The sequence below is a fragment of the Lissotriton helveticus genome, chromosome 10, assembly GCF_964261635.1.
Source record: "Lissotriton helveticus chromosome 10, aLisHel1.1, whole genome shotgun sequence".
Taxonomy (NCBI): domain Eukaryota; kingdom Metazoa; phylum Chordata; class Amphibia; order Caudata; family Salamandridae; genus Lissotriton; species Lissotriton helveticus.
The window spans coordinates 886,179,482-886,251,570 of record NC_136071.1 but is presented as its reverse complement, the minus strand read 5'-3'; positions in this window follow the sequence as shown (position 1 = coordinate 886,251,570).

The following is a 72,089-nucleotide window of genomic DNA, read 5'->3' as shown; positions in this document are numbered from 1 at the left end:
ATTGATGCATACTGGTCCACTAGGTAACTTATGTTCTGCACCTGGCAGTAAAACTATATAAATTACTCCATACCTACACTATGCATCAAGATGGTGTTGCTTGTGCATAACAGTGCAAAACTGTGGCACTGGTAAGTATATGTACATTTTCTTTGTGCAAATTGAAGTAACTTTCTGCAACTAACATGTGGGTAAGTTAGTTCTTGCAGCATATGTAGACTGTGGTTTTGGGAGTGTGTTCCCATGCACATCCTATGCAGAGCACTGCAAATTAATCATGCAAAGAGTGGCCTCTACTGTCAGCCACACGTATGAGGCCTAACATGTGGCTAGCATCAGGAAAGACACACACACACTGGTTCATCCCCATGTACGTTACTATAACATGGTCATTATGGCTGACAATGGAAGACTATCTGCTACAGGTAGTTAGCATGCACACTATTTCACTTGTACCAGATGATGTCCAAGGGTGTTTTGTACACATTGCTAGAAAAATGCTCTGTGTGACATATATCATTGGAACAAATGTGGAATTTCAGTAGTTTAGTGTGATTTTTTTAATATAAATGTTTACAGTGTTAGATCTCCTAAAGTGTATTTATTCATAATCAGATGTACGATGTGAAATTTCTCCTATAATGTTTCCTATGACTTTGGAGAATCATACTTCTGTAAATAAATTATTTATGATATTGTCCCTCTGCCGTATTTCTGCAACTAATGCTCCAGGTTGTCGAGGCTCCTCATCTACCTGTGGAAAAGTAAATTTTGCCATGTTCTGTGTCCCTACGTGTTCCCCATCTTATGTTATATGTGCATGATTAATATGCATATGTATTCCCCATGATCGATTAAAGACGCAATTACAGTTGTGTCCATCTCTAGTATGCCAGTTTCCAGTTCTCGTGAAAGCTACGAGTATTAGGCCTATGTAAAGTTACGTTGCCACGTTTCCCAGTGTGCACGTTATTTCATTGTAAAGTCCCCGTTTCTAGGCCTCAAAAGGGCCTGGACACCAGATTCAGCTCCTGTCTCCTGAGCCCTCGCTGAGGAGCGATACAGCCCCCACCTGTATCCTCGACCCTTCACTTACTTCCTGCCTCACAGTGCCCGGCTCGGCCTGGCTCTGCCTACGAGTCTGCCAAGAGTATGTTATGATTCTAGTTATCAGTCCAGCCCTCCTTCTCTGCATTCCTAAGCTACTGAATCGCATCAATAGTTTCCGTCATCGTCTAGCCCTTACGTCTCCATGTAAGAGAAATACTGTATTTCTGGTCATTTAATATTCTTCATCACGCACTACATGTAGAATAATGCATGCACCAGTCTTAGAGTCTGTTAGCCTTTACCCCGATAACTTTTGGATTCTATCAACATGTTCTCTAAACATCAGATACTAGATATTGTTTAGGTACATGTCGCCCTGACTCTACAGACTTCAGTCTCTACTCCTAGCACGGAGTTCATAGCCCCCAGCTTCTCCTAGTAACACGTCATTGTCAGTTTGCGCGCACCATTAGGTTAAAGGTCCCGGCTCCTTAGGTAGCCCCCTCCATGTTTCCGCCCCATTTATGACATATTCTGTTACGTTTACATCACATGTCTATGTATACGCCTCCTGTTACACCTACTTTCACTCTTATCTTTCGCGACTGCTATTGACCACACCCACTGATCCGCCTATTGTATTCATTGTAATGCAACTGTTTTAGTATATATGCTTGTGTACTGTTATTAAATGTTAGCGCGCTCATCCCATATCCAGCCCCGGCAGCTGCCGGGCCCTGTCATCCTATTCCTGTGCAGGTTGTCCTGTTCCTGTCCTTTATGCTGTATTAAACCTGCAAACTCCTACTACCTCGAATCTTGACTCTTATTTATTGAGCTATCTGTTATTGCTATGTCCAGTAAAACCTAGATCCGGTATTATTTATTTATATACCACATAATGGCGCCCGAACAGGGACTTGCCCTTTCCCCACGCGCCGGTGAAGCCACGCCGGCCCCCTGACCCTCTGCAGCCGTGACGGAACCATACCGTGCACGTGCAGATATTTCTGCTTCAAGTATCCCTCAGGCCCACGGAGGAGACGGAGGTGGCGGTCCAGCATCCAGACGAGGCGGTGGAGGAACGCGGCGAGTCCCGACCAGAGCCCAAGCCGAGAGTCCAAGGTCCGAGGTATCCGGAGGCCCACCCGTAACAGAAGTCCGAAGTTCGTCCGTCCGGCGTCGAAGCAGTCCAGTCCAGTCCGAGGCCTTCCGTTCTTGCTGCCCGGTGAGTACCGTTGCTGGGGTAGTATCTAGACAGGGTCAATCTAATTGTCTCTGGTCCGTGGGGTTTGGTGGTACACAGATCCCAAAACGAAGTGTCCACTCCGGTGGATGCGGGTCCTGACGTGTCTCTTTATGAGACCGGTAAGTTTCGTACTGTTTCAGCAGTGCATCTAGTCTCTGTTCTAGTCAGTTCAGTTCTCAAGAAGATTCATGTATTCTGTTTTCCGTATTCCAGGTAGTATTCTGTCCGAACTGTTATTTTAAATGTTCTTCATGTATTTTAATGTCGTGGTATGAGAGCGGTGTAATTATCGTGTTTATTGTGTATTGTATTGTGTCCAGATTACAGTTCAGTCATGCCGTTATTTTCCAGACTACGTCAGTTAAGAACTAGAAAAGGTCTGTTAGAAGAAGCAGTTCCCGTCCCGCCTAGGGACAGTCCAGGTCATTTTATGTATCAGAAGCATGGCATAAGTGCCATATTATATCTAGATTTATGGGTAGAGTATACCAAACAGTTAGAAGAAAAGTATAGATGGCCCGTATCGGGTACATGGGATGCCGAGTGCATCATGCGAGTAGAAGAAGCATTATGGAAAAAGAAAGCCAGACAGTCACAGAAAGATGCCATCGAGTTATGGCGCAAAGAATCTCATAAAAGAACCGAAAAAGAAATCAGAAAGTCAGAATTAAGTAGAGAATCCTTAGAACGAGCCCAAGAAAGGGAATTAATCGAGATAGGTGAACGAGTTAAAACCGAACAGTTAGACAGACAGAGGAATGCCCTCATTAAGGGTATGTATCCTCTTCTTGCCGAGGGCTTGCCAAAAGCAACCTCGGAGGCATCCAGTAATTTTCCGCCACCATTAGTTCCGACCAAGCTACGTCACAAACCGACCGCAGCTGATATTTTTATTTCGTCCTACTTGGACGACACGGTTCCAGAATATGCAAATCCTGTTCCGCCAGTCCCTGTAAATAATGTAAATCCTGCTCCTCCAGACACCGGAGTACCTGCCACGGTACCCCCGGTTCAGCCCACATTACAATTTCCCACTCTGCCAGCACGAAGAGTATCAGTCGACGATTCCAGCATAGGGGCCGCAGGAGGAGGTCCTCCTGGTACCCCGCCACCACACCAACGTAGAACGTTGGCCGAGTTACATGAATGTGCGTTACAACGTACGCCCAAATTTAAGTCCGTTGCAGATATCCGACGAGCTCTTACTGAATGCCGCTATGATCCGGTTGCAGGTGATGATAGTACAGTAATATATTCCATCCGTGTAAGACGGGTGACCGGGTATTTAGACACCCTACCAGATATGAAAGGAGATCTAGACAGAATATATCGTTTCATCCGTACAGGGGATGATCCAGAAAGTATTGGTGAAGCCATGTCTCAAAGGAAAGCTGAGATCCAGCTCATGATATTAAAGTTTCTGATTAATTGTCTAATAAGAGAGCAAGACTACCCGACTAAAGATCCGGCCGAAATGAGAATCCTGACAAGGTGGAGTGATAATATAGCCGAGGGTAAGCACAAGACTGTCAGTAGTATAGAGAGTATGTACAAGAGAATTCGTAAAGAAATAATAAAGTTACATGAACAACGTAAAGCAGCACAAGTAAGCGAGAAAGAGAATGACTCTTCTACTGAAGAGGTAGAGGACGAGAATCCCGTCAGAATAGCGTATGTAGGAAAATCTAGATTTCCAGACCGACATTCACGTCTAGACTACAAGAAAACTGTTCATCATCCAGCACCAGAACAAGGTTCTCTAGAACAAGTATTTCAAGCTACCGATCATATTCTGAAATCACGAATCGGTTATAGTGAGTTGAGTACTATGCATGAACAAGAACTAGCCCGATCAGCAGTCCGATGGATTACTGATTCTACCACTTTTCCAGACGAAATAGTGGCACAAATGTTTCTGAAATTGCCCCCAGCCGAGCAACGACTGGTGGGTATGTATATGATCCAACACCTCATTACTCTGTATGAGGGTCAACATTCTGATCCAGGTCCGTTACATGATGTCCTGAACGAGTTACTCCAGTATAGATGGAAAGGTTTAGGTACCGATTTAATTAGTGTCATTCTAGAACAGCGCCACAAACATAGAACGTTCCTGAACCCGCATTTTGTTCATGTCTCACCCCCAGAAAGTAAACCCTTTTACATAGATAGACAGAATCCGTTACGAGAAGTACACCCAGTCAGGACAACAGATGGTGAAATGCAACGAGTGTTTGTTTACACCCCGATTACAAAGATGGAACTCTTCGAGATGAAGAAATTAATTCCCTGTCATGACAAAGATCCAGCAGGGTTCCACCGAGAATTAAAAGACATGCTCCGTATGGGAGAATACACGTATCCAGATATAATTAAAATGCTAAAAGTCTTATTGCCAGCAGGGGTATACGAGAAACTCAAGGAAAAAGAATGGGAGGTGGGAGAGAAAAAGATCGATTGGGCTGTTCTAGAAGCTGAAGATAAGATACGAGTACCAGGTACCGGTCTTGGAGAGAAATGTAAAGAATTACCAGAACTGTTAATACAAGTTTTGCCCAGATTATTAGCAACTAAAAAGGAAGACTGGGATGCAATCTCAGCCTGTAAACAGAAACAAGATGAAGACACTAGTGATTTTTATTCTAGATTTGAGAAATGTTTTATCATAAACAGTGGCCTCAAGACAAGTAGCGAGTCATACCCTCATCTTTTTGTTACTAAATTAGTCGAGAATTCAAGTCCACAAGTTAAGAATCGAGTTTTGAAAGTTGAAAGTACATGGCAAGCTAGTACCCCGTCCCAAATGTTACAGATGCTCCAGTATCATCAGAATAGAATCAGAGAAGAGCAAGAACACGAGAGAAAACGTATGAAAGACACGAAAATGAAAGTACTAGTTGCACAATCTGTTCCTCAAGACAGTCAGAAGAGGGGTCCGAATCAAGCCAGTCATCCTGCAGCTCCCGTTAAAGGGACATGTAATTACTGTAAACAGCCAGGTCATTTCATAAACGAGTGTGCAGTTCTGAAACATAATATAGCCACTGGTAAAACTAAAGAAAGACCACGTCCGCCTAGACAAGAACAAGTTTCACAGATTTCTCAGCCACAGAATGCACAACAGACAGTTCCAGCACCGCAGCCTATTGCTGCAACACAGCATGTTACACAGCAGATGTACCAGTATGCACAGTCCGAGTATCCAGAGTATCAGCCATATTCATGAAACAGCCTAGAGAGGGAGGTTGGCTTGCCTCTCATCGAGATACCTTGTAGATCAAGAGGGTCCCTATGTTCATAGTCAAGTACTAGGGAAAGACAGAAAGTTTCTGATTGATACAGGGGCAAGTAGGACGACCATTAGTCACGCCGAAGTTCCAGGGGCTCCGCTCTCAGGCTCTAGAAATGTTTCCCTTGGATTTTCAGGAAAGCCTATTGTAAACGAGATATCTAAGCCAGTTACTCTAGAAGTAGGTCCGTTGTCCCGCACTACTGATCTGTTACTTACGAAGTCATGTCCAGAAAATCTGTTAGGTATTAAAACACTGAAAGAATTAGGTGCAGTTATTTGCTGTTCCCCAGAGGGAATACGACTGTTCTTACGTGACTTCAAGGGTCACTATGTATTACGAGATTTTGATCCGAGATTGTCCAATGTTCCGCAGCATCTATGGGCGCAAGGTCCAACTGATGTAGGTTATATGCAAATCACACCCCATCGTGTGACTCTCAAACCAGGTGTAGTCCTGCCACGAATCAGACAGTACAGATTGCCACCTGAGGCTGTAACAGCCTTATCCAAAATTATTGACGAGCTCATCGCTCAAGGAGTAGTTGTAGAAACTGACTCCAATGTATGTAATTCTCCGATCATTCCAGTCATGAAACGTACTGATCCAAATGCACCCCCAGTATATCGATTAGTGATTGATCTTCGAGAACTCAATAAATGTATTATTCCCCAGTACCCAGTTGTCCCAGATATCTCTTCCCTATTGACAGCCATTGATTCCGAAGCCTCATTTTTCACAGTCATAGACCTCAAGAACGCGTTTTTCAGTGTCCCCATTCATCCAGACAGCCAGTTTCTTTTCGGATTTTGTTTAAATAGAAGGAGCTATATGTTCACACGAGCTCCTCAAGGTTTCACAGAAAGTCCTAGTATTTACAGTCAAGCACTTAAGAGACAACTAGACAATATTCACATGCCAACTGACACTGCCCTGCTCCAGTATGTCGATGATATACTGATCACAGCCCGTTCTGAACGTGCTTGCGAGCGAGCATCCCTTACAGTCTTGTATTTCCTAGCAGAGATGGGGCACAAGGTGTCCCCTTCGAAGCTTCAATTCTGTGTCCAGCAAGTGATCTATTTAGGCCACTTACTGTCCAAGAGGGGTAGGCAGTTGACACCTGACCGTATCCAGTTAATAGCGAGTCTTCCTCAGCCCAAGACACAGAAGGAGGTACGTGCTTTTATCGGCCTTACTTCTTACTGTAGACAATGGATTCCTCAGTATGCATTTCTAGCTAAGCCACTGATACAGTTAACGACACAGGAGGCAGCCGTATCGACTGTCCTCCCTTGGACATCTGAACATACACTTAGTTTCAATGAGTTAAAGAAAGCTTTATGCCAAGCTCCTGTTCTAGCTACACCGAACTACAGTAAGCCTTTTACACTTTTCGTCACAGAACGCGAAGGTACAGCATTATCTGTTCTCACACAAGATCAAGCAGGACAATACAAGCCCTGTGCTTATTTTTCGAGCACATTAGATCCTGTAGCCCAGGCTCTGCCTGCGTGCCTCAAGTCAGTTGCAGCCACAGCACTAGCTATCAGACAAAGTGATTCCATAGTATTGGGACACTCCTTGACAGTACAAGTTCCACACTCCGTGGAAGTTCTTTTAAACCGAACACAGACTCAGCACTTGACAATTGCACGTTTAACAGGTTATGAATTGACACTGTTCCAGCCACACATAGAAATCAGACGCTGCAACGTTCTAAATCCTGCTACACTGTTACCATCAGTTAATTCGAATCCTGCCACACACGACTGTGTGGAAGTAGTTAACATTATGACTAAGCCAAGACAAGATCTGACAGATATTCCATTACCAGATCCCGACCTGACACTTTATGTGGATGGTTCATGTATGAGAACAAGTACAGGAGAACTAGTAGCCGCGTATGCAGTGACTACTGACACTGAAGTTATAGAAACACACCGTATTGACACCCTGTCTGCTCAAGCAGCAGAGCTAGTTGCTCTGACCCAAGCCTGCATACACGCCAAGAACCTGAAAGTTAATATTTATACAGATTCACGTTACGCATTCGGAGTTGTACACGACTTCGGAGTGCTCTGGCAGGAGAGAGGTTTCATGACCTCTCATGGAACCAAGATTCAGCATGGTCTCCTTATTCAAGCTCTGTTAGATGCCATACATTTACCGACATCTATTGCTATCATGAAGTGCAAAGCACATACGAAAGTTACTGACATTATTTCTCAAGGTAATGATCTAGCAGATCGCACAGCCAAGCTTACAGCACAGACTCCAGACATGTCAGTTAATCCGATACAGACACATACTCCAGATCCGACTACATGTATGACAGTTAAGGACCCCACTCAAGATGTCATAGATATCCAGTTACATGCTACTCCCGATGAAATTAAGAAATGGTCCGAACAAGGAGGGGTCCAGACAGATCAGGGATGGGTAACGAAGGGAAAAGCCACATGGTTCCTCCCCGACTCAATGGTTCAAGTCATTATCAATACCGCACATAGTCCAGCACATTTAGGAGAAAAAGCTATGTTAGACAGTATCCAGAACATTTGGTTCAACAAGCATTTACGAGCTGCAGCCAAACAGAAAGTCCGTACCTGTATGATATGTTGCCAGTTTAATCCAGGTAAAAGATTTCCAGACAATACCGAGGTGGCACCGCATGAAATCGTTCCCGGATGCATGGTTCTCGTGAGGAACTTTGATCGTTCAAGTCCGCTGGAGCCCCGCTGGAAGGAACCCCGACAGGTCCTCCTGGCCACCCGTACTGCCGTCAAGCTGGAAGGCAGGAAGGGCTGGGTCCACCTGTCACATGTGAAAAGATTTTTTGGACTAAAGCCTGTTTCTAAGAACATTTCCGAGGATCTTAAAGACTGCCAAAGTACTATTCTTAAGGACTGTCCCGCAAAAGACAATGATATTGAACCCTCCCTGTTAGAGAAAACTCCGCAACAGGAGTATAAGCTCAAATTAAGGTCTAGTAAAATAAGTCAGCCAGTTTGATTGTCTAAGTCCTCCCCTAGGTGAAACGGTTAGACCGGTTTCTGACATGTATATAATAGACCCCCATAGTGAGAGAGTTAGTCAAAACTCAATCCGATGTATCGTTTTTCTAAGTTTCATATTGTTTTTCAGCCTTATGATTACCTGCACAGGTTATGCATTTTATTTGTATTTTCCAGTTTCTCATGTAAATAAGTCTGCTAATGCTACAGTAGAGCACACGTTTAGTGATCTGCCTCCTCATGAACTCTCTTATCGTCTCGCTATGCGAAATAATTCTTTTATCCGCATGTTACATTATTCACACCAGACCAGCAATGCCACTAATTGTTGGGTGTGTGGTCGACTCCCCCCATTCCAGACACCGAAGGGAGTTCTGCCACTCTTTCCTTATCCATTTTCACATAATGGTTCGTGTGGAGCATGGTCCACGTTAACGTCATCCTCAACAGATATGTCTTTTCTTAACAGTACATGTTTTCCAGACAAGCAAGGTCTTCCCCACAGAACAGGGTTAGATCTAGAAAATGAAGTTTATAATTTAGGTAATTATTCTTCGAATTTCATGGTCCTGAATGTTCAGTCTGATACTACTCCAGACTTACCTGCTATGTCAGTACTACCAGTTAAAGGCAAATTATGTGTCCGAAAGAATGGTTCCGTACATGTAGGCCATAGTGATTGTACTACTATCGTCAAGTATAGTGACAGTGGGAAATCTATTTTCAAAGCTTCACGTCATTCTTATTTTGTTCGTGGTCAGACCGCATATGTTCGTCTGCCCCTCGATTGGGAGGGAACCTGTTACATTGCCTTCCTACTGCCACCAGTTTTTCTAGCCCCACCTGACTACCATAGGAATTCCCACCTAGTACATACTAGACACAAAAGAGACCTCCCGATTGTCGATTATACTGAAACTGCTCTAGAACAATACATAGATATCAATAAAGGTGTCTTCCCCTACTTAGGCACTGTTGTAAATAGTAAACTGATACGTAGATTAACCAGAACACTTGAAGCAGTAGTGATTGAGACTACTTCTGCTCTAGGTAAATTAACCGAGGAGCAATCCTTTATGAGAATTGTCGTGCTCCAGAATCGTCTCGTCCTTGACGTCATACTGGCCGATAGGGGCGGGGCCTGTAGAGTCATCGGATCTAGTTGCTGCATTTTCATTCCTAATAACGCGCCGTCTGTTTATTCAGCTATAACCAGACTCCATAAAATTGCCCATATGTTACACCAAGATCCAGGCACCTGGACATGGTCCGGTTGGTTCTGGAATATAATTTCCGCCTGGGGATGGAAAGTATTGTCTTTTCTAGGTATTGCAGTGGCGATCATATTCAGTTGCTGCCTCTGTTTACAATGTGGTCCTGCGATTTGCGGCATTTGTGCTACCTCTTGTATTCCTAGTCCCAAGTCCCGTTCTAAATCCCGTTCCAAGAAAATTCGAGACGAGCAAATGATACTGTATGAAATGATAGATGGTATCATGAATATTGATGTTTCCTGATGGAAACGTAGTGACAAGGAGGGAATGTGGAAAAGTAAATTTTGCCATGTTCTGTGTCCCTACGTGTTCCCCATCTTATGTTATATGTGCATGATTAATATGCATATGTATTCCCCATGATCGATTAAAGACGCAATTACAGTTGTGTCCATCTCTAGTATGCCAGTTTCCAGTTCTCGTGAAAGCTACGAGTATTAGGCCTATGTAAAGTTACGTTGCCACGTTTCCCAGTGTGCACGTTATTTCATTGTAAAGTCCCCGTTTCTAGGCCTCAAAAGGGCCTGGACACCAGATTCAGCTCCTGTCTCCTGAGCCCTCGCTGAGGAGCGATACAGCCCCCACCTGTATCCTCGACCCTTCACTTACTTCCTGCCTCACAGTGCCCGGCTCGGCCTGGCTCTGCCTACGAGTCTGCCAAGAGTATGTTATGATTCTAGTTATCAGTCCAGCCCTCCTTCTCTGCATTCCTAAGCTACTGAATCGCATCAATAGTTTCCGTCATCGTCTAGCCCTTACGTCTCCATGTAAGAGAAATACTGTATTTCTGGTCATTTAATATTCTTCATCACGCACTACATGTAGAATAATGCATGCACCAGTCTTAGAGTCTGTTAGCCTTTACCCCGATAACTTTTGGATTCTATCAACATGTTCTCTAAACATCAGATACTAGATATTGTTTAGGTACATGTCGCCCTGACTCTACAGACTTCAGTCTCTACTCCTAGCACGGAGTTCATAGCCCCCAGCTTCTCCTAGTAACACGTCATTGTCAGTTTGCGCGCACCATTAGGTTAAAGGTCCCGGCTCCTTAGGTAGCCCCCTCCATGTTTCCGCCCCATTTATGACATATTCTGTTACGTTTACATCACATGTCTATGTATACGCCTCCTGTTACACCTACTTTCACTCTTATGTCAAACATACATTTAAATGCATTACACATGCACCCGTTGGCCATTTACCATAAGCATGTGCTGTGCTGAGCGGCATCACTACCTAACTACACGATAGTAGCTGACTTGAATGATGCTGTGCACCTACACAATTCACATACCATATTCAGTAAAGTGATGGTATCCAGAGGCCCTCTGAAAAGCAGACACCAGTAAATGAGTAAGCCATATACATCTCGATTGATGCATACTGGTCCACTAGGTAACTTATGTTCTGCACCTGGCAGTAAAACTATATAAATTACTCCATACCTACACTATGCATCAAGATGGTGTTGCTTGTGCATAACAGTGCAAAACTGTGGCACTGGTAAGTATATGTACATTTTCTTTGTGCAAATTGAAGTAACTTTCTGCAACTAACATGTGGGTAAGTTAGTTCTTGCAGCATATGTAGACTGTGGTTTTGGGAGTGTGTTCCCATGCACATCCTATGCAGAGCACTGCAAATTAATCATGCAAAGAGTGGCCTCTACTGTCAGCCACACGTATGAGGCCTAACATGTGGCTAGCATCAGGAAAGACACACACACACTGGTTCATCCCCATGTACGTTACTATAACATGGTCATTATGGCTGACAATGGAAGACTATCTGCTACAGGTAGTTAGCATGCACACTATTTCACTTGTACCAGATGATGTCCAAGGGTGTTTTGTACACATTGCTAGAAAAATGCTCTGTGTGACATATATCATTGGAACAAATGTGGAATTTCAGTAGTTTAGTGTGATTTTTTTAATATAAATGTTTACAGTGTTAGATCTCCTAAAGTGTATTTATTCATAATCAGATGTACGATGTGAAATTTCTCCTATAATGTTTCCTATGACTTTGGAGAATCATACTTCTGTAAATAAATTATTTATGATATTGTCCCTCTGCCGTATTTCTGCAACTAATGCTCCAGGTTGTCGAGGCTCCTCATCTACCTCCTCTTCATTATCAGGGCATTTCTCATTCCCAATCTCATCTGGCCATGACACATTGGTCCGGACACATATATCATGCAAACATACAGCAGACCAAGATTATTTTACAGACCATAGGTGGGGAGTAGAGCAATCTGCCCCCAGATACATCAAGGCTGCGGAAGCGTGATTTAAGGACACCAAATGTCTGAGCAACGATGGACCTGGTGCAGCATATGGCATGTTGTAGGTCCGCTGGGCCTCGTTTTGCGGGATCTTTACAGGAGTCATGGCCCACGGCATCAGAACGTACCCTCAGTGCATAACCTTGCTCTGCTGCAAAGAAAGGATGTGCTGTATTAATCAAGACTCATGATGAGGGTCAGTCCAACATTTATTTCCATTCTGGTCTGTGTCCAACTTGATTCATTCACCTTACAAACTGTCATGAACATAATATGACAATGTGTGACATACAGGCAAGTTTAATTTGGTAATGGCTGACACAGAGGTACACATACAAGTGTGCTGTCCTCTGTGATACACTTAATATTTGTCATTCAGATCAGTGGCAATGCCATGCAGGTGATGACTTGTCACCTATTAGGTTAGCCTCTTTGCTATTGAGTAGGCAAATGTCTCATAATCATCTAATATGACACTTTGTGGGTACTATCTCAGATCCTAAACTAATACCTTTGTGATTGTTCAACAAGTAACAATAGCTGATGATGTGTCTTCCTTCATGCACAAATATTTTGTATTGATAATTTAAGGTAACAATGTTCTATGCTTCAGCCATGGGAAGGATAGTGGGTGTATCAATATGTGACATGGTAGTATGCACATGACATTGCACAGAGTCCACTATGGTGACAGAATACAAGGGTTAGTAGATGTGTGGTAATGTTGACTTTGCAGTGCAACAGGTAGACTGCCTACACTATGGTGCCACATATCTTGTGGACAGTATAGGCTATATCTTCCACATGATTCAGTGTCTATTGGTTCTGTATCTGCGCAGGCAGAAGCAGTGCAGCATATCTTCATGACAGTCATAATATTTCCCTGAAAACAATATTGTTGGCTGTCATGGGGGATGTAGTGATTTCTCCAGCTAAACTCATACATATTGTACACATTGGATGTGAGTGGGGATATATGATTTGTGATGTGATGCAGCATAGTTGAGTGTATCCAGCGAGGTTTATATAAGTCAAAATCAGCTTTATTCGGTGCAAGTAAAAGAGAACACCATAAAAGCATACATACTAATACACACATATACTAACAACATTCCTACATAACAACATGATTAGTTTAAAAAAAAAAAAAGGTTAACAATTTATAAAACTTCAAGCCAAACAATGGCGAGATTAAGGCCAATTTCCAATACAAATAAATACAAATATGCCTATTATACGGAATACTGTTCAAAATTAACCTTGATAGTCTAAGTTGGATCAGGTTTTACTCATTGAGCTGTTTACTTAGCGTATTAACCAGTTATAAAGTGCTAAATCATTAAGGTGCAAAGGATACATGAAATACAAGCTGCCACAAGTTGTATGATAAAGTGCTGGTACATTATAAGTGGATAACAGTACATAAATTGCACAATGCCACATCTTATGATAATAAATGTTTAAAAAGTATACGCTAAAAACAATCATCCTGATTTTCATATATCAATGCATCCAGGTGCACGTTGTCCTTTCTTTTCTTAATTAATAATTTTATAAATCAAGTTACAGTTTTTATAATTTTCACGTATTCCAGGCTACACACAAAATGAAACGCGTATTTATAGTTATAAAGCATGTTTGTTAAATAGAGTGGTTTTAAAACTGATTTCTGGATACTCTGTAAAAACTGCAAAAAAGGATAAAATGCAACGTATATTGTGGGGTTTTACCATCGTATGGACAGGCTTGTAATTTATAGCACCCCTTTTCCGTTCTCGGGAATGCAACTAAATAATGTAATATGCCCATCCTTAACCTGGTTAAATAAAATCTGTGCTGGATATCCCTTACAGGAGCAAATACAGCTGAATGCCCCCCATGAGCGGGCGTTCACAATAAGTAACCACGCTCTGTTTTTGTGTGGCAGCCCTTTCTCTTTCATATTCCAGGGCGGTAATGTATCTCAATTTCAAGTCGTTTTTACTATATTCCAGAATAAGTGAGGGGTTCCTTTTATCAGCATTTACTTTGCGTCGTGTTAAATGTTTAAAAATATACTCCAACCATGGTATTTTTGAACTGTGGTCAAGAGCCAGGCAATCCATTATTAAATCTTTTGTAAATTTTGTTTCTTCTTTTGCCCATAGCCCTTGCCAAAACGTAAGGCCTGCCATACTTATTGTGTTGCTTAAGTGTGGTACAGACAGTTCTTTATGTACTATTGGTGTTCGCTGTTGCTCTTGGAACTGTCAGTAATGGTTTTAAAAACGTATTTTCATTAGTTTGTAGGTTGGCCGTATTTGCTCTCCCCCATATCACAGCCCCATAACAGACCCCTGAAACACACTTACTACGATACAAAGTTAAAATTTCTCGTATAGGTTTGTTTCCCAATTTTATGAAGAATCTAAAAATACCCTCAATAATCCTTAGAAATTTCATGTTACATGATTCTATGTGAATATTCCATGTGCTGTTCTTGTTAAAAAGCATCCCTAAATACGAAAACGATGGCACTCTATTGATAACAACCCCGCCCAGATGATGCTGTCTGTTCTTGGGCCTGTTGCTCTTGCATGACATGACAAATGTTTTCTTTAAATTTAGCTGTAAGTCTTCACAGATATGTGATATATCTTCATGTCTCTTGCCCATAGGATTGACATGTGATACACAGACTTCACCAAGGGATTGCCTGGCTTCAACAATGTTTATAGCAGCCTCATGTAGAATTTGTACCACTGGTCATCAATGGATGTGGAAAGGCTGAGCTAACCTGCATTCAAAGTGAAGTGATGGAGTGTGCATTTCAGTTGACATACAGCACATCCACGGTTTTTCAATATTCACCAACTCACATAATAGTGACTAATGATAACACCACCCCCTCTTGCACCATGTTGCATGTGTGTCAGCTTAGTGTCCTGACATGATGTCAACATTTAAGTGACACATTCCAGCAACAATTTCATACAATCTGTGCTTTTCCCTCCTTCAATGTGGCATGCAGAATTCTGGACACATAATAATTGGACATGATAATGAGACGTCATTTTTTATCCTCTTTTCACCTCCTTTTGGGAGGCACACCACTTGCACACTGTCCCAGGGTCACTGTACATAGGATGTGTGTAAACTTGTGTGATCTTCATTGGTGTTGAATTTGAAAGGCCAACACATTGCCCATGGTATACATCCTTAACATAAGGTCAAATAGAGATGCACTTTTTTGTGGCTTGCTATACTGCATACTTATGAGACTTTGCAGTGTCATGCAGACATATGTAGCCTTGCCACAGTGACATGATTTGGGTAGCTGCTTTACCAGAGCATCATGAATGGTGATAATCCATCAGCCAATTTGACTTGTGCATGTGGGTCACAATGATTAGATGATGTTGACATGTGTGACGTTTAAGAACGGTGTTACGCATATGCTATTAGTTCGGGACAAGTATATGGGGCCACACCAACAACATATGCACTGTCTCATTCAACCCAAGACTGATATGCCAACATATTCCTACATGATTGAATGCCTTGTGGTCTGTCATGTGCTTGAGGTGTACTTACTAACCAGTGGGCCATTCCCATAGGTACCATTCTGGAAACACTCATTGATGGCAGAATGCTGAAAGATGAAGGAGTCATGAGCACTGCCAGGGTACTTCGCAAGGACGTTTATGAAAAGGCCCAGATGGTCCACGATTGCCTGCACATTCATGGAATGGGTGTGCTTCTTGTTGCAGTAGATATGGGATATAGCCACAGGAGGCACAAGTTGCACATGTGTGCAGTCCATAGTCCCCAACACATGTTGGAATCCTGCAATGTAATAAAAGCCTTGCTTGTTGTTGTTCTGTGTTGGGGAAGTAGGGGTACTGGGTGTGGGGCGGATGATGGCATAGAGGACCGTGGGGATGACCCTGGAGAAGGATGCGGGGTACTCCTGCCACTCTGACTGTTGTGGGTTGGAAAGTTCCAGATTGTCTGCAGTCTTGACACAATCTTGTGTAGGAGGATAACAATGGACTTCCTCCTGAGCCTGCAATGGGCAATGACCTCTTCCTCTCTGAGGTCAATGAGGGTTCTCCTCTGATGCTATGTCAGCTCCCTTCTCCTGTGCTGCCTCTGTGGTGGTGCTACTGGTGGTGGTGGTCTCCTTGGTCCTCCTAGCTGCAACAGCAGTAGATCCATGGCATAGTTGAGCTTGCCAAAGTGATTTGGGTTTGTTCTGCTTTTATACAAGTGTGCTAGCATTATTGTTAGGACCAGCTTTACCCTAGCAGTAAAACACTGCAGCTAATACAAACCTAGTGGCAGTTTTGAAAAATTAGAAGAGTTTCAGTAAATCCTTCTACATATGGCAGCATAATTGTTGCAGGTATTGTTCTGAGGGAACGCCTACCTTGCATATCATGTTTGGTAAATTCCGCTAGCCTAGCTGGTGTTGAAAAAAATAGGCGCTAGCAGTGGAAAAGTGACGCTAAAGGGTTCTAGCGTCACTTTGTGAATATGACGCAAAAAAACCCCACACCAAGGCGTAGAAAAATTGACACTGCGGTGGCCTTAAATCCTTGTAACTATTCCCCTATGTTTCTTAAAATTGACATTACTTGTAAAAATCACCCCTAGGTATGTATATTCATTAACAATCTCTACATTCTGTGAGCTGACTGTCCACCTCAGTTTTTTTTAGGTCTCGCCTGAGCCAATGCGCCTGCGCATTGCTCCGGCGAGACTTATGTAGGGGCTCCAGGAAATGCTGCCAGAGGGCTTTGGAATGCGGATTATGGCCAGTCCATGTGCGCCGGGCGCGCGCTCACCATTTGCTCCCCCGCCCCCCCATCAGACTTGAAAGGAATACGCTTCCCCGCCCCGCCACAGCAATGCCAAGAGCTTGTTGCTTTATTGCTCTCACTTCAGGCCTTGTTTTCTAAGCTCTTTCTCGTGTACTTCTCCCGTGTACAATCTCTCTGTTGCTTTCTGTTGCTTTCTCTCTCAGTAGGTTTTCCCCCGCCCCAGAGTTGCTGCCATGCATGTGCCTCATATGCCCCCAACATTTTTTTAAAAATAATTTTGATGAGGAGGGGGAATGTAGCCTGGGATACCAGTGAGCAAATTGTTGTCAGCTCCTCCGTCTTAAACAAAATAACTTTTGCACAACTTATTTTTCATGCCTTCTGAATTGCTGACCCATCTCATATATATAAATGTAAAAACATTGGCACCCACATCATTCTGCCGGAGCACATGCGCAATGCTTACCCCCTAAATACCTGTCTAACTCTCCGTGTTGCTGTCTCACTCATTTTGCGAGTTTTCTCGTGTGCCCAAACTCCCACCCCTCCCACATGCTCTGTGTTGCTTTTGCTAATGTTTTCCTCCCGCCTCCAGTGTTGCTCAGCCTCTTCTTCGATTGCTGTTTTTGACTGCCAAGACCTACCCATCCATTGCCCCACCGGCTCCTTCATTACCCTCTAAGTCCACTGTCTTTCATATTTCGCTACTTCAGACCCTCACACACCCTCACCCTCAAACCTCCTCAACCTCACACACCTTCACACCCTCTCACCCTCACACCCTCACCCTCACACACCCTCACTCACCCTCACCCCCTCACCCTCATACCCTCACACAACCTCACACTCCCTCACTCACCCTCACACCCTCACCCTCACACCCCCTCACCCTCACCCTCACACCCTCACCCTCACCCTCAGACCCCTCACCCTCACACACCCTCACAAACCCTCACTCACCCTCACTCCCTCACCCTCACAACCCTCTCACCCTCACTCACCCTCACACCCCCTCACCCTCACACACCCTCACCCTCACACCCCCTCACCATCACACCCCCTCACCTTCACACACCCTCACACCCCCTCACACCCCCACATACCCTCACTCACCCTCACACCCCCTCACCCTCACACCCTCACCCTCACACACCCTCAACCCCTCACCCACCCTCACACACCCTCACCCCCTCACCCTCACAACCCTCTCACCCTCACTCACCCTCACACCCTCACACACCCACACCCTCACACCCCCTCACCCTCACACACCCTCACACACCCTCACACACCCTCAGCCTCACACACCCTCACCCTCACACCACCACACACCCTCACTCACCCTCACTCACCCTCACACACCCTCACACCCCTCTCGCCCTCACACCCTCACACCCTCACCCTCACACCCCCTCACCCTCACACCCCCGCAGGTGATTTACTGTTTTTGGAAATCGTATTTTCACATTTTACTGGAAAATGATAACTCATTTACCTTTCATTTTTTTATGCGCACACATTTCCTGCTCTCAGTTGCTGACATTTGAATGGAGTAGTGATGGCATTATTCTGACTCTCGTCTCGGATCTGAAGTGGGGCTTCTAGATATTATCCTTTCTCTTGTTTAATAGCACCATCAACATGATGCACGGGACTAATTTGAGACGTTTTTATTGCAGAAAAAGCAAGAAAATCACACAGCTAAATGACCTTCTCCATGTCCTTCTCTCACCCTCACACACCCTCACCCTCACACCCCTCACACTCACACCCCCTCACCCTCACACACCCTCACCCCCACACCCTCACCCCCACACCCTCACACCCCCTCACCCTCACACCCCCTCACCCTCACACCCCCTCAAACCCCTCACCCTCACACACCCTCACACCATCTCACCCTCACACCCTCTAACCCTCACTCACCCTCACCATCACACCCCCTCACCCTCACACCCCTCACCCTCACACCCACTCATCCTTACACACCCTAACACCCCCATCCCCCCACACCCTCACCCCCCACCCCCTCACCCCCCACACCCTCACACCCCTCCCCCTCACACCCCCTCCCCCTCACACCCCCTCACTCATCCTCACACCCCCACACCCTCACACCCCCTCACCATCACACCGCCTCATACCCCCTCACCCTCACACACCCTCACACCCTCTCACCCTCACACCCCCTCACTCACTCACCCACCATCACCCTCACACCCCCTCACCCCCTCACCCTCACACCCCCCCTCACAAACCCTCTCACACACCCTCACCCTCACACACCCTCACACTCTCTCAACTCACACTCCCTCACCCTCACACTCCCTCACTCTCACACCCCCTCATACCCCCTCACCCTCACACCCTCACCCTCACACCCCCTCACCCTCACATACCCTCTCACACACCCTCACTCACCCTCACACACCCTCACTCACCCTCACACCCTCTCACCCTCAGTCACCCTCACTCACCCTCACACCCTCACACACCCTCACACACCCTTACTCACCCTCACGCCCCCTCACCCTGACCCCCCTCACCCTCACAAACCCTCAGACACCCTCACCCTCACCCCCTCACCCTCACCCTCACCCTCACCCTCATACCCCCTCACCCTCACACCCTCACCCTCACACCCCCTCACCCTCACACGCCCTCTCACACACCCTCACTCAACCTCACACACCCTCACTCACCCTCACACCCTCTCACCCTCACTCACCCTCACTCACCCTTACACCCTCACACACCCTCACTCACCCTCACAACCCCTCACCCTGACCCCCTCACCCTCACACACCCTCAGACACCCTCACCCTCACCCTCACACCCCCTCACCCCCACACCCCCTCACACCCCCTCACCCTCACACCCCCTCACACACCCTCACTCACCCTCACACTCTCATCCTCACACCCCCTCACCCTCACAACCCTCTCACCCTCACACCCCTCACCCTCACACCCCCTAACCCTCACACCCACTCACCCCCTTCAACCCCTCACCCTCACTCACCCTCACACACCCTCACCCCCCCTCAACCTCACCCCCTCAGCCCCCTCACCCTGACACCCACTCACCCTCACAACCCCTCACCCTCACACCCTCACATACCCTCACTCACCCTCAAACTCCCTCACAACCCTCTCACCCTCACAACCCTCACCCTCACACCCCCTCACCCTCACTCACCCTCACACCACCCCCTCACTCACCCTCACTCACCCTCACACACCATCACACACCCTCACCAGCATAGCATAACAAAACATAGCATAGCACAACAAAACACAGCATAGCATAGCATAACAAAAAAGCATAGGCTAGCAAAACAAAGTATAGCATAACAAAACAAAGCATAGGATAGCAAAACAAAACATAGCGTAGCATAAGAAAACATAGCATAGCAAAACACAACAAAGCATAGCATAGCATAACAAAACACAACAAAGCATAGCATAGCATAACAAAACATGACAAAGCATAGCATAGCAAAACATAGCATAACAAAACAAAGCATAGCATAACATAACAAAGCATAGCAAAGCAAAACATAGCATAGTATAACAAAACATAGCATAGCATAACAAAACACAACAAAACATAGCAGAACAAAACAAAGCATAGCATAACAAAACATAGCATAACAAAACATAGCAAAACATAACAAAGCATAGCATAACAAAACACACCAAAACATAGCATACATAACATAGCATAGCAAAGCATAACAAAACATAGCATAGCATAACAAAACACAGCATAGCATAACAAAACAAAGCTTAGCATAGCACAGCATAACAAAACACAGCATAACAAAGCATAGCATAGCATAGCAAAATATAGCATAACAAAACATAGCATAACAAAACATAGCATAACAAAACATAGCATAGCAAAACAAAGCATAGCATAATAAAACACACCAAAACATAGCATAGCATAGCAAACCATAGCATAGCATAACAAAGCATAACATAGCAAAACACAACAAAAAATAGCAAAGCATAACAAAGCATAGGATAGCAAAACTAAAAATAGCATAGCATAACAAAACAAAGCATAGGATAGCAAAACAAAACATAGCATAGCATAACAAAACATAGCATAACATACCAAAACATAGCATACCAGAACACAACACCTAGCATAACAAAACATAGCAAAACACAACAAAACATAGCATAGCTTAACAAAACACAACAAAACATAGCATAGCAAAACAAAACATATAATAGCATAGCAAAACATAGCATAGCATACCAAACACAACAAAGCATAGCATAACAAAACATAGCATAGCAAAACAAAGCAAAGCATAATAAGACACAAAAAAACACAGCATAGCATAACAAAACATAGCATAGCGTAACAAAGCATAGCATAGCAAAACATAGCATAGCATAACAAATGAAAGCATAGGATAGCAAAACATGGCATAGCATAGCATAACAAAACATAGGATAGCAAAACAAAACATAGCATAGCATACAGCATCACTCAGCACCACCACAGCATCACTCAGGGGCACCACAACATCACTATGCGCTACCACAGCATCACTTAACGCCACAGCATCACTCGTTTGCCCCCACAACATCACTCAGCGCCACCACAGCATCAATCTGTGCAACCATTCAACAACAACTGGTTCAAATATGTTCTCTCAATGTTTCAAGCTTTATTACAAATGTAACAAAAAGATGTTAATATTTCACTTCTGTTCTTGGTTTTTCGTCACAATAAAATACTCTGAACCATAATCTTCACAAAAGTTATTTACAAAAGCTTAAGCTATTGCCATTATACATTACAATAACTTTTATTTAAGTATTAATTATTTGAAAAACTTAAAAGCCGTTGTTATTTGCAATATCAATACATGTAAGTCACGTAAATACAACACATATTGCATTACATATGCACTAGGTGTCCCATTTGCGAAAGTTATAACTATTAGCATTGTAAATGACAAAGCTATTAATTTAGCTATTTTCAAAAACAAAACATAAATAAATTTGTCATTTACAATACCAATAGCTCAAACTTTCCTAATGCGAGACCTATTGCATTGCAAATGCTTGTTTTACATGTTTCTTCTTTGTAAAAAATATAACTTTTATATTAGATATGTTTGTTGTTAAGTCATTCACTTTGCAGTATTTGGCAAATTAATGTAATACTCTTTGCAAACCTATGGGTGTCAGGTCTAGTATGAACCACTGGCTCTGATTCTTGGCTCTGTCCGTTACATATTTGTAGGAGAAGGCCAGGCTAGTTATGAAATTGGGTATATCTGCTGCCATGTCATGTGGCAAGGAGGTTCTGGTAGTTACTTTATTTTTTAAAGCATCCTTTACTGATTGCAGCCTATAACAGCAGAAAAAATAAAGAAAATTACAATAACCAGTGGCCATCTAATACATAATTACAGGGGGATGCAAATTCTGTGCAGTCATAATTTATAGGGTGTCAATAGAACTAAAGCACTACCTAGTTTCGGATGCTTAGGTATCAGTCGAGACAGAGGAATCTTCACTCTCAGACACGGGTGCCTGCTGAGAGCCTGAGTGGTACCATCCCAAACATCAAGCTCTTCAGTCAGTTTGCCATCGCACCTGCACTTTCTTAATCTCCTTTGTTTGTCTATAGCCCATTCTGCCACGTCCCTCTCCCAGCGCCCCAAGGAGGGGCCCTTTGCACCCAACCAAGTAATCACAACCCACCACTTGGCAAGAACAAAGGAGTAAATGTAGGAATTTAAAAGTAATTTTCTGTCTTTTTTAAAGCGGATGTCCCCCAAAAGGCAGGTGAGTGGCTCTGCTGGGCAGGGGATTGTCACCACCACAGTCACCCTCTCAACCACTTTCAACCAGATGTTGTGAACTATTGGACAGTACTAAGTGAGGAGCAAAAATGAGGCTGCTGAATGGTGACAGCGGGCAGTGCTAGGATTTGACAGGGTCTATTCTGTTTCGTATGCGCGATCTTATACAGGCATGATGCAGAAAGTGAGAGTGTGTGAGTTTAAGCCCAGCATTGGTGGAAACAGATTGTACAAGGCCACACATTCTTTCCTAATGTGCATCGTCAATGTGTAGCACAAGTTCTCCATCCCAAGCTGCCCTGGAGGAGGAGTGGTACAATCGGCCTGTCCGTAGACGTGGCCTTGTAAGATTTGTGACTAGGTGTCGCCCTCCCCCCAGCTCCAGAAGAGCCCGAAAGGTGTGTGAAGTGGGAGGGGCCATAATGATAACCGTAAGACTGTCGCTTTGGAGGAACTGTCCCATTCACAAATGAAAACTAAGGGGCACATTAGGATGGCGCGCGGACTTTGTCTGCCCGCCATCCTGTCGTAACAAGGGACCGCCCGCCATAAGGGCGGGGGTCCCGTATCTGCCTTTAGGATGCACCCGCCACAGTGGTGGGCACATCCTGCATCCCTAACATTGTGGCGGGCGGTGCACTCAGCACCGCCCGTCACAATGCCAGGGAGGCATGTTGTGCACTTCCATGCACAACATGGCAGGCACTGCGCAGTGCCTGCCATGTTGTGTATGGAACTGCCCCCATGTGCACCCCCCACCCCCGAAGTCTCTGGGGGACCGCAACGGGCCCCCAAAGCAGACTCTACATGCCTTTCCGTGGCGGCAATGCCGCCACGGAAAGGCATCTGGTGAGACACATTCTAATATGGCTGGCAGTGTCTATTAGAAACCGCCACCATATAGAACCCTTTTCCGCCCGGTCGACATGTCGACCGAGCGGAAAAGCGGCAGACGGTCTTTCCGTCCGCCGCGGACCCCCCAACCATTCTAATATGGGGGGGGGTCATTTCTGCACAGATGGCGGGCGGATCGGCTCCGCCGGGCTGGTGGTGGCTTCCGCCGGCCCGGCGGGGGCGATCCACCCACCATCCTAATGGGGCCCTAACAGGCGCGCAACACCCATTGGGCTCACCGGGTTTCAGCTCCCCCCCCCCGTCGTCTTCTTCAGCCCGGGCTAATTTGACACGCACGGAAATGACTGCCCAGCAGCCCCGAGCCAGCCAGCCTCTGAACAGTTTCAGAGGCTGGCTGGCTCGGACTGCTGGGCCTCTCAGAAAGCATCATAAAAATTACATTCTCAGCTCCAATGCGCAGTCATTTCCGTGCGTGTCAAATTAGCCCGGGCTGAAGAAGACGACGGGGGGGCTGCCCCCACCTCTTGTTTTTCTTTCCTGGCGCCGAGGTGATAACCTTGCCTGAAGGCAGGGATTTCACCTAAGCTCTTGATGTGTTCAGCAAGGGGTGGGAGTGGGAAGATGCACACAGCAGGGGGAAAGGGACGGCGAGTGCAGGACCAGTGACGCTTTTCCTTTGTACAGGAATTTCTGCTGGCGTCATAGCCCAGGGTTTGCTTTCTGTGCACTTGTATGGATGTGTATTCCATACAAGTGCACAGACAGCAAACCCTGGGCTATGACGCCAGCAGGAATTAATTTACAAAGGAAAAGCTTCACCTGCACTGGACATCCCATCCCCCTGCTGTCTGTGCACTTGTAGGGAATTCACATCCAAGGCGCTGCTCACCAGATAAATGGTGAACAGGGCCATTTCTCTTTTTGCATCCAAGGGCACCAACGACGCAGAAGCAGAGGAGGCCCTGGCAAGGAGAAACCAGGAAACATTTGACCCACACCTGTCCACACTGTGAGATTTTCGGAGGGGCTGGATGCCAGGACGCAGTGCTGCTGATCAGCCCAACTCAAGTGAATAGTATCAGAAGAGCAGGCAGCCGTTTTTTATGTAAGTTTCAGTAACTTTAATGCATTCTTCAGCACAGCATTACTTACTGCCTGCATATCTAGGTTACTCTAAGTGAATGTTATTTTTGACTTACATACATGGAAACGTCAAAGAGGAGAGTTCCCTCCGAATATGCAAATGTAGTGTAAGTTTGTAGTGTTCATTTTTTGGGGTGCTAGTGGGTATCTTTAGGGTTCAGGGTGGGTGTGGGTTTTAGGGTGCCAGGGAGTAATTTTAGGGTTCAGTGTGGGTTACGGATTGGGGTGCCAGGGGGTAATTTTAGGGTTCTGAGTGGGTATGGGTTTTAGGGTGCCAGGGGTAATTTTAGGGTTCAGGGTAGTAATGGATTTTGGTGTGCCAGGGGGTAATTTTGGGGTTCAGGACTGGTATGGGTTTAGGGTGGTAAAGGGTTTTGGGGTGCTAGGGGGGTAATTGTAGGGTTCAGGGTGGGTATGGGTTTTAGGATTTGAGGGGGAATTTTAGGGTTCATGGTGGGTGTGGGTTTTCGGATGTCAGGCGGGCAATTTTAGGGTTCAGGGTGGGTAGGGGTTTTGGGGTGCCAGGGGGTAATTTTAGGGTTTAGGGTGGTAATGGGTATTGGGGTGCCATGGGGTTCATTTTAGGGTTCAATGCGGGTATGGGTTTTAGGGTGTGAGGGGGGGACATTTTAGGTTTCAGGGTGGGTGTGGGTTTTCGGGTGTCAGGGGGGCAATTTTAGGGTTCAGGGTGGGTATGGGTTTTGGGGTGCCAGGGGAGAATTTAATGTTCAGCATAGGTATGGGTTTTGGGGTGCCAGGGGTAATTTTAAGGTTCAGGGTGGGTATGGGTTTTGGGGGGGCAAGGGCGTAATTTTAAGGATCAGCGCGGGTATGAGTTTTGGGGCTCCAGGGGATGATTTTAGGGTTCAGAGTGGTAATGGGTTTTGGGGTGCCAGGGGGTAATTTTAGGGTTCAGGGTGGGTATGGGTTGTGGTGTGCTAGGGGGGTAATTTTGTGGTTCAGGGTGGTAATGGATTTGAGGGGGCAAGGTTGTAATTTTAGGGAACAGTGCGGGTATGGGTTTTGGGGTGCCAGAGGTAATTTTAGGGTTCAGGGTGGGTATGGGTTTTGGGGGGTAAGGGTGTAATTTTAGGGATGCATGTTTTCTCCGCTTGACCTGAGCATTATTCGATCCTGATTATCTGCCATTTTAGCCCCGCCCCATTGATTAACATTAGCCACGCCCCTTCATTTGCCATGTTAGCCCCCCCCGAAATTAAGACCTTGTTGCGCCCCTGGGCCCTAAGTTGGGTGACTTCAAATGAAATGAATTCTTTGTTGGGAGACAGGTTTCCTAAGATTTCAGAGCCACCTTTCTATCACTGGGACATATTCCCTGAGTTTGTGGGGTCCCTAAATGCTGGTAAGTCCCAGAACAAAAAGCCCCTACCAACGGAGGCCTTTTTAAAAATCAATTGGAGAGTGTGTTTTCACATCAGCGCTGCGTGCCTCACCAGGAATGGAGCATAACCCTCACCCCTCCCTCCCACCATCAGTATCTGAGGCAATATAAAGGTACTGGAGGCGTCCATTAACAACTTCTTCTCCCAGTTATCCTCTTCCGTAAACCCGTATGCCGTATGTTGCATTTGTGAGGCCAGGTAGTAATGCTCTAAATTTGTAGCTGCCAGTCCCCCTCCGCCAATTGGCAGGACAGAATATTCTGAGCTACGGTTCTGGTAGTTACTCACATAGTAATTAAACAAACTAAATAAAAGCAAACCAAAAAATATATTAATTCAAAAGGGTTTATACTGCTTATTAATGTTCAATGTTTACATTTATAAGCCTGTATGATGGAGTCTTGTTCTTTGGGTGCTCATATCTCAGGACTATAGGAGCCCCAGAAAACCCCAAAATGACTAAGAAACAAAAATACCATGACAGAGAGACGCATACACAGGCAATAGACAAACAAAGTTCTTGCATTAGAAATAACAACTGGGAGCTAAGTAACACAGAATGTGGGACAGGGAAACACAGGGGCAGAGACAGGAAGGCACTGTCTTAATAGCAAAATTAAGTAGAGAAATACTGGGGTAGAGAGGCAGGATGACAAATGGAAACAAAGACACATGGACTGGGACAGACAGTTATGGTGGGAGTACAGGGGGATAGTGATGAAGTAGTGTAGACAAACACAAGAACAGGGAGAGAATAGGATGAGGTGATGCCTGTACGGGGAGACACTAGATTGCAAGTAAACTGGGATGAGGAGTCACAAGGAAGCAGTGGCACCATGAAGAAATAGGATGAGGAGTTTTGGAGAGAGGAACACACTCAACTGGCGATGTAGAGGGGTAGGAAGAGAGCAGCAGTTGTAAACACTGTGATGGGAAGAAACAGGAATGCAAAGGCTTATGGATGGGGACAAAGGCATGGTAATGAGTAGATGCAGAAATGTGTAGTTGCAGAAACAGGGATGGGGAAACCTTGACAGGGAGACACAGTAATAGGAATGAGGACACACGTACAACCTGTCAGAGAAACATACCTGGGGGGAGACCTATTTTATTTATTTTATTTAAAAACATTTATATAGCGCAGCTATCACCTTACAGGCATCCTGGCGCTGAGAAGTTCTCTAAGAGGAAGAGGCAGGGAGAGGCAGAGCAGTACGGTGACCATCAAGTTAACCCTTCGGAAACAGCCACGTTTTGACACGTTTCCTAAAAAGAAGAAGTTCTTCCGTTTGACGGATATCCAGGGGCAGACTATTCCAGAGCTTAGCGGCAGCAACTCCAAAGGATCTGCCCCCGGCCCGAGCTTTTTTAAATCTCGGCACTTTCACAAGACAAGCCGTTGCAAATCGAAGTGCTCTGGTTGGGGTATACCAGGCAAACATGACTTGCAAAGAGCTGGGCCCAAGTCTATGCAGGGCTTTGAAAACGAGACAGAGGGATTTAAAGGACACTCGCTGTTTTAACGGGAGCCAGTGGAGTTCAGCCATCGCTGCTGTGGCCGAGGACCTTCTGGACCAGCCAAGGACCAATTTAGCAGCAGCAGACTGTACTCCTTGAAGTCTGTCTAACAGCAGGCCTGGAGACTCAAGTAACTGCGTGTTACAATAGTCAAGGCGACTTAAAATAGTACACCTGACTATTAATGCCCGGGCCTGTAAGGGAAGCAGTGGTAAGATCTTACGTAGGGACCGAATGAGGGCCGAACAGGTGGACACTGTTTTCGCAACCTGGGCTTCCATGCTCAATTTGTTATCCATCATAACACCCAGATTGCGAACAGTGGAGACAGGCTGAGTTTTTCCCGCGGATTCTGGAGGCCAAAAATCCACCGGAAAAGGACGTGGAATCCGGCTACCAGCACAGAACAAAACCTCAGTTTTGGAGGCGTTAAACTGTAATGAGTTGTTGTGTAGCCAACCTGCCGTATCTCGCAGACAATCGTGAAAGGACTCCAAAGGAATTGATTCCTCACCCTCCCAAGAGAGGATGAGTTGAGTGTCGTCAGCATAATTAATAGCTTTTAGCCTGTGAGATTTTATCAACGTAATCAAAGGTTTTAGATACATGTTAAATAAAATCGGGCTGATGGCCGAGGCTTGAGGCACCCCATGAGACACCGGAGAAAAAACAGATTGAAACGGGGGAAGGGATACAGCCTGCTTCCTATCCAGCAGGAAGGAACGAAACCATTGCAGGGCATTACCACCTACCCCGGCCTCCCTCAGTCTCTCTAGGAGGATCCCATGATTTACCGTATCGAATGCGGCAGACAGGTCCAGCAGAATCAGAGCCACTGCCTGACCCCTGTCCGCACGCATTCGAAGGTCTTCCATAGCAGTGAGTAAAGCTGTTTCGGTGCCATGGGCTGGGCGAAAACCGAATTGTATTTCGTCCAGAAATTTATGCTGCTCCAGATGTTTGGAGAGACATGAGCTCACCCACCGTTCAGCAATTTTTGCAGGAAACGGTAACAAGGAGATGGGTCTGTAGTTCTGTAAACACTCTGGATTTAGGGAGGGTTTTTTCAACAATGGAGAGACAAGAGCCTGTTTCCAAGAAGCAGGAACTGTGCCACTAAGCAAAGATTGATTACAGATCCTGCATAAAATAGGAAAGAGTTCATCTCCATAGGCTTTCCATATCTTATGAGGGATAGGGTCCAAAGGAGATCCAGATGAGATACCGCGAGCCAGTCTATCAAGGTCCATCTCAGTAATAGGGGGAAGCTCCAACAGACAGTCCGCAGGCCGCCATCCTGGGCTCCCAGCTCCGGTGTCTATACTTCCTTCCACAGAGCAAAGGGAGCAGAACAGAGTGGAGGTGAAGCTCAAGTTGTGAATGATGGCTTCTATTTTATCATTGAAAAAAGGGCCAAATTATCACAGAGGGCCTGAGTGGGGAGGGTCGATTTTTTTGAGCAATCAGGGTGAGTAAGACTATTCAGAATCTGAAAGATGCTTTTGGAACTATTTGCAGCAGTGCAAATCGTAGAGCAAAAATAGTCAGATTTGGATTTCTGGATCAGGACTTTGTATTCGGAGAGTTTAGTTTTCCAGAGCAGTCTGCTGGCATCGGTGTATCCCTGCCTCCATTTCCTTTCCGCCTGTTTACAGGCAAGTTTTAGAGCCCTTAGAGAGTCATTGAACCACGGAGACGACACTCTGCCTTTATGCTTGCGCATTTTTAGCAGAGCAAGAGAGTCAACCCTCGTGGTTATCCTGAGACATAAGGCCTCGTAATTCTCATCGACTTGACAGTCTGAGGAGAAGCTGTCTTCCACCTTGAACACAGCTTCCATAGTTCTCAACCTCTCAAGGGCTCTCCAGTCCCTGTACATAAATTCAGAGGTAGTGCCTTGTGCCTGTGTTTTTACCCCCTTGCTGTTAACGTAAAATTTAAGAAGGAAATGATCAGTCCAGCCCATGGGCAGAATTTCATCCAGATATACTAGCTGTGGGACCGAATAGATAAGGTCAAGCCGATGCCCTGCTCTATGAGTGGATTCCCTAACATATTGATGGAGACCCACACTTTCACAGGAATGCAGAAGGTTGTGCAGCCCAGTATCTAGGGAACCATTCGGCCATAAGTTAAAATCACCTAAAATGATCAGTTTATTGTGGGAGGTCGCCATGTTGGAGAAGATATTAAGTAGCGATTGTTGTTGCTGAATGCTGAAGGTCCCAGGTGGTCTATAACAAATGATCACCGTGAAAATAGCCCCTGTATGACTAATAATAGAGAGGCCAAGCAACTCAGCCCCAGCAACCGGGTCCATGCCTATAGTATTAATATGCCAAGAGGCTCTGTAAATCACCCCCACCCCTCCGCCTCGTCCTTTTGGTCTGGGGAGGTGCAGGATTTTGTATTCCTGCGGGCAGGCCCAGCCCAGCTCGATTTCACAGTCAAGGTGGGTCCAAGTCTCAGTGATGAACAGGGCGTCTAGCTGATGTGTTTCCACCAGTAATTGAATTTCCTCAGCATGTTTGGGCAACGATCTGACATTGAGAAGTCCACAGGATAAAAAACCCCTGACCACAAAGTCTTTCAAAGGAAGAGCAGTATCTGCGAACGAGAGGCGACCCTCATGCGCATACTCACCCAAATTGAGCTGAGTCTCTCGGGAATATAGTGGAGGAGCTGCAACCGTACACAAATTGCTTTGGGCAGCATGACCGGCACTAGGCGTGACCTGGCCGCGGACGGGCGCAGACGGGCGCAGAAGGGCTTGCCTTAGGCGCGCCCTCGGCGCGTTGACGGTGCGCCCGCTACGCTGCCGAGAAATGTGCATTGTTATGGGTGAGAAGGGGGCATGGCTTCACGTTAGTGGGCGTGGCCTAATGTCTCGTGGGCGATGGCGGCGATGAATGTACCCTACCCGCCACAGCGCTGGATCCGCTGCGTGCGAGTATCCCCCAAGACCCTGAGTAAGTAAGATCAAAACAGTGAGCAGCCAGGTAATAGCAGAATGTTTAAAATCACAAATGTGCAAAATACAATTTAAGAATGATGGTTGTCTCTCCCGGCTTCCGCCTCAGGAGTAGCTATCCTCTAAAACGCCGGCTTGTGTTCAGCGCGGCTGTTTATAGCTGAGGGGGGCGTGGCTTCACGTTAGTGGGCGTGGCCTAATGTCTCGTGGGCGATGGCGGCGATGAATGTGCCCTACCCGCGACAGCGCTGGATCCGCTGCGCGGTAGTATCCCCCAAGACCCTGAGTAAGTAAGATCAAAACAGTGAGCAGCCAGGTAATAGCAGAATGTTTAAAATCACAAACGTGCAAAATACAATTTAAGAATGATGGTTGTCTCTCCCGGCTTCCGCCTCAGGAGTAGCTATCCTCTAAAACGCCGGCTTGTGTTCAGCGCGGCTGTTTATAGCTGAGGGGGGCGTGGCTTCGCGTTAGTGGGCGTGGCCTAATGTCTCGTGGGCGATGGCGGCGATGAATGTGCCCTACCCGCGACAGCGCTGGATCCGCTGCGCGGGAGTATCCCCCAAGACCCTGAGTAAGTAAGATCAAAACAGTGAGCAGCCAGGTAATAGCAGAATGTTTAAAATCACAAACGTGCAAAATACAATTTAAGAATGATGGTTGTCTCTCCCGGCTTCCGCCTCAGGAGTAGCTATCCTCTAAAACGCCGGCTTGTGTTCAGCGCGGCTGTTTATAGCTGAGGGGGGCGTGGCTTCGTGTTAGTGGGCGTGGCCTAATGGATCGTGGGTGATGGCGGCGACGAATGTGCCCTACCCGCGACAGCACTGGATCCGCTGTGCGGGAGTATCCCCCAAGACCCTGAGTAAGTAAGATCAAAACAGTGAGCAGCCAGGTAATAGCAGAATGTTTAAAATCACAAACGTGCAAAATACAATTTAAAAAGGATGGTTGTCTCTCCCGGCTTCCGCCTCAGGAGTAGCTATCCTCTAAAACGCCGGCTTGTGTTCAGCGCGGCTGTTTATAGCTGAGGGAGGCATGGCTTCGTGTTAGTGGGCGTGGCCTAATGTCTCGTGGGCAATGGCGGCGATGAATGTGCCCTACCCGCGACAGCGCTGGATCCGCTGCGTGGGAGTATCCCCCAAGACCCTGAGTAAGTAAGATCAAAACAGTAAGCAGCCAGGTAATAGCAGAATGTTTAAAATCACAAACGTGCAAAATACAATTTAAGAATGATGGTTGTCTCTCCCGGCTTCCGCCTCAGGAGTAGCTATCCTCTCTAGAGATGGTGACAAGCAAATACTGACTTGGCATCGTAGAGGCAGAAACATGCAGAAGGTTACACATTGGGAGATGGTTACACAAAGATAATAAAACCCAGGAACAAAGAGATTTGGGATAGGAAGATACCAGAACCGAGAAATACTAGAACAAGTAGAAACATACATGAGAACAACACTGACACACACTTAGAACATAACATATAAATTAAGACACTGAAGATGCAAAATACAAGCACAAACATGGATAATGCAAAACACAGATGTGCGTACTGGGAATGCTAGGGGACAAGGACACATATGATTAGAGGCACAGGGACCAAGAGACACAGATACGCAGATGGGGAGATACATAGGTGGGAACACACAGACATGTAAATGGGAAATCACAGGTATGGGGGACACAGATGTGGGAGGTGTAAATACAGTGACACAAAAACACCGGGATGTAAATAGAGATACATAATGAGACAGACACAGACAAGCATGGAGAGAAGCAGGCCTGGGAAACAAGCACATGCAGGGACTGGGGACAAGGAGTCACTGGGATCCGGATGGCAGAAAAATCAGTCAGACACTGGGACAGGGGGACACTGGAATTGAGAGACATAGGGACAGGGATTTACATGGGCAGAATGACATTGAAACAGGTAGATATTGAACAGGGAATCACTAGGACTGAGAGATACTAAGACTGTACTGGAAACGGATATAGTAGTATAAGAAGATATTAGTCCCTAAGTTGCGTGGGGACTACCCAACTCAAGGAATGATAACAACACTTGATAGGGTGAACCCTCAAAGTCATTAAATTACCCTTACCTCAATTACTTGGTGGTGATGGCGCAGAGCAGGCAGGCTTAACTTAGGGCAATTTGTAAAGTATTTATGCAGGAAAAAATCAGTAATAAAGATGAAATACAAAACAATGAAAATGCTAAACCAAATAGGATCAAATCTAATGAACAAAATGACACCCATATGACAAAAGCTAAATCAGGGGAACCAGAGATATGGACTTTTAAAGTTTTAAGAAGCAATAGTGCAGCAAAGAAGCATAAAGTGCCAATCTTAGTCAATGGTTGTGGCAGACAGGGTCCTAGGCACAATTTGAGGATGACTGTGATGGAGCGTGGGTCAGATACACCAACAAGATTCCTCCTAGTCAAAGAGTTTCCCTTCTGACTTGGTCCTTTAAGTCACTTTCCACCACAGCAGTACACTTCTGAATTCCCCCCAGAACTTAGGTGGACAGACTCAAAGACCCACAGGGTGCAAGACAGTGGCAACAAAAGAGTTCAGTGCATGTACAGTGACACTTGTCATCTAGAAAGTTGCAAGAAATAATTCTTATAGCTTGTTGTATCCCTGTAGGTTGAATACAGATCAGCCTTTTGAACCTTGAAATCCACTACATTGTCCTGGATACTAAGGAAGCAGGTCCAGTTATTCAGGATTCCGCTCACACTCAGCTGGGCTAGTCATTTTCTGTTCTTCCTCAGGTCCAGGAGTGTTTTGGAGTAGATGTCGAGCTAGTAGGTGGGCATTCCTCCTGGCCACACCCCTAACCAACAGGATACACGTTCTCAGGGCCTACCCCACCCACTTAAGGCACTTTCACATTGGCAGAAGTCTTCAGCCACACTTAACCTAGACTCTTAGGGCCTGGGGGTGTGTTTGCGAAGTGTACTATGGCAAACCTATTGTCCTTCCAGATCTAGCACTGAAAACCAATTTGAGGCAGCCACTGTACACGCAGAAAAGGCAGATTTCCTACAGTTAGGATTGTGAAATACAAGAACTAGAAATTAAAGGGAATAGAGCATAAATATACTGGAAAGCGACGATACAGAGACAAACACTGGGAACCCAAAGACACGGGAAATGACAGACACAAGAACAAATGCTCAAAATGACAGAAGCAAACATAGATATTGGATTGACAGACACAAATATAAACATGGGGAATGACAAGCATAAATACAGAGATGGATAAACACAGTGTCAAACTTGGGGCATAAACAGAAGAAGGGACAGATGACAGGAGCTAAACTAGAGTGCATGAACGTAGGGCCATGACACAAGACTCTGAGAAAGAGAACCTCAAATTTGGAAATCAGAAATGACAGACAGAAACACAGACAATGATCATGCTAGACGCAGGTACTGGAATCTCTAGCCACAGCCAACGTAAGCAATGTGCATGAATGTAGGTCCAGGACACGCAGACACTGGGAATGAGAACTTACACATGAATCAAAAAAGAGAGACAAAAACAAAGACAATGAGCATGTTAAAATATACTTGAATCAGCAGTCACAGCGGAAGACAGTACCAAACTGATAGCACACTGGTTTGAAGTCTACAGAACATTTATATTTAAAGCACCTTCAAGGCAGTTAACAGTGCTACAAGTTCATACCAGTGCGAGGAATGTGCAATACAAATACAAATTAACTAACCCCACAACATTTAAATCCATGTCTGAAAAAGGGTAATAAGACTGGCTTAAATAATGAAAACATTGTTATTATCAGCTAATTCATTAGTAGAAAACAATTAACTTAAAAAAGGGATGATTATGTGCGAAATAGCTACATTTAATTTCCTTTAGTGCCTCATTGCCTGCGTTTTCTATTTGGTGAGCTCTGACAATTGTCACACTGTGCCCCTCGTTTGTAGTGCTACTTGTGTACTTCTGGAGTGTCCTGTTTTTTGTTTTTCGAAATCTGGCCATCTCCAGCTATAATCTATAGGGTGAGACGCACCACTTCCATCTAGACTCTAAACACTCTTCTCATAAAGTCTGTAAACGTGGCACATACTCAGAGATCAGAAGCTGAGCTCAAAGGTCAGGGCCAGCCTGGGAACCAAAAGCAGTCCTGATGAAAAAATAAACAGACTAGTGTCACTAATTAGGTCAAGCATTTGAGTCCTCTTGTATATACTTGAGTATATACATATATGTGTATGTACTTTGTGGGCTCTGAAGATCAGTCCTAGGACTTGTCTGCTTCCACTTAGGGACTTTTTGCTTGTTCAACTGCCTCTATTTAACTGTCTTGATAGAAAACGACCAGTAGTGGTTAGTAAAATAACAGAATTGCTTTCTGCTGAGGGACTTTGTTTCTTTCCTTTTTCTGGCAACTGCATCCATTTACCTTTCTTGACCAGCAGATTGTCTTCCTTGATCTTTGGACTCTCCCATTTTCCGATGAAAGGCAATATTTCTCTCCATGTGTTCCCATAGCTGGCATGTCACGCAGTTTGGTGCTAACTTTCTCTCCGTGTTAAAGAACAGTAGATGTTTCAGCACCCAGGCTAATGTGCTGCATAGCTAAATACATATAAGATCCCAAAGGCGAGACCGATTGCATTGCAAAGGCTTGTTTTTAAACTAGCCCTCTTTCTGTCTCTTTTTTTTTTCGGTCGTTGACTTTCGCTCCATCTCACTCTGTCGTTATCTCTTTTTTCTTTTTCTCGGCCTCCCCCACTCTCTCTTTTTGCCTGCTGCGCTTCTTGCGGTAAAACCCTGGGTGCTGAAGACAGGCAGCAACCACTGATCTTCACAAACTGACCTGCAATGACTCCAGCCCCTGGGGAAATGCCCCAGGGAATAAATGGCCAATCCGGCCTTGAGCAAGGTGACACTGTAATACAAATAACACATCTGTAATAAATAAATACATACGTATATAACTCAATTTTGGTGTGGAAGAACATGACAATAGAGAGTACATGGCTAGGCAGGTGATTTATGTTTGTGGAAATCGTATTTTCACATTTTACTGGAAAATGATAACTCATTTACCTTTCATTTTTTTATGCGCACACATTTCCTGCTCTCAGTTGCTGACATTTGAATGGAGTAGTGATGGCATTATTCCGACTCTCGTCTCGGATCTGAAGTGGGGCTTCCAGATATTATCCTTTCTCTTGTTTAATAGCACCATCAACATGATGCACGGGACTAATTCGAGACGTTTTTATTGCAGAAAAAGCAAGAAAATCACACAGCTAAATGACCTTCTCCATGTCCTCCGCTATGAAATGCACGAAGCATATTTGTAGAGATTACAGGGCGCTGGTGTATCAGCACACGCACGAATGACACAGGAATGAATGGGAGTTGTGTAGGAAGGCAATGTTGACATTTACAGCAAGGGAAAAGCACTGGAGGAAAGGTCGAAAGCATTATCCCTGTATTCTTTGAGTATAAATAACATTGTTGCCGTGCAGTTTATTCCAAGGACAGAACATTTATTTGTCGAAAGTAGCCCGATTGTCTGGAAACCACTCACTTTGATTTCTGATTGCTTTACTAATAATGATTGGGAATAAAAGCTCTTAACCCAGGAATGATTCGTGATCCAGGCACGTGCAAACCATGTTTAAAATTATGTCATATGACCAGCATGCAGCAGAATTATATATTTATAATTATAGCCAGCGCTATATAAAACCTTTAAAATAAATTAAATAAATATAGTCATAGAAATGACCATGTGGAATTACAGGGGTACCTTTCAGTAGGAAATCTGCCTTTTCTGCTTGGTCATTTTTATAGGGCTGAGCTATTTGTCGCATCCTATGAGTAAGGTGTTGGTGTTCCAGTTTGAACATGGTTGAATTGACTTATGCTAATTAGCAAAGTTAACCTGAGTATAAGTAACTAGTATGTTGTATACAAAGTGTACCCAGGGCCGGAAAGTGAAATGTCACTAGTGGACTGCAGTACCCACTGTGCTCTCCACTACAGTGGCAGGACCAACATGATTTCGGGCCTGCCCTGTGTAGCCTGACTGCTGCTTTGTAAACCCTGCATTACAACATGTCAAAATAACCCATTTTGACAGGAGATAACTTTCCTTTAAAAAACTAATACGCCTTCCTGGCCTTGAAGTCCATAAGGTAAGGTGCATGGTATTTAATAGTGAGTCATGTAGAAAATTAATTTTACTGTGTCTCTATAGTGATAAGGCCCAGTTACTATTTTCATTGTGGAAGGCCCAGCAGTCCTATGAAAAAAGACACAGTACAGATTAAAACAATGAAATTGTATCTCAGGAATGGGACCAACTAGAAAACCAAAATCACTATTTTTAAGGGTTATTAAAAATCCAATTCAATTGTGAAGTTGATTTTGTAATATATATTAAGGCAAAGTAACTTTTAGGTGGTTACAATTTACCTGTCAGAACTGTCAGAAGGCTAATTAGCATACGCTTCTACCAGCTAACAAAGTGTGTGAAAAAGGTGTGAAATGCCTCCCAGGAACAAAATAATAGTCTGACCTGAAAGGGCAGGTATGACTCTTCTGAACCCTGCAAAGAATATTCAGAGTTGAGGCTGTTGTCATTATCGGACACCACACTGTCAAATTCTACTTGATAGCTCTGTTGGGCCACATGTAACGCTTGGGGCACACTTGAAATGGAGAGAATAGGATGCCAAGACAATTCTTGCCGATCTCATGTCAGATTACTAAAGGAAACTACATGTGTCCTCCCAACCTTCTGTCAGTGGGTTTGTTGTGGGTACAGTGCCTGCCTCAAATCGGGTTTTAGGGTTAGAAGTAGGAGGACACTAGGATTACCATAGTACACCTCCCATGTCAATGCCACTAACATATTTTGCCCATGAGTTGCAGAAGTGAAGAATTCTAACAATCCCTCTTCCTGGTACATTTACTAATTCAGGGTACAATGAATCTGTGCACCAGACTGGAGGACGGGAGGGGGTGGTGAAGAGAGATGATACCTTAATCTTGTTTTCTCAAGAGGGTGTCTCCTGCCTGTCACTTTCTCAGTTCTTTCAACAGTTGAATCTGCTCCAGCCCTTTGAGCATTCAACTGTATTATATCTCCCTGTGTTTACTATGCCCAAAAAATAATTGGAGACCACATAAACCAAACCAAACATTATTGGTTACCTTCTGCTTGCATTCCTGGGGTGGGTGATCAAAAGATACTGAACCAGGACCGCTGGCTAGAATTAATAATAGCTGCTCGTGAAGGATTAGCATCTACCCGTGAAGGTGTGGCAGGAACACTTCCCTTATTACAGAAAAGCTATTGGTGGCATGGTCTGTACAAGCAGACCGCGCAATATGTCCTCAGTTGTGATATTTGTCAGTAAATTAAAAGTTCCATTGCAGTTCGCCCACTACAGGCACCTTCTTAGTTTCAAACATACCCCTAACCAATGTTCCCTCTAATTGTTTTCCTCTGTGTGCGGCAGGGTTGGGTCTCTGTGCACTCCAGCACATTCTGTGTGCGCCAAGAACTTGACTGCGCATATGGGTGCAGTGACAAATATCAGTGCAAACATCACTCCAAACTTTTGCTTCAAAAATTAAAATACGGTGCATTCCACACATACAGCGCCACATGGTGGCTCTTAAGACAGGTGTGCAATTTACATTCACACACCATGACATGAATTGGTTACACAGGCAAGTACACTTCGGCTTTAGAAACGCACAGGACCCCAACAGTGATACCAATATAAGATTTCACTAAAGATTCTCAACAAGAGCTCTGTTCATAGGGTGGAGAAATGTCGGTTATAGTGAAATATGAACTTATTTGAGTGGTGGATATGTTACTGAGTTATTTGGATAGAGAAGGGAATGTGGCGGGATAGAAGAGGAAAAGAGGTTTGTATTTATATAGTGCTTGCTGCCCCTGATGGGGTTTTGTAGCGCTTTTTTGGTCAGTACCAATCTACTCTGGAAGCCATGAGGATTAGTGTTGAATTAGTATGGTGAAACATGAAATTAATTTGAGTGATGGATATGTTAGTCAGTTATTTGGATTGAGAAGGGTTGGGGAGGGGTGGAAAAAGGAAATAAGGCTTGCATTTATATAGCGCTTGTAACCCTGGTGGAGTGTTGAAACACTTTATTGGCGAGTAGCACACTACTCTGGAACCCATAAAGGATTAGTGGTGAGTTAGTATAGTGGAATATGGAATTTGAGAAGTGAACATGTTAGTCTGTTATTTTGATTGAACAGGATGGGAGGGATAGAAAAGTGAAGGATTTTTTTTAGGTCATAGCAGTAGGAGGAGTAAAAAGGGTTTTTGGAGGGGAAGAGTCAAAGGAAAGAGTTTAGAGAGGTTTGTTTTGGGGGATCGGTATAGTAAATAAGAGGTGTCAGATGATGCAAGGAGGGGAAGAGTAGGAGAGAGTCTAGAAATGGTTATTTTGGGGATCATAGTAGTGGTTTGGGGTTTGGGATATATGAGAGAGTGAATGTAGAGGATATATTGATAGGTGTATAGGGTGAGAGATATAGTAGTGCATTGGAAAGAGTAGTAGAAAGTAGTTTGAGATGAGTCAGAAAGTTGGGCGAACAGATATATTGTGCGAAGTATAGGCTGAGAAATAGGGTAGTGCACTGGAAATGCCAAATTAGAAGAAAGTGATAAATATATAGATCCATAAGTACATTGAAAGTGTATAGATGCATAAAGGAGGTAAATATATGGAGATTCAAGACATTGATAGAGGTACAGGATGCGAAATAGGGTAGTGCATTGGATATGCTTTTTCAGGAGAAAAGTAACAGACACACAGATCCAAGTACATGGAGGTACATAGATGCACAATGGAAGCAAGTACGTGTAGACCAAAGGTGTTTTTTTGTTTTGGTTTGTTTTTAAATCAACATAATAATTCTACATGTTTATACAAAGCAATACACAAAGATAGGTACATATCTATAGTGAAGAGCACATTCTTGAGCATTTTTCTGAAGAGAAGGTGGTGTCTGTGGATCTTATGTTGAGAGTTTGGCTGCTTGGACAGAGAAGGATGTGCCACCCCTGTGTTTTTTCTTGTATCTTGGGATTTTGAGGCAGGATGCCCCTTTAGAGCATCTCTAAAGAGATTATTTATTAATCTAATTATTTTCCCTCTCTACTGAAATCACAATCCCCCTACCCGTGCATCATGTTGGCCCCTGCTGGGTCAAGGAAGACGAGGGCTCAAGTAATGCCTCTGTCCACCTCCTCCTGCATGTCATCCATGAATGAGAGGATGACAGCTTCTGTAGAGTGGGCTAAAAAAAAGGCTTCTCGGCAGAGGTCAAACCTGTTTATGGGCTGTTGCAGTGTTCAGGTTAGCAATGGTCCGAGTTTGTGTAGAAACACTCTATTCAAAATATCCTTTCTTAGAGTTTGGAAGTATTTATGGTTCAGTTTAGGTGAAAAGTAGAAAAAAGAAGGGCAACTTGTCTCTAACTGTGACCTCACTGTAGGTGGGATGAGGAAAGGTCAAACTTGCAGTCCAAATTCTGATGTAGCTCAATGGTAAGATTTTGTGACAAATATCTGTGGTTTCTTTCCTGAATTACTGAATACTGAGTTTCATAATCGATTCAGATTTATCAGGAATACATGTAAAGTCTTTGGGCTTATCAAGCATTAGGGGCGGAAATGATAGAGGGATGCTGCACTTTTCTGGCTGCACCGGCACGGTTAGTAAAAATCTGTGGACTCCTCAGTCAGCAGGAATATAATACTAAATAGGCCTGTGTTTCAGTTGGTTTAACATGTCATTGCTTATTTAGGAGGCCTCGGTGTGTTTAACGTTCCTCTTTCCCTTTAGAGTACAAAGAAGCTATTTTATAATGTGTAAGCTATAAATCTTTTGGTTTATCAAAGTACGTGCCTTTTAACTGAAATAAAGCAACGGGTGACTATTTGTTTTTGATAATCAAGTTTATTAAAGTTTTGAACACAAGGAAATTCATTCGCAACAAGTCACCTATTCCCTTACAACACCCCTGATTCCCACCCACAACATCACAAAGCAAAGTAGCATGGATAGGATTAGTCTCTGGTCCCCATCGAGCACCTTGTAATAGCAAAGTCATCACGGCGGTATTACACCAAACCATTTGCCCCATATCTTGTGAAAAAGGTCCGGGCAGCCCGGCACTTCAAAAACGGATTCCTCCTGAGTCCCGCACCAATCCCCCCCTTTCCTCCATTTCGACAGGGTTGGTGCCGCCCTTTGCGACCATTTGGCTGCGATGTCTCGTTCCCGTACCCAGGAGGCGCTTATCGGCCCGAGAGCCGTCCAGACAACGGGTGACTATTTAGTCCAAATAAACATGCAGTTCTAATATATATCATTGAAGCATAGATATAAAGCACAGAGAAATTCTGCTTAAGTAACCCACTTCTAAGTGGTAATGTATTCTCCACTGACATCATTGGCAGATAGAGCATGAATTTCAAGTCACACACCAACAAAACAAATAGCTGCATAAGTATACAGTTCACAGAACCAATAAAGCAATATGTGTTTCTTTCTTACAAATATAGATGGTTGAGTGAATCTTAGGTGACTGAAACTGAACAAGGTAGGGGTCGTCATATCTGGCTCACGGATTTATCTAATAAACCTCAATTGGAAAGTTACTGGCAGTGTGGCCAAAATCACACCCAAGAAAAAGAAGATGCGCAGAGCTCTCTTGAAGGGCTCACCTTGATGGTCATCGGTGCCGCGTAATGGGGTGTTCTTCGCTGTAGTGAACTACAGAGATCCTCAGATACCCAGAGAGTGAAGACAGGGAGGCCCAGACCTGTGAAGACGATATCGAAACCCGGCAGCACGAAGTTCCGCGCCAATGAATGAGGTGAGCAGGAGCAAAGAGACTACTACTCTCTTTTCTTGCAAGAAATAAGAGTGTGAGTTAGGGTCGAGTAGTAACCAGATAATTGGTAGGTGCTGTCTTTGGTGTGGAGTAGGTAATTGGAAAGAAGGACCCATGTGCATAGACACACTATTACAAGTGAAGATGAAATCACTGGCCGTCTTGAAGGGGCAATCTGGGTGAAAATATGCATGAAATCCCACCATGGCTGCCTTCCTTTTATTGTCATCTGGCATGCCTAACACACACACACACACACAAAATGCATCCAACGGAACGGAGGTACACAGGCAACATAAAGGCAAGGCTGTGCAAAAGGAAAAACGTGCACCAGGATCTCCCACACCCTGGCAAGAAGAAGCCGCCTAAGAGGCTACAAGCTTCTTTCCACAGGGTAAAGTCTTCAAGTGCAGATTTAACTCGAGGAGTGCCAGTGGAACACATCTGTATGGCAGCCACATGGAACTCCCTCCACACCTTTGCCAAACACTAGTTTGAATTCTGAGATTAGGTGGGATGCTACTTCACCTGCTCAATCCTTCTGGACTTTCTTTTATTAATTTGTTTCAGACCCACCTGCCAGGTTATTGCTTGGCAATCTATGTAAAGCTGAGGAATCTGCAGACAGAAATATCCATAAGAATAAAAAAGTTACTTACCTTTGGTAATGATCTTTTACATACCTGCAGATTCTTCAATGATTTCCACCCAACCTCTCACCCACTTTTCTGAAGAAATGCATAAATAAAGGACAGTTTAGTTTACAGCACTGCACCCGTTTTCTTGTAGACATTATTTCTGTCTCAATTTTGAGAGACGCCCTTAAAAACCGTTGAGAACTGATTTTGCTTCTGGTGTTGAGACAGAGTGAGTGCCTCCTACTGGTGAAGTCAGATGTTTCCAGAATCAGCCTCGCACCTGGGAGATTCAAAGGTGAGCAATCTGCAGGTAAAAAGGGTATCCACCCGAAAAATCATTGCCGAAGGTAAGTGAATGTGTTTCATTCTGTGACAGCTATATTTAATATGCATGATGCCAGGTCCTCTCTGGTGTATCTGTGGTCAAGGAAAATGACTGCCTGCATACTCCTTACGTAGCCCACGGATTACTCCTTTTTAGAGACAGCTAAGGCTAATTACATTAATACTGCAGATGTATTCACAGTCATTTAGAACATTATGTCGCGAGTGATGAGGCCCATTGAGTCACAACCTCCCAAGAGTTCATTTTGGGGAGACGCTGAACGTGGAATCACTACCAATTAAAAAAACAGCCAAAAGAATAAAGAACGCACATTCTTAATTTAGTTTATATCAAGTAAATATGTGTTAGCCAAATCATGCCATGAAAATTGGAATGACGGCATTATGACGAGGTGAGCTTAGATTCCAATGTAAAGGTCTGCCTTCAATTAAAATATTATAGTGTCAACAAAAATCGACTTCCTTGTCTGTAATGATCCAGCATCGCCTTTTGTCCGATTTTTTACTTTGAATCCACGTCCCTGTCCTAAAACGTTGGCATGTATGCACCTGTGACGCAGCAGGTCGCCTGTGCGCGAGTAGATGAACCCCAACTTCTTGTTTTTTGTTGTTGCCACACTAGTCACGGAGTGAAAATGATCCACTGAAAGTTCCCAGGTCCATAACGCGGCACTGCATATCAGGAGCCAGAGGTTGTGCAGTGACGTGTCATCCGTGCTCATCACTGGGCTCCAGAAATGGCTGCCCACAAGACTATGAATTATACACCATGGGATCCTCTGTGGGACAGACCGAGGGCCTCAGTAGAATTTCCACAGACACTTGCTGGAGCTCAGTTGATTCCCATAGCACCCAGTTGCTTCTCGGTTGTCTTTCAGGCTTTCATTGCTAACTGACTGGAGACCCTCAGTACTATAATACAATTACTTCATCTTCTATGGCCATTCAATTTTACCTATTTATGTCCCATTCTTCGCTAGGTAGGCAGACCCCCGCCAGGGCCTCTCCCCTCGGTTTCCCGACTTCCCAGTCTAGTCATCTTCTCAGGTGTTGACATTCTACAGAGCCCTCCCGCGTCTTCCAGATACCGCCACTTAAGTCTTTGCAGCTACGAAAAACATCTTTCCTGAGGCCACCACCTACAGACCTCCTATGGGGCTGCACACTTTCACCCTAACATCCCTCTGCTTCCATTCCGGCTCTCTGTCCCTGCTTGCTTGGTCTGCCTTTCACTTATGAAATGCAGCAAGTCCACAAGCACAGCGTGCTTGTAAACCTTCTGTCTTTCATTTGTAAATAGGGCACAATAGCATGGCAGACTGTGTGCCTTTGTTAAAATAATCATGTTAATTGCTGCGCTTGATGGCTGCGATTAACATGATTACTTGCAAAAAGGGACACAATCCAACCGTTTTTGCGAAGCACGCATTTTAAAAGCGGTGGCGCGACTCTCCTCAATTTCCTGTGCGTGCTTTGTAATTTACAATGCGCCCTCCAGGAGATATAGGTGCACGGCCGCCCATGTGCGCAGCTTGGTGGGAACAGTGCCCCTAACATGTGTCTATTTAGACCTCTGCACTCAGATGGTGCTTTTAACTGTTCTCTTTTGGCCGTTCATTCATGTTGTAGATTTCTACGGGTGTGGCCACAGCGATCAGCTGACGCTCAAACAGTGATTAAAGATTTTCAGATCTTTATCGGGACATATGCAGTAGCAGTATTCAACTTGGAGCAGTGTTTGCATTCAAGGCTTACCGGGATATCATTGGAACCCTGTGTTGCTGTTCATTATTCCTCCCCCTATCATCCAGAGGGGGATTTCATAGTGGAAAGGAAGAACCGTGACTAAAAGCAGTCCTTAACAGCTAGAGTATTAGGTTTAGTTCGCAGTTGGATCCATAACTTTTTTATGGAGTCCAGAGAGCTTTAAATAATCTGCCTAGACGATCCTCAAGTTGCCAGACCCCCTATAAGGTCCCTTTGACAACCAGATGTACCTTCCAGATCTTGATAACCCTGGAACAGTGTCCGCAGATATGCCTTTTGACATCAATGAATGTTTCGCTGTCCTAAAGGAACTTCAAGACTTCTGGAATGAGTGCTCAAAAGAAATTTCCAACTGTTCTGCCACCGACGAAGTGAAGGAGAAACCAGCAACTTCTGCTTGGTTCCTAAAGTTGGGGATTTATTTCCAAATGAGGTCGCACACTGCTCGTCCCATCAGTGTGTGACCCCGGAGCATGATGGTCGATGTAGTAGGTATCAGCGGGTGCGCTTCTACCCGAGTCTTGAATCTTGAGGGTGTTCACTGATGTGCTTGCCATCCCTGGACACGTGTTTCGCATTCATTAACGCTCGTCAGCAGGGATTAGGCGTGTGCACGGGGTTGCTGCATGGGCTGCCGAAAATATTCGTAGGTCCAGATACCTCTTGTCGCGCAGGTGCGGAATCTCGAGGTCGTCACCTCCACCGGCTCAAGGGAGCCTGTATAAATAGTATTTCCAAATGAGGTCGCACACTGCTCATCCCATCAGCGTATGACCCCGGAGCATGATGGTCGATGTAGTAGGTATCAGCGGGTGCGCTTCTACCCGAGTCTTGAATCTTGGGGGTGTTCACTGATGTGCTTGCCATCCCTGGACACGTGTTTCGCGTTCATTAACGCTCGTCAGCAGGGATTAGGCGTGTGCACAGGGTTGCTGCATGGGTTGCCGAAAATATTCGTAGGTCCAGATACCTCTTATGGCGCGCAGGTGCTGAATCTCGAGGTCGTCACCTCCACCGGCTCAAGGGAGCCTGTTTAAATAGTATTTCCAAATGAGGTCGCACACTGCTCGTCCCATCAGCGTGTGAGCCCGGAGCATGATGGTCGATGTAGTAGGAATCAGCGGGTGCGCTTCTACCCGAGTCTTGAATCTTGAGGGTGTTCACTGATGTGCTTGCCATCCCTGGACACGTGTTTCGCGTTCATTAACGCTCGTCAGCAGGGATTAGGCGTGTGCACGGGGTTGTGCATGGGCTGCCGAAAATATTCGTAGGTCCAGATACCTCTTATGGCGCGCAGGTGCGGAATCTCGAGGTCGTCACCTCCACCGGCTCAAGGGAGCCTGTATAAATAGTATTTCCAAATGAGGTCGCACACTGCTCGTCCCATCAGCGTGTGACCCCGGGGCATGATGATCGATGTAGTAGGTATCAGCGGATGCGCTTCTACCAGAGTCTTGAATCTTGAGGGTGTTCACTGATGTGCTTGCCATCCTTGGACACGTGTTTCGCGTTCATTAACGCTCGTCGGCAGGGATTAGGCGTGTGCACGGGGTTGCTGCATGGGCTGCCGAAAATATTCGTAGGTCCAGATACCTCTTATGGCGCGCAGGTGCGGAATCTCGAGGTCGTCACCTCCACCGGCTCAAGGGAGCCTGTATAAATAGTATTTCCAAATGAGGTCGCACACTGCTCGTCCCATCAGCGTGTGACCCCGGAGCATGATGGTCGATGTAGTAGGTATCAGCGGGTGCGCTTCTACCCAAGTCTTGAATCTTGAGGGTGTTCACTGATGTGCTTGCCATCCATGGACACGTGTTTTGCGTTCATTAACGCTCGTCAGCAGGGATTAGGCATGTGCACGGGGTTGCTGCATGGGCTGCCGAAAATATTCGTAGGTCCAGATACCTCTTATGGCGCACAGGTGCGGAATCTCGAGGTCGTCACCTCCACCGGCTCAAGGGAGCCTGGAGAAATAGTATTTCCAAATGAGGTCGCACACTGCTCGCCCCATCAGCGTGTGACCCCGCAGCATGATGGTCGATGTAGTAGGTGTCAGCGGGTGCGCTTCTACCCGAGTCTTGAATCTTGAGGGTGTTCACTGATGTGCTTACCATCCCTGGTCACGTGTTTCACGTTCATTAACGCTCGTCAGCAGGAATTAGGCGTGTGCACGGGGTTGCTGCATGGGCTGCCGAAAATATTCGTAGATCCAGATACATCTTATGCGCGCAGGTGCGGAATCTCGAGGTCGTCACCTCCACCGGCTCAAGGGAGCCTGTATAAATAGTATTTCCAAATGAGGTCGCACACTGCTCATCCCATCGGCGTGTGACCCGGAGCATGATGGTCGATGTAGTAGGTATTAGCGGGTGCGCTTCTACCCGAGTCTTGAATCTTGAGGGTGTTCACTGATGTGCTTGCCATCCCTGGACACGTGTTTCGCGTTCATTAACGCTCGTCAGCAGGGATTAGGCTTGTGCACGGGGTTGCTGCATGGGCTGCCGAAAATATTCATAGGTCCAGAAACCTCTTATGGCGCGCAGGTGCGGAATTTCGAGGTCGTCACCTCCACCGGCTCAAGGGAGCCTGTATAAATAGTATTTCCAAATGAGGTCGCACACTGCTCGTCCCATCAGCGTGTGACCCCGGAGCATGATGGTCGATGTAGTAGGTATCAGCGGGTGTGCTTCTACCCGAGTCTTGAATCTTGAGGGTGTTCACTGATGTGCTTGCCATCCCTGGACACGTGTTTCGCGTTCATTAACGCTCGTCAGCAGGGATTAGGCGTGTGTACGGGGTTGCTGCATGGGCTGCCGAAAATATTCGTAGGTCCAGACACCTCTTATGGCGCGCAGGTGCAGAATCTCGAGGTCGTCACCTCCACCGGCTCAAGGGAGCCTGTATAAACAGTACTTCCAAATGAGGTTGCACACTGCTCGTCCCATCAGCGTGTGACCCCGGAGCAGGATGGTCGATGTAGTAGGTATCAGCGGGTGCGCTTCTACCCGAGTCTTGAATCTTGAGGGTGTTCACTGATGTGCTTGCCATCCCTGGACACGTGTTTCGCGTTCATTAACGCTCGTCAGCAGGGATTAGGCGTGTGCACGGGGTTGCTGTATGGGCTGCCGAAAATATTCTTAGGTCCAGATACCTCTTATGGCGCGCAGGTGCGGAATCTCGAGGTCGTCACCTCCACCGGCTCAAGGGAGCCTGTATAAATAGTATTTCAAAATGAGGTCGCACACTGCTCGTCCCATCAGCGTGTGACCCCGGAGCATGATGGTCGATGTAGTAGGTATCAGCGGGTGCGCTTCTCCCCGAGTCTTGAATCTTGAGGGTGTTCACTGATGTGCTTGCCATCCCTGGACAGGTGTTTCACGTTCATTAACGCTCGTCAGCAGGGATTATGCGTGTGCACGGGGTTGCTGCATGGGCTGCCGAAAATATTTGTAGGTCCAGATACCTATTATGGCGCGCAGGTGCGGAATCTCGAGGTCGTCACCTCCACCGGCTCAAGGGAGCCTGTATAAATAGTATTTCCAAATGAGGTCGCACACTGCTCGTCCCATCAGTGTGTGACCCCGGAGCATGATGGTCGATGTAGTAGGTATCAGCGGGTGCGCTTCTACACGAGTCTTGAATTTTGAGGGTGTTCACTGATGTGCTTGCCATCCCTGGACATGTGTTTCGCGTTCATTAACGCTCGTCAGCAGGGATTAGGCGTGTGCACGGGGTTGCTGCATGGGCTGCCGAAAATATTCGTAGGTCCAGATACATCTTATGGCGCGCAGGTGCGGAATCTCAAGGTCGTCACCTCCACCGGCTCAAGGGAGCCTGTATAAATAGTATTTCCAAATGAGGTCGCACACTGCTAGTCCCATCAGCGTGTGATCCCGGAGCATGATGGTCGATGTAGTAGGTATCAGCGGGTGCGCTTCTACCCGAGTCTTGAATCTTGAGGGTGTTCACTGATGTGCTTGCCTACCCTGGACACGTGTTTCGCGTTCATTAACGCTCGTCAGCAGGGATTAGGTGTGTGCACGGGGTTGCTGCATGGGCTGCCGAAAATATTCGTAGGTCCAGATACCTCTTATGGCGCGCAGGTGCGGAATCTCGAGGTCGTCACCTCCACCAGCTCAAGGGAGCCTGTATAAATAGTATTTCCAAATGAGGTCGCACACTGCTCGTCCCATCAGCGTGTGACCCCGGAGCATGATGGTCGATGTAGTAGGTATCAGCGGGTGCGCTTCTACCCAAGTCTTGAATCTTGAGGGTGTTCACTGATGTGCTTGCCATCCCTGGACACGTGTTTCGCGTTCATTAACGCTCGTCAGCAGGGATTAGGCATGTGCACGGGGTTGCTGCATGGGCTGCCGAAAATTTTCGTAGGTCCAGATACCTCTTATGGCGCACAGGTGCGGAATCTCGAGGTCGTCACCTCCACCGGCTCAAGGGAGCCTGTATAAATAGTATTTCCAAATGAGGTCGCACACTGCTCGTCCCATCAGCATGTGACCGCGGAGCATGATGGTCGATGTAGTAGGTATCAGCGGGTGCGCTTCTACCCGAGTCTTGAATCTTGAGGGTGTTCACTGATGTGCTTACCATCCCTGGTCACGTGTTTCGCGTTCATTAACGCTCGTCAGCAGGAATTAGGCGTGTGCACAGGGTTGCTGCATGGGCTGCCGAAAATATTCGTAGATCCAGATACCTCTTATGGCGCGCAGGTGCGGAATCTCGAGGTCGTCACCTCCACCGGCTCAAGGGAGCCTGTATAAATAGTATTTCCAAATGAGGTCGCACACTGCTTATCCCATCAGATTGTGACCCCGGAGCATGATGGTCGATGTAGTAGGTATTAGCGGGTGCGCTTCTACCCGAGTCTTGAATCTTGAGGGTGTTCACTGATGTGCTTGCCATCCCTGGACACGCGTTTTGCGTTCATTAACGCTCGTCAGCAGGGATTAGGCTTGTGCACGGGGTTGCTGCATGGGCTGCCGAACATATTCGTAGGTCCAGATACCTCTTATGGCGCGCAGGTGCGGAATCTCGAGGTCGTCACCTCCACCGGCTCAAGGGAGCCTGTATAAATAGTATTTCCAAATGAGGTCGCACACTGCTCGTCCCATCAGCGTGTGACCCCGGAGCAGGATGGTCGATGTAGTAGGTATCAGCGGTTGCGCTTCTACCCGAGTCTTGAATCTTGAGGGTGTTCACTGATATGCTTGCCATCCCTGGACACGTGTTTCGCGTTCATTAACGCTCGTCAGCAGGGATTATGCGTATGCACGGGGTTGCTGTATGGGCTGCCGAAAATATTCTTAGGTCCAGATACCTCTTATGGCGCGCAGGTGCGGAATCTCGAGGTCGTCACCTCCACCGGCTCAAGGGAGCCTGTATAAATAGTATTTCCAAATGAGGTCGCACACTGCTCGTCCCATCAGCGTGTGACCCCGGAGCATGATGGTCGATGTAGTAGGTATCAGCGGGTGCGCTTCTCCCCGAGTCTTGAATCTTTTTTTTTTTTTTTTTTTTTTTTTTTAAAAACCTTTATTGAAAAGCAGGTAGAAGTACAAGCGCTGGCCCACAACCACAGGGGCCGGCCGCAAAGTCAGGAGAGTCAAAAAACATAGCAATGTATACGACAGGATGAATACAGGATGGATGCAACAAACATAACATCGCCAGCGCCAGGATAAAGAGGTTTCATTTTACATTATATAAAGGAGGCAGTAACCACATCTATCAGCGCGTCATGCGACATATACCAAAAGAAAAACAGGGGGGGGGGAGGGAGCAGCCCCCCACTCCAGCCGATGATACAGTAGGGCAGAGCCCAAAGACCACACACGTCCACATCAGATACAAAATAGACATAGAATACCAACAAACAAATAAAGTGGACGCCAAACGTACAGCCCATCCACCCCGAAAAAGGAGAAAGCGCAGACGCTATCGAGACAAAGGAATACACACCAAGGGACACAGCCCACCCCCTGAAGAAGGCAAAAAGGGACCATAGAATAAAACAAACTAAAACAACAAACAACCCCCCCACCCTACATCACTGCAATGGCTACGGTCTACCCCACTAACAGCGTGCCTGTCGCCCAGATTCACCCGAAATATAGAAAAAGAAAAGAAATAACAACGAGAAGAGAGGGAAATAAGAAACGGAGGAAGAGGAAAGGAAGGCTAAGAGTAGGGAAAATCATAAAAGTATAGAGGAGGTAGCAACTATGTCTACCAAGGCGTCATGCTACATATACCGAAAAAGAAAGGGGGGAGGGGGGGGCGGGAGGGATACAGCCCCCCACGCAATCAAATAACCACTGTAGGGCGAGCCCAGAGACGTCCCACGCCCAGCAAGGGTCCAAAAAAGAAAGGGCTAATCACAGTCAACAATAAAATTGGACGCCATATAGACAGCCCTCCCGACCCGAAAAAGGAGAAAGTGCAGACGCATACAAAATAAAGGAAGAAAAACAAAGGGGCATAACCCACCCCCTAGAGAAAGGCGAAAAGAGACCATAGAAGAAAACAAACTAAAATAACAAACACCCCCCCCACCCTACACCACTGTAATGGCTACGGCCTACCCCACTAAACAGCGTGCCTGTCGCCCAGAGTCTCCCGAAATATAGAAGAAGAAAGAGGAAAGAAGAGAGAGTAAGAAAGAGAAGAGAAAGAAAAGTAAAAGAAATATAGTCCAGTGACAGAGGGAGTAAGAACAGAATCTACCCTGGAACTCCCGCAAAAGAAGACCGGGAGGAGGGCCAATTACACATATATGCGGACTTCGCCGGCCCAAAAAACATTCTCTACCCCAATAGGAACCTCAAAGAATCAGCAGCAATCTATCAATTAGGGAGAGCCGTGCACAGTCCGTGGTCAAACTGGCCAAATTCAAAGTCCACACAGCCCCCACCCACCCGCCCGGGTGGTAAAACAAAAGGAGATCTCCTAGCCCTGGCCCGATCTAGGGCACGGCCCCTCACCCATTCTACCAGATAGTCCAGTGTAGTCCGAGGGGACCAGGAAAAATGGCCGCCTGGAGGAGGGGGGAGGCGCATAAACACAAAGAGAACAACGTCTGGCCCCAAAAAAAGAGCGCCCATCGGTCACAGGCTTTCCCGGCGTGTCCAGGTCACAAAAGTCACATACCAGGGCGATCAAAGTCCGCGAGATGTAGTCCGACGAAGAAGCAAGAGAGCGGGCGACTGATATCCAAGGTCGTGGCGCCGTAAAGCGATGTACACAGTCAGGCATGGAGCAAGGGAGAAACATTGTAGCAACGAATGAACTGGAAGTTGGCAACGAGTCGCTCCCCGCCACTGCGATGGTTACTGTAACGTCCAATGTAGCACTCCGAGGCAATGATGAGCCGGTAGACAGTGACAGATCCAAGCCAAAATTTCGTCGGGGACGATTCCCCTGCTCCGGACTGAGTGCGTGGGCGCATGCATCGAGTCTCTCCCCCAGTGCGCTATAACTATGTAACATCGCCAATCTAAGCTCGCCCAGGGTCGCCAACACGTCTGTAATAGTGCAATCAGGCTGTAGGTTCCCCAATTCTGCACCGACAGGGAAAAAATGTGTTCCATCCCCCCGCACGTAAGCGGGCCCGCTTCTTCGCAGAGAGGTTGCGTAGCCGTCCTTACAGCGGCGAACCGCGGGCACCGCCATCTTGTCCTCTATCCGACGAATTACTGTGGAGGGGTTAAAGGGGTCGCAGAACGCGACCGGGCAGCAGCTGGCGTTGTCCGGGCTAGCAATAGTGCGCTCGATCCGCAGCGGAGCCTGAAAGCCGGCGGCCGTGCGGTGAGGCAGGCGGAACAAAGCTGGGATAGCCGCTACCGGCCAGACGGACGAGTAGAGACAAAGAACATGGCGGCCAAGAACAAAGGACTCGCAGAACAGGCACCTCTCCCCTTCACCTCCGTGCAAACCAGCACACGTATGACAGTTCCAGGCGGCAGGCGGTGTGCAGCCCACGCGCTACAAAGGAGACTCCGTACCGTCACACCGCCGCCGCCGCAGATCGGCGGGGTCGGGGGGTGCGAGGACCGCAGTGCGCGGCGTAGCAGGCAGGGTCACGAGCCAGGGCAAACCAGCCAACAATGTCCGACTCCGGGCGGGTGGTGAGGCCGGAGGAACACCAACAGCATCAGCACCGTGTCCCGCACAATTCAAGTCGAAGAAGGTCAGTAGTATCACACAGGATTGCGGTGCGGGACTCAGGGACCGGCGGAGCCGAAAGGCTGTACGTCCGTTCAGGTCGCCATCTTGGCTCCTCCTGAGTCTTGAATCTTGAGGGTGTTCACTGATGTGCTTGCCATCCCCGGACACGTGTTTCACGTTCATTAACGCTCGTCAGCAGGGATTATGCGTGTGCACGGGGTTGCTGCATGGGCTGCCGAAAATATTCGTAGGTCCAGATACCTATTATGGCGCGCAGGTGCGGAATCTCGAGGTCGTCACCTCCACTGGCTCAAGGGAGCCTGTATAAATAGTATTTCCAAATGAGGTCGCACACTGCTCGTCCCATCAGCGTGTGACCCCGGAGCATGATGGTCGATGTAGTAGGTATCAGCGGGTGCGCTTCTACACGAGTCTTGAATCTTGAGGGTGTTCACTGATGTGCTTGCCATCCCTGGACACGTGTTTCGCGTTTATTAACGCTCGTCAGCAGGGATTAGGCGTGTGCACGGGGTTGCTGCATGGGCTGCCGAAAATATTTGTAGGTCCAGATACTTCTTATGGCGCGCAGGTGCGGAATCTCAAGGTCGTCACCTCTACCGGCTCAAGGGAGCCTGTATAAATAGTATTTCCAAATGAGGTCGCACACTGCTCGTCCCATCAGCGTGTCATCCCGGAGCATGATGGTCGAGGTAGTAGGTATCAGCGGGTGCGCTTCTACCCGAGTCTTGAATCTTGAGGGTGTTCACTGATGTGCTTGCCATCCCTGGACACGTGTTTCGCGTTCATTAACGCTCGTCAGCAGGGATTAGGCGTGTGCACGGGGTTGCTGCATGGGCTGCCGAAAATATTCGTAGGTCCAGATACCTCTTATGGCGCGCAGGTGCGGAATCTCGAGGTCGTCACCTCCACCGGCTCAAGGGAGCCTGTATAAATAGTATTTCCAAATGAGGTTGCACACTGTTCGTCCCATCAGCGTGTGACCCCGGAGCATGATGGTCGATGTAGTAGGTATCAGCGGATGCGCTTCTACCAGAATCTTGAATCTTGAGGGTGTTCACTGATGTGCTTGCCATCCCAGGACACGTGTTTCGCATTCATTAACGCTCGTCAGCAGGGATTAGGCGTGTGCACGGGGTTGCTGCATGGGCTGCCGAAAATATTCGTAGGTCCAGATACCTCTGATGGCGCGCAGGTGCGGAATCTCAAGGTCGTCACCTCCACCGGCTCAAGGGAGCCTGTATAAATAGTATTTCCAAATGAGGTCGCACACTGCTCGTCCCATCAGCGTGTGACCCCGGAGCAGGATGGTCGATGTAGTAGGTATCAGCGGGTGCGCTTCTACCCAATTCTTGAATCTTGAGGGTGTTCACTGATGTGCTTGCCATCCCTGGACACGTGTTTCGCGTTCATTAACGCTCGTCAGCAGGGATTAGGCATGTGCACGGGGTTGCTGCATGGGCTGCCGAAAATATTCGTAGGTCCAGATACCTCTTATGGCGCACAGGTGCGGAATCTCGAGGTCGTCACCTCCACCGGCTCAAGGGAGCCTGTATAAATAGTATTTCCAAATGAGGTCGCACACTGTTCGCCCCATCAGCGTGTGACCCCGCAGCATGATGGTCGATGTAGTAGGTGTCAGCGGTTGCGCTTCTACCCGAGTCTTGAATCTTGAGGGTGTTCACTGATGTGCTAGCCATCCCTGGACACGTCTTTCGCGTTCATTAACGCTCGTCAGCAGGGATTAGGCGTGTGCACGGGGTTGCTGCATGGGCTGCCGAAAATATTCGTAGGTCCAGATACCTCTTATGGCGCGCAGGTGCGGAATCTCGAGGTCGTCACCTCCACCGGCTCATGGGAGCCTGTATAAATAGTATTTCCAAATGAGGTCGCACACTGCTCGTCCCATCAGCGTGTGACCCCGGAGCATGATGGTCGATGTAGTAGGTATCAGCGGATGCGCTTCTACCAGAGTCTTGAATCTTGAGGGTGTTCACTGATGTGCTTGCCATCCCAGGACACGTGTTTCGCGTTCATTAACGCTCGTCAGCAGGGATTAGGCGTGTGCACGGGGTTGCTGCATGGGCTGCCGAAAATATTCGTAGGTCCAGATACCTCTTATGGCGCGCAGGTGCGGAATCTCGAGGTCGTCACCTCCACCGGCTCAAGGGAGCCTGTATAAATAGTATTTCCAAATGAGGTCGCACACTGCTTGTCCCATCAGCGTGTGACCCCGGGGCATGATGGTCGATGTAGTAGGTATCAGCGGGTGCGCTTCTACCCAAGTCTTGAATCTTGAGGGTATTCACTGATGTGCTTGCCATCCCTGGACACGTGTTTCGCGTTCATTAACGCTCATCAGCAGGGATTAGGCATGTGCACGGGGTTGCTGCATGGGCTGCCGAAAATATTCGTAGGTCCAGATACCTCTTATGGTGCGCAGGTGCGGAATCTCGAGGTCATCACCTCCACCGGCTCAAGGGAGCCTGTATAAATAGTATTTCCAAATGAGGTCGCACACTGCTCGTCCCATCAGCGTGTGACCGCGGAGCATGATGGTCGATGTAGTAGGTATCAGCGGGTGCGCTTCTACCCGAGTCTTGAATCTTGAGGGTGTTCACTGATGTGCTTACCATCCCTGGTCACGTGTTTCGCGTTCATTAACGCTCGTCAGCAGGAATTAGGCGTGTGCAGGGGGTTGCTGCATGGGCTGCCGAAAATATTCGTAGATCCAGATACCTCTTATGGCGCGCAGGTGCGGAATCTCGAGGTCGTCACCTCCACCGGCTCAAGGGAGCTTGTATAAATAGTATTTCCAAATGAGGTCGCACACTGCTCGTCCCATCAGCGTGTGACCCCGGAGCATGATGGTCGATGTAGTAGGTATCATCGGGTGCGCTTCTACACGAGTCTTGAATCTTGAGGGTGTTCACTGATGTGCTTGCCATCCCTGGACACGTGTTTCGCGTTCATTAACGCTCGTCAGCAGGGATTAGACGTGTGCACGGGGTTGCTGCATGGGCTGCCGAAAATATTCGTAGGTCCAGATACTTCTTATGGCGCGCAGGTGCGGAATCTCAAGGTCGTCACCTCCACCGGTTCACGGGAGCCTGTATAAATAGTATTTCTAAATGAGGTCGCACACTGCTCGTCCCATCAGCTTGTGATCCCGGAGCATGATGGTCGATGTAGTAGGTATCAGCGGGTGCGCTTCTACCCGAGTCTTGAATCTTGAGGGTGTTCACTGATGTGCTTGCCATCCATGGACACGTGTTTCGCGTTCATTAACGCTCGTCAGCAGGGATTAGGCATGTGCACGGGGTTGCTGCATGGGCTGCCGAAAATATTCGTAGGTCCAGATACCTCTTATGGCGCACAGGTGCGGAATCTCGAGGTCGTCACCTCCACCGGCTCAAGGGAGCCTGTATAAATAGTATTTCCAAATGAGGTCGCACACTGCTCGCCCCATCAGCGTGTGACCCCGCAGCATGATGGTCGATGTAGTAGGTGTCAGCGGGTGTGCTTCTACCCGAGTCTTGAATCTTGAGGGTGTTCACTGATGTTCTAGCCATCCCTGGACACGTGTTTCATGTTCATTAACGCTCGTCAGCAGGGATTAGGCATGTGCACGGGGTTGCTGCAGGGGCTGCCGAAAATATTCGTAGGTCCAGATACCTCTTATGGTGCGCAGGTGCGGAATCTCGTGGTCGTCACCTCCACCGGCTCAAGGGAGCCTGTATAAATAGTATTTCCAAATGAGGTCGCACACTGCTCGTCCCATCAGCGTGTGACCGTGGAGCATGATGGTCGATGTAGTAGGTATCAGCGGGTGCGCTTCTACCCGAGTCTTGAATCTTGAGGGTGTTCACTGATGTGCTTACCATCCCTGGTCACGTGTTTCGCGTTCATTAACGCTCGTCAGCAGGAATTAGGCGTGTGCACGGGGTTGCTGCATGGGCTGCCGAAAATATTCGTAGATCCAGATACCTCTTATGGCGCGCAGGTGCGGAATCGCGAGGTCGTCACCTCCACCGGCTCAAGGGAGCCTGTATAAATAGTATTTCCAAATGAGGTCGCACACTGCTCGTCCCATCAGCGTGTGACCCCGGAGCATGATGGTCGATGTAGTAGGTATTAGCGGGTGCGCTTCTACCCGAGTCTTGAATCTTGAGGGTGTTCACTGATGTGCTTGCCATCTCTGGACACGTGTTTCGCGTTCATTAACGCTCGTCAGCAGGGATTAGGCTTGTGCACGGGGTTGCTGCATGGGCTGCCGAAAATATTCGTAGGTCCATATACCTCTTATGGCGCGCAGGTGCGGAATCTCGAGGTCGTCACCTCCACCGGCTCAAGGGAGCCTGTATAAATAGTATTTCCAAATGAGGTCGCACACTGCTCGTCCCATCAGCGTGTGACCCCGGAGCATGATGGTCGATGTAGTAGGTATCAGCGGGTGCGCTTCTACCCGAGTCTTGAATCTTGAGGGTATTCACTGATGTGCTTGCCATCCCTGGACACGTGTTTTGCGTTCATTAACGCTCATCAGCAGGGATTAGGCGTGTGCACGGGGTTGCTGCATGGGCTGCCAAAAATATTCGTATGTCCAGATACCTCTTATGGCGCCCAGGTGCGGAATCTCGAGGTCGTCACCTCCACCGGCTCAAGGGAGCCTGTATAAATATTATTTCCAAATGAGGTCGCACACTGCTCGTCCCATCAGCGTGTGACCCCGGAGGAGGATGGTCGATGTAGTAGGTATCAGCGGGTGCGCTTCTACCCGAGTCTTGAATCTTAAGGGTGTTCACTGAAGTGCTTACCATCCCTGGTCACGTGTTTCGCGTTCATTAACGCTTGTCAGCAGGAATTAGGCGTGTGCACGGGGTTGCTGCATGGGCTGCCGAAAATATTCGTAGATCCAGATACCTCTTATGGCGCGCAGGTGCGGAATCTCGAGGTCGTCACCTCCACCGGCTCAAGGGAGCCTGTATAAATAGTATTTCCAAATGAGGTCGCACACTGCTCGTCCCATCAGCGTGTGACCCCGGAGCATGATGGTCGATGTAGTAGGTATTAGCGGGTGCGCTTCTACCCGAGTCTTGAATCTTGAGGGTGTTCACTGATGTGCTTGCCATCTCTGGACACGTGTTTCGCGTTCATTAACGCTTGTCAGCAGGGATTAGGCGTGTGCACGGGGTTGCTGCATGGGCTGCCGAAAATATTCTTAGGTCCAGATACCTCTTATGGCGCGCAGGTGCGGAATCTCGAGGTCGTCACCTCCACCGGCTCAAGGGAGCCTGTATAAATAGTATTTCCAAATGAGGTCGCACACTGCTCGTCCCATCAGCGTGTGACCCCGGGGCATGATGGTCGATGTAGTAGGTATCAGCGAGTGCGCTTCTACCCAATTCTTGAATCTTGAGGGTGTTCACTGATGTGCTTGCCATCCCTGGACACGTGTTTCGCGTTCATTAACGCTCGTCAGCAGGGATTAGGCATGTGCACGGGGTTGCTGCATGGGCTGCCGAAAATATTCGTAGGTCCAGATACCTCTTATGGCGCACAGGTGCGGAATCTCGAGGTCGTCACCTCCACCGGCTCAAGGGAGCCTGTATAAATAGTATTTCCAAATGAGGTCGCACACTGCTCGCCCCATCAGCGTGTGACCCCGCAGCATGATGGTCGATGTAGTAGGTGTCAGCGGTTGCGCTTCTACCCGAGTCTTGAATCTTGAGGGTGTTCCCTGATGTGCTAGCCATCCCTGGACACGTGTTTCGCGTTCATTAACGCTCGTCAGCAGGGATTAGGCGTGTGCACGGGGTTGCTGCATGGGCTGCCGAAAATATTCGTAGGTCCAGATACCTCTTATGGCGCGCAGGTGCGGAATCTCGAGGTCGTCACCTCCACCGGCTCATGGGAGCCTGTATAAATAGTATTTCCAAATGAGGTCGCACACTGCTCGTCCCATCAGCGTGTGACCCCGGAGCATGATGGTCGATGTAGTAGGTATCAGCGGATGCGCTTCTACCAGAGTCTTGAATCTTGAGGGTGTTCACTGATGTGCTTGCCATCCCAGGACACGTGTTTCGCGTTCATTAACGCTCGTCAGCAGGGATTAGGCGTGTGCACGGGGTTGCTGCATGGGCTGCCGAAAATATTCGTAGGTCCAGATACCTCTTATGGCGCGCAGGTGCGGAATCTCGAGGTCGTCACCTCCACCGGCTCAAGGGAGCCTGTATAAATAGTATTTCCAAATGAGGTCGCACACTGCTCGTCCCATCAGCGTGTGACCCCGGAGCATGATGGTCGATGTAGTAGGTATCAGCGGGTGCGCTTCTACCCAAGTCTTGAATCTTGAGGGTATTCACTGATGTGCTTGCCATCCCTGGACACGTGTTTCGCGTTCATTAACGCTCGTCAGCAGGGATTAGGCATGTGCACGGGGTTGCTGCATGGGCTGCCGAAAATATTCGTAGGTCCAGATTCCTCTTATGGTGCGCAGGTGCGGAATCTCGAGGTCATCACCTCCACCGGCTCAAGGGAGCCTGTATAAATAGTATTTCCAAATGAGGTCGCACACTGCTCGTCCCATCAGCGTGTGACCGCGGAGCATGATGGTCGATGTAGTAGGTATCAGCGGGTGCGCTTCTACCCGAGTCTTGAATCTTGAGGGTGTTCACTGATGTGCTTACCATCCCTGGTCACGTGTTTCGCGTTCATTAACGCTCGTCAGCAGGAATTAGGCGTGTGCACGGGGTTGCTGCATGGGCTGCCGAAAATATTCGTAGATCCAGATACCTCTTATGGCGCGCAGGTGCGGAATCTCGAGGTCGTCACCTCCACCGGCTCAAGGGAGCTTGTATAAATAGTATTTCCAAATGAGGTCGCACACTGCTCGTCCCATCAGCGTGTGACCCCGGAGCATGATGGTCGATGTAGTAGGTATCATCGGGTGCGCTTCTACACGAGTCTTGAATCTTGAGGGTGTTCACTGATGTGCTTGCCATCCCTGGACACGTGTTTCGCGTTCATTAACGCTCGTCAGCAGGGATTAGGCGTGTGCACGGGGTTGCTGCATGGGCTGCCGAAAATATTCGTAGGTCCAGATACTTCTTATGGCGCGCAGGTGCGGAATCTCAAGGTCGTCACCTCCACCGGCTCAAGGGAGCCTGTATAAATAGTATTTCTAAATGAGGTCGCACACTGCTCGTCCCATCAGCTTGTGATCCCGGAGCATGATGGTCGATGTAGTAGGTATCAGCGGGTGCGCTTCTACCCGAGTCTTGAATCTTGAGGGTGTTCACTGATGTGCTTGCCATCCATGGACACGTGTTTCGCGTTCATTAACGCTCGTCAGCAGGGATTAGGCATGTGCACGGGGTTGCTGCATGGGCTGCCGAAAATATTCGTAGATCCAGATACCTCTTATGGCGCACAGGTGCGGAATCTCGAGGTCGTCACCTCCACCGGCTCAAGGGAGCCTGTATAAATAGTATTTCCAAATGAGGTCGCACACTGCTCGCCCCATCAGCGTGTGACCCCGCAGCATGATGGTCGATGTAGTAGGTGTCAGCGGGTGTGCTTCTACCCGAGTCTTGAATCTTGAGGGTGTTCACTGATGTTCTAGCCATCCCTGGACACGTGTTTCATGTTCATTAACGCTCGTCAGCAGGGATTAGGCGTGTGCACGGGGTTGCTGCAGGGGCTGCCGAAAATATTCGTAGGTCCAGATACCTCTTATGGTGCGCAGGTGCGGAATCTCGTGGTCGTCACCTCCACCGGCTCAAGGGAGCCTGTATAAATAGTATTTCCAAATGAGGTCGCACACTGCTCGTCCCATCAGCGTGTGACCGTGGAGCATGATGGTCGATGTAGTAGGTATCAGCGGGTGCGCTTCTACCCGAGTCTTGAATCTTGAGGGTGTTCACTGATGTGCTTACCATCCCTGGTCACGTGTTTCGCGTTCATTAACGCTCGTCAGCAGGAATTAGGCGTGTGCACGGGGTTGCTGCATGGGCTGCCGAAAATATTCGTAGATCCAGATACCTCTTATGGCGCGCAGGTGCGGAATCGCGAGGTCGTCACCTCCACCGGCTCAAGGGAGCCTGTATAAATAGTATTTCCAAATGAGGTCGCACACTGCTCGTCCCATCAGCGTGTGACCCCGGAGCATGATGGTCGATGTAGTAGGTATTAGCGGGTGCGCTTCTACCCGAGTCTTGAATCTTGAGGGTGTTCACTGATGTGCTTGCCATCTCTGGACACGTGTTTCGCGTTCATTAACGCTCGTCAGCAGGGATTAGGCTTGTGCACGGGGTTGCTGCATGGGCTGCCGAAAATATTCGTAGGTCCATATACCTCTTATGGCGCGCAGGTGCGGAATCTCGAGGTCGTCACCTCCACCGGCTCAAGGGAGCCTGTATAAATAGTATTTCCAAATGAGGTCGCACACTGCTCGTCCCATCAGCGTGTGACCCCGGAGCATGATGGTCGATGTAGTAGGTATCAGCGGGTGCGCTTCTACCCGAGTCTTGAATCTTGAGGGTATACACTGATGTGCTTGCCATCCCTGGACACGTGTTTTGCGTTCATTAACGCTCATCAGCAGGGATTAGGCGTGTGCACGGGGTTGCTGCATGGGCTGCCAAAAATATTCGTAGGTCCAGATACCTCTTATGGCGCGCAGGTGCGGAATCTCGAGGTCGTCACCTCCACCGACTCAAGGGAGCCTGTATAAATATTATTTCCAAATGAGGTCGCACACTGCTCGTCCCATCAGCGTGTGACCCCGGAGGAGGATGGTCGATGTAGTAGGTATCAGCGGGTGCGCTTCTACCCGAGTCTTGAATCTTAAGGGTGTTCACTGATGTGCTTACCATCCCTGGTCACGTGTTTCGCGTTCATTAACGCTTGTCAGCAGGAATTAGGCGTGTGCACGGGGTTGCTGCATGGGCTGCCGAAAATATTCGTAGATCCAGATACCTCTTATGGCGCGCAGGTGCGGAATCTCGAGGTCGTCACCTCCACCGGCTCAAGGGAGCCTGTATAAATAGTATTTCCAAATGAGGTCGCACACTGCTCGTCCCATCAGCGTGTGACCCCGGAGCATGATGGTCGATGTAGTAGGTATTAGCGGGTGCGCTTCTACCCGAGTCTTGAATCTTGAGGGTGTTCACTGATGTGCTTGCCATCTCTGGACACGTGTTTCGCGTTCATTAACGCTTGTCAGCAGGGATTAGGCGTGTGTACGGGGTTGCTGCATGGGCTCCCGAAAATATTCTTAGGTCCAGATACCTCTTATGGCGCGCAGGTGCGGAATCTCGAGGTCATCACCTCCACCGGCTCAAGGGAGCCTGTATAAATAGTATTTCCAAATGAGGTCGCACACTGCTCGTCCCATCAGCGTGTGACCCCGGGGCATGATGGTCGATGTAGTAGGTATCAGCGAGTGCGCTTCTACCCGAGTCTTGAATCTTGAGGGTGTTCACTGATGTGCTTGCCATCCCTGGACACGTGTTTCGCGTTCATTAACGCTTGTCATCAGGGACTAGGCGTGTGCACGGGGTTGCTGCACCCGCTGATGCTTACTTCATGGACCACAATGCTTTGGGGCAACATGCTGGTAGGACAAGCAGTGTGCGACCAATTGGACTTTAAAGTTGGGGATTTAGTTTAGGAGAAATTACTGACAGGAAAAATTTGGCCTATCATACCTAGCACCGGTACCAGTCTTTGGCATTGAAGTTACCACAGCTTGCTGTTTGTACAAGCAAAAGTTTTGTTTCGATAGATTTGATCAAGCTACATATTGTGGGTTTTAAATAAATCCAGAGAAGAAATATGGTTAAACCTTTAGGTTTAATCTTTAGGCAACGAGCCACCGCACCACTCTCTAGCACATAGTGGCTCCAACTGTCATAACATGGAATAGGAACATTACGACATCATGACAAGCTTAAGATTCTGTAACAGATCATTACCAAGCATAGGTAAATACAACATTACCTTTTTTTCCAATTAAAGAAAAGTAAACAAAAGCAAAAATACAGAAAAAAAAAAAAACCTCATGAACAAAAAACAAGCTAATAATCTTAAACATACATTGAAGAAACAGCAATTAATCATGAACATACACTGAAGAAACACTCAACGTAACTTCCATGGAAGGCGGGTCACCCGAGTTGATCTTCTAATATGAGGAACAGACCCCAATTGAGAGACATTCCCAGTAGAACTTCCAAAAGGAACATTCCTCAATTGATCATCATTTGAGTGTGACATGTTGTCAAAACAATTTTTCACCTTAACTATTTTTCCAAGATTCCACCAATGTCCACCCTCCACCATGACTGCATTACCACATACCTTCTCCACACAAAAGAGTCACCTCCCTTTCTGACAACCCTATAGTTTTTGACACGCACCATGTCACCAGGCAAAATATTCACCTTTTTCACCGAATTCTTGACATCATATCTGAAAGCCATTTTTTCCTGGGCATTCTTAACACGAGTTTCTAACTCAGAACTGTCAATATGACAAGAAATTTTCTTTTTAACAGTTCTCAATAACCAAGCAGGATACAAAGTAGAAGTGGGTACTCTACCCCTAGAAATACAAAAGGTGCAATGTTAGTGATTGAATGAGGGGTTGTGCGATAAAACCAAATCATTGACTTTACCGCATTTTCAACATCAAAGTTGTTATTATTGGCCCATTTTATGCACTCCACCACTACTCGATTCATTCTCTCAACAAGTCCATTCGTTTGAGGGGTACCTCTTATCAAGGATTACTGTCGGAACCTTCCCTATTTGCTGAACATACCGGGTCATTTGCTGCCGTTCTGCTGGTGTTCCCGTGGGGGCTACAAGGTGACGAGGGGTGCCGACAACAGCTGGCAGTCCCGTCCAGGTCTCCCCCGCTGCCGTTGCACTTCCATCTGCGTGCGCTGCCGCCGAGGGGGGAGACCAAAAGCCCCACCACTCCCTGCGGCGGATTCCACCTGATCCCGCCCACCTAAGGATTGAGCGCCAGCCGGCGCTTTAAATCTGGGAGAGAGGTCCTGCGTCGCGGGACGCGCGCGGGCGGTCGCCGGGCGAAGCCCGGGCAAAGGGCGGGCCGTTTTGTGGCCGTTCGGTGGCTGAAGGAGGCTGGGCTGGGCCCATTCTCTAAATTACGCTGGAATGCCACCAACCTATGTAGTAAGTCTGCCACCTTTCTGACATTGAGCACTCCTGCTATGTGTCTTCACTACATTCACGCAAAGTAACTGCTTTTCTTATTGCCACTTATCATCAAGTTCCACTTTGACAGCGACCATCTATAGGGCCCTCGATCTGGTTACACCTCTAAGAATACCTAACCAGTGGCTAACAACGTTGGAGGGGAACCCTTTTGGCGTCTGTCTTTAACAAAAGACTATTATCAGCACTTATGGCTGCTAACGCCGAAAAAATCATGCAAGCCGAAGCAGCGGGAAATTGCAAGGGTACCCTGGATGACTACTTTAGGAAACCTCCCCCCGATATAGAAAGGGATTGTTTACTGGCAGAACGCAGGGCTGAGCGGCGCCGCTCGATTGAAGCTATCAAAAACAGACTTCCTGTGGATGTACCAACACAGATTAACCCAGCAGGCGCAGGCTCAACATCAGGAATTGAGGATGCGCTATCTACGCAAGGCATCCCTATACTCCTGCGAGATACGCCACCCTCAACGACTGCCCTTAATAGCGTGGAACAAAATAGCACTTTAAATATCAGCGACACTAATGTTCTTATAGAAATCATACCTGATACCCCTCGAGTAGCGGTAGGGAATACACAAAAGAAAGCAGGGAAACGGGAAGCCGCTAAAGTCTTTGGACCACCACCAAATAAGAGAAGGAGGAGAGGAGGTGCGCCACAAAGAGCTAAGATCAGCCACACTGACTTTGGAAGGGCAATAAGGTGCTTGTTACATCTGCTCCTATTACAAAGGCTAGACCACCTCCCGAGTCAGGTGAGGAGGCCGTACATAAAATAATACCGCCCACAAATAACCCCACACTGAGTGCACCCAGTACCAGCGTAACATCTACCAGGGACTGTACGATCAAGGAACAACTATCTCCTGTCTCCCTTGATAGTATCGAACACCTACTTAAGTCATTTACCTCTCCTATATTGGAGAGGTTGAAGAGGTTAGAGCAGCGGCTGGGGAATTTAGAACATGTCATCACTAACAAAGCAAGTCTTTCCAAAGTTGCACCTAAGCACGCTCTACTCCCCACAGCCGTAGCTCCATTCTCTATCCCTGCAGCCCAAAGGGATGCAAACTCACCTAGCAAAACTGTGGTAGATAATCACCAAGGGGCAAATCCGCCTAAAGCAGCCCAACAACTCGCTCCACATATCCCTAAGGAATTTCCAAAGAAGGCAAGTACAGATTATGGAGGAAATAGGTATGAGCATGGGGGGCAGGCACATCCAGATAGATTAGGACACATTAGGGGCCGCCAAGTTGAATTACCACCGGACACGGTCCCCTACGTGGTTGTACTCACAGGCGTCCCCACTCTACAAGTTGGCAGGAGGGAAGGCTTCAGTCAATTAAAAAATAAAGCCATGCACTGGCTTAGCCAGTACAGACCACTCCCAAGTAACATCAAGGGTGAGATTGTCCATGTACGGCGACTCTCCTGGCTGGTGAGTAGAGAGAAAGACATCGAGGGAGATCTCATAATTATAAACTTTAGAGATCCGGCCGCGGTCAACCACATCTTAAACTGGAACTCAAGAACCAATGGTACAACCATTACTCCTTATGACCTAACTTATTTCTAACCAAGAGCTCAGGTAACTTCCTTAATGTCTCTAGGGGCCCCCCTGGCCTATGGAACAATCTCCCCACAACATTTAACAATCAATATTTGTGGCAGGCTCCCAACCCTATGATCCCAAAAAATCCTTATGGGTGGAACAACATCCCATATAGGGGACATAGAAATAACTACAGTGGCCCAGACCACTCACAAGGAACCAGGGGAATGGACAATTTGCTGCCATTCACTCCCTTTGAGCTTACCAATAGATTCGCAGCATTCTCAGGCCTTGATGACTGCGAATGACGGTTGGGGTCCCCTCCTAATATGTCACCAACTTACAGGACAAAAGACAATAAACATAAAGTTACTGCCCAAAGTTATACCCCTGCTCCTGTACATATCATGACCGTTTCAGATCCTTGCCTTGTGATAGTCCCTCATTTCAAAACACAAGCTTCTGGGGTAAAAACAATGTTAACTCCCCAGTTAGATAACCTGTCTGGGACCACATCCTGTGAAACAATGGACACAATGGAACCAGCCTCTGAGATACCTATGGTTGTAATGTCCCCATTTGGGACTACACCCTGTGACATAATCGAGCCAGCCCCCATGATATCTATGGAAGTAACATCACAAATAAACACGGAAGTTCCTGGTAGTATAATAACATGGAACATAGCTGGCTTGGCCCCAAAAATTAATGATGCAGACTGGCGGTCAGTAACTATGTCCCACTCAATTATAGCTCTCCAGGAAACATGGGATAGGGAGCAGTCCCATTTGCTGGGTTTTAAAACGTTCTTTACCCCGGCAGTTCCCACTAAAATGGGTAGACATAAGGGAGGTTTGTCTATGTATCTGTCTATTTGCTAAGGTCCCACGGTCCTAGGGAGCTTCCTGGATTCCCCTTTTTTTCAGATCTTAAGGGTATCCTGGGGAGCTCTGGAAAATCTAGCTATTATTAATTTCTACAATAACATCCCGATAGCACAAGTGGAAATCACAATTAAGAAATTGTCAAGTATTCTCAAGACGATTGCAGATAGTTGCTCAGGGGATATGGCCCTCCTGTGGGAAGGGGACTTTAATTGTCCATTGTACCCAAAGAGTCTACAGGGAGTGTGTGGCTGGGAAGACGAATTTATAGGACCAACAAGCCACTTTGCCCATACAAAACTAGGGGACTTACTCAACAACTTAATGGTGGACCACTCCATGGCATTTATAAATGAGGCTTGTTCTGTGCCAAAAACATTTGCACCCACATTTAACGCAAGAGGGGCAAAGTCAATTATTGATTTTGCCTTACTATCGTTACGTTATGCCTCATTAGTTAACAGCTGGGAGACACTCACAAGTGGCATTAGTGACCATTACCCCATCTCAGTTTCTTTCAAGCTAAACCTGGATACGCGGCCTCTTAATACTCAATGTAATTATGATTTTAACCCTATTCTTGGCCAGCGTAACGGATTCTGCATCAAATGGGAGAAGGTAATACCAGAGAGCTTCCAAAAAAACCTAGTGAATATTTCCCATAAAGAAATCATTAAGTGTTTGACGATAGAAGAGAACGAAGAACAAGTCCTGCTCTCTTTTAATAACATTTGTTGTTTAATTAAACACCTTCTGACTAGAGATCCACGTAATATAGTTAAGAGAACCCCAGGGTGGTTTGATCCAAACTGCTCCAGGGCTTTGCGGGAACTTAAAAATGCACTGCATGCCACCCCATTAGATAGAGCTCACGTTCAAAGGGCAAGGCGTAAGTACCGTGCTGCTTTGATTAGAAGGAAGAAAGATTTAAAAGTTGAAGCCTGGGAAGCCCTCCATGCAGCAGCAACACAAAAGGACACTGCAGCTTTCTGGAAGGCTGTGAATGCGCCTTTCTACCAAGATAGCCAAGGCCCTCGCCTAGACAATGCTATCACGGCCCAGGTGTGGGTGTCCCACTTCCAGGCCCTGTATAGCACTGAGGTTCTCCCTGTATTAGCCTCCGAAACACCAATACCTTCAGAAGATGAGGAGTTTCCGTTCCCACTAGACATTCAATTCAAACTAGAGGAGGTACATAAAGCCTTAAGGGAGAGTTCACCGCGAAAGCACCAGGCCCAGACTTTGTACCTATCAATGTTTTTAAAATGTATCCAGACCTGTGGGCTCCTCTACTCACTAGAGTTTTGAATTGCATGACGAAAAGAGGTTTTATCCCAACCTGGAAGGAGGCTATCTTGGTCCCGATATACAAGAAGGGGGACAGGAATGACCCTGCCTGGTATCGGCCCATCTCTTTGTTAGATGGCTTCATGAAGATGGCGGGCAGGGTCATTCTTGCTCGCATTCAGGACTGGGTGGAGGGACAGGAAGTGTTGTCTCCCTTTCAGTATGGGTTTAGGGGAGGGCGGGGGACAATTGAGCAGGGGTTGAATCTTTCACTAATCATTTCTAAATACATTCATGCAAGGAAATCGAATCTGTATGTGACCTATGTGGACCTCAGCTCTGCATTTGACTGCGTTTTGCACGACAGTCTCTGGCAGACGTTGAGGGACATTGGGCTGGACAATAAAATAATTGTATATATCAGAGAACTCTATGTGGAGGCAGGTGCCCGAGTTAGATATGGTCAGAGGGGGGCATGTACAGAGCTTTTTAAGATTACCAGAGGGGTAAGGGAGGGCTGCATTTTGGCCCCTCTGCTATTTAATCTATACATTAATGGAATGGGTTCTTGCCTAACAAAGCAGTACTATGATTACCCCGTAATCAAGGGCAAACCCATTCCCATTTTACTTTACGCTGACGATGCGGCCATCCTCTCACAGACCAAGGTAGGTCTCCAGAAAGCCGTACACACCTTCACTAACTTTATGAACACTAGAGGGTTACGTGTAAACGTCTCGAAGACGTTTACTATGTCGTGCGGCTCAAATAAACATAGACTACCATGCCCAGTTGTTTTAAATAACAGGAAGGTAGAGTTAGCCGATATTTTCTGCTATTTGGGGGTCCACTTCGATAGACAAGGCACTTGGAAGTCGGCCGTGAATGCACGGGCCGTGGCATTTAACAGAGCAGTTGGGGCTCTCATGAATTTTGCAAATAAAATAGGAAACAGGCCAGTAATGGAGCTCCTCCGAATATTCAAATCGAAATGTGTGGCTATTGGGACAGGGGGCTGGTATCTGGGGCTGGCAGCATGTGGAGGAGATCCAGCGAATTGAGAACAGGTTCCTCCGATTTATAACTGCTACACCAAGGAGCACCCCTATATATGTATTACATGCCGAAGTTGCTCTCATTTTTATTACGGATATTATAAAACTCGCCCCAGTTTTACTTTGGCACAATGTTTGGACCAACCCTGCCACAGAATTGAATAGATCCATCATAGAGGACTGCTTAAACTGTGACGGGCTGAAAAACATCAAATGGCTTATTTACATTAAGAACTTTCTCAGTGAGATTGGTCATCCTGAATACTTTACTGACCCAGCTTCATTGGAATCTCTCTCGCGATCTACGCTGAAAAAGATGCTGCTGGAACATTTGGAATTACAAAGGTGGAAGGGCGAAAGGTCTAAAAAATCTGTCATGAGCCACAATGAAGTGACATCTCAGAGGGGTCTCCAGCTGTATCTTGCATTAGAACACCCCCTACATCACCGTAGGCTCCTGACTTACTTTCGTCTGGAAACCTTTTATAGACTCATATCATTCCCGACCTGCAATGACTGGGCGAGGGGAAAAAGGCGGTGTCCTTGTGATGACAAATCATTTCAATCAAACATACACTGCACTCTGTTCTGCACTTTATATAGCCATTCGAGACGACAAATTTTAAAACCCCTTTTGCTAACTTGGGGCCTAAGGAATTCAAGAGACGCTTATAATAAACTTAGGTCCTTAGATGATTGCCTTACTATTAGTACAGTGAGCCTCTTTCTGAATACAATTTTAAGAGTGAGAAAGTCTATCGTCATGGGATAATAAGAGTTAGTTAAATGTTTTTTAATTATTATCTATTTTAACTGTTTGCACTGTTTTTATTCCTTTTAACCGCTTTTCTTTTTAAGAAGTCAAACCTTAGTAATGTTTAAACTAGAATGAAAAAATGATATTTTAAATTGTGATTTTTATTTGTACACTTTTATGAATTGTTATTTCAATTCGAATAAAGTCTTTTTGAACTTTGAACATTCGTTTGAGGATGTCCCACAGAGCTCTTCAAGTGCTTCACACCAGACTCAGACAGAAAAGTGTTCATCTCAGAGCTAACAAACTGTACCCCATTGTCCGATACCATTGACTCTGGAAAACCCTCTCTCAAAAATTTTTCTTTAAGAAAAAGAACTGCAGAATTAGCAGTGGGATTGGCACAAAATTTAACTTCTGGCCACTTGCTATGAAAATCCATTAGCACAAAAGCGAAACGTAAATTATTAGGAAGGAAATTAAACGGGCCCACAAGATCTATGCCAACCTTCAACCATGGTTTAGAAGGAAAAGGAATGGGCTGTAAAGGTGGAGTTACAACTTTCAACCCCTTTTCAGCACTGGAACAGACACAACACTCTTTAACTTTTTCCTCAACATCACAATCCATCGATAGCCACCAATAATGTAACCTCAAACATTTCTTGGTCATAGTTACACCAAGATGACCTTAATGTGCATGATCTATTAACCTCAAACGAAGCTGCATAGGAGGAACACATCTCTCATCTCTCATTACAATACCATCTTCAATAGACAGATCACCAGAAACTTTCCAAAAAGGTTGAATGGCAAAGGGGACACTCTTTTCCCTAAGCCAACCATCAACTATATACTCTTTGACTTTTACAAGGGTGGAATCTGCATCCATGGCATCCTGCCATTCCTTTTCACTACCACACACATTCTCACACACATCTAAAGCCGCAATAAAACAATCTTCCCTATCCTCTTCCACATCTAAACACTCATCGTCTGCCAAAGGAAGTCTTGAAAGCATATCAGCTGTTAAATTTTCCTTGCCAGGAATGTGTTTAATAACAAAATCATACTGAAGCAACTTAGTTGTAAGACGAGCAATGCGAGGAGTAGCATATTTGACCCTATCACCATTCAAAATGTAAACTAAAGGCTTGTGATCTGTTTGAATTACAAACTTCCTTCCCCAGATGTAGCTACGAAACTTCTCGCAAGCCCAATAGCAAGCCAAAAGCTCCTTTTCTATCACCGAGTAATTTGTTTCAGGGACCCTTAAAACTCTTGAAGCAAAACTAATGGTAACATCCTTACCATCCACCCTTTGAGTAAGTACAGCACCCAGACCATAATTGCTCGCATCAACGGTGACAGTACAACTCACATTAGGATCATAAGCTTTAAGAGTTTTTGCATTGGTCATTTCTACTTTGGCTAAATCAAAAGTCTGTTGACAAACATCATCCCACACAAACGTCACACTAGATCCAAACATATTAGAAAGAGCTTTCATTTTGCTTGCGTAGTCGGGAATGAAACGAGCATAAAATTCACAAAGGCCCAAAAATGAGCGCAGCTCATCTTTGTTCTTGGGAACAGGACAATCTACTACAGCCTTGACCAACCCCGGTCTGGGAGCAACCCCATCACCTGAAACCAGATGTCCCAAAAACTCAACCTCCTTTTTCCAAAACTCACACTTGCTTTTTTTTACAACAATGCCTTTCTCTTCAAACTTAGAATGAACAGACCTAAGTATGAGATCATGTTGTTCCAAAAACTTACTGAAGATCAGCACATCATCCTGAAAGATCACTACACCTTTAACATCCTTTAGAACATTCTGCATAACTCTTTGAAAGACTGAGGCCGCCGAAGCGAGACCAAAAGGCATCCTACAGAACTGGAAGGACCCAAAAGGAGAATTAAAAGCAGTGTAATGTCTAGACTCAGCATCCAAAACAACCTGGTGATACGCAGAGGCCAGATCAATCTTAGAAAACCACTGCGCCTCTCTCAACTCCTCTAAAAGATCACCAATCTTAGGGAGTGGATGAGCATCCACCCAGATCTCTTTGTTAAGACTTCTAAGGTCACAACATAAAGGAATATCACAATTTTTCTTACGGGCTACCACCAATGGACTAAGCCACAAACTAGACTCAATAGGCTCAATTATGCCATTCTTTTCCAACCTCTCAAGTTCCGCTTTAAGGTCAGCTCTTAAACTAAAAGGCACTGATCTTACGTTGTGTTTTATAGGCACAGCATTGTTCTTAACCTTTATTCTATGCTTAAAACCAGAAATCTCTCCAAGAGAATCCGAAAAAACACTAGGAAATTCTTTCTCTAAACACAGTGGATCAGGCATATCTCGAACCACAAGTACTTGTTCTTTTGCACCAGGCCTCAACTCCATCCCAAACAAACCCTGATGGAACCAACCCAAAAAATTCAAACCACGGACAGCAACGTAAATTTTCCCATGAATCCTTCTTCCCCTAAATTCCAAAATATCTTCAATGAATCCCTCTAAGTCTATTTTACGCCCTTCGTAGGACACAGGGGCTCTATCAGGAGGGAATAATTTCCTATCTTCCCATGACTGCTTAAATAAGTCAAAAGTAATCATTGCTATCCTGGCACCAGAGTCCACCAGCAAATTCAAACATACATCCCCAACCAAAATGTCTACATAGGGATCAACGCATTCTGAG